Here is a 72,089-nt window from a genome sequence, read left to right on the forward strand (position 1 = left end):
TAATTAAAAAAGCTTTTATGATGAGGAAGCAAAACCCATCTGAATATAAATTACCTATCTATTGTCCTTTTTGCACTCTGACTGGGCAATTTTGTATAGTAATTTATTACCCAAAATACAGTATCAACATTATGTCAACATAATGGACATGGAATCATGCGTATTTTCAAGTTCAGAAACTAAAGAATAACTTTATGTTCTATTTTTAAAGCATATGTCTTGGGAACATGTTTATGCAAAAATTTGATATCAGTAGTTTTGAAACTCCACAGGAGTAAAAAGATCAGTCCATAGTATAAAAATATTTTATTTCTAGGACTATGTCTATTTTGATAATTTGAACTAAGTATCATCTCGCAGTAAGACTTTTTAGTCAAGATCAAAGGCTTATTAAACAGTAGGTTTTAAATATCCATGTGAAATATGTTCTAAAGATTCCCATAATTAGGACTATATATGGACTTTTCTGGTGGCTCAGATGGTAAAGAATCTGCATGCAATGCAGAAGATATAAAAGACCTGGGTTTGATCGCTGGGTTGGAAAGATCCCCTGGAGAATGGAATGGCTATGCACTCCAGTATTCTTGTCTGGAGAATTCCATGGACAGAGGAGCCTGGCAGGCTCTAGTCACAGAGAGTCAAACACGACTGAATAGCTTTCACTTCACTTCACTTCACTTCATAGATTTCCTCCTCAGGGTATATTTTTTTCTACCTTCCAATCCCTAGGACTAGGAGATACCACAGACATACAAAAAATCATAAGAAAATATGGTGAACAGTTACATACTAACAAACTGGATAACCTGGCAGAAACACAAATTCCTAGAAACACAGAGCATACCAAGAGTTAAGAAGAGGCAAATCATTTGAACACACTGATCACCAGAAATGAAATTAAACCAGCAATTCAAAAAATTTCCAGGGGAATTCTACCAAACATATAGAAAATAACTTATTTATCCTTCTCAAACTATTCCAACTAACTGAAGATGAGGGAACATGCCCTAATTTATCCCAATACTAGACCACCATTACCTTGCTACCAAACTAGAGAAAAACACTACCAAAAAAAAAAAAAAAAAACCCTCCATAAAATGTTAGCAAACCAAATTAAAAAATACAAAGAAGCGTCATTCACTGTGATCAAGTTGGATTTAATCCCAGGTCACAGAGACAATTTAACATATGCAAATCAATCACTGTGATACACCTATGTTAACAAAAAGAAAGACAAAAAATACATGGTCACTTCAATAAATGCATAAAAATAGTTTTAAAAAAATCGGCATCCATTCAAGTTAAAAACTCTCATCAAAGTGGTTTAGGGGGAAATAGCTGAATATATTAAGACTGTTTATGAGAAATTCACAGCCAATATAATACTCATTGGTGAAAAGGTGAAATCTTTCCTGCTAAATTCAAGAATAAGACAAGGATGCTCATTCTCACCACTTCTATTTAAAGTAGATTTGGACATTCTAGCTGCAGCAACAAGAAGAAATAAAACATATTGGAAAGAAGAGTTAACACTGTCACTACTTGCAGATGATGTAGTACAGAGAACTCGAAAGTCTCCACCAAAACCCTCTTAGAGCTAATAAGTTCATTCAGTAGATTGTATGTTACAGGATGAGTATAGAGAAATCTGTTATGTTTCTATACACTAATTATGAAATATTAAGAAGTGAAAGTAAAAAGAAATCCTATTTAATTGGTTCTACAAATGATGCCTGGGAATCAACTTAAGGAAGCGAAAGAAGTATATTCTGAAAACCATAAAACTTTGACAAAGAAAATTGAAAATTATATGCAAAAAAGGAAAGATATCCCATTCTCTTGGGATATTGGAAAAGTTACTATTATTAAAATGGCCATAATACCCAAAGAAATCTACAGATTTAATTCAATTTCTATCCAGTACACATGATGGTTTTTACAGAACTAGACCAAAAAATCCTAAAATTCATAGAACTAGAATAATCCTTAAATAGTTATAAAATTTACAGAAAAATAATCTTAAAACTAGAACAACAAAAGACTACTTATTGGCAAAGCACTCTTCAGAAAAAAAACGATAATGCTGGAGATATAACTCTCCCAAATGGACTATATTGTAAATCTACAGTAATCAAAATAGCATGGTATTGGCATAAAAAGGCACATAGAACACACAGATGGCTAACAGGACAAGAAAAGATGCTCAATATTACCAGTTATCAGAAAAATGCAAATTAAAACAATAATGCAATATCAACTCACATCTGTCAGAATATGTATCACCAAAGCAATCAGTAAATATCAGAAGTTTTAAAGGATATGGGAAAAGGAACCACTTGAACACTCTTGGGCAATGAAAATTATTGGTTCAACCACTATGGAAATCAGTATGGAAGTTCCATAAAAACCTAAAAATAGGACAGCCATATGATCCAGCAATTCTACTCCTGGGTACATATCCAGAAAAAGTGAAAACACTAACTTGAAAAGATACATACACTCCAGTGTTCCTAGCAATACTGTTTATAATATCTCACATATGGAAGCATTCAAACATCTCTCAGCTCATTTAAGAAGATATGGTGTACATAAACACATCATGGAATATTACTCAGACATAAAAATGAGATACTACCATTTGCAGCAAAATGGATGGATCTAGAGATTATGCTTAGTGAAAGATGTTCAGGCAGAGGAATAAGGCAGATAGAGGAAGACAAATACCATATTACTTCAGTTATATGAAGACTCTAAAAATTATAAAATGAATGCATATGTAAGACAGAAAGAGACCCAAAGATATAGAAAACAATCTTTTGCTTATGAAAGGAGATAGCAACGGGGAGGGACCAATTAGTGCCACTGGATTAGCAGATGCAAACTACTGTTTATAAAATAGATAAGCAATAAAGATGTACTATATAGCATGGTGAATTATTTATTATGTTATAATAATTTTTAATGGAGTATAATCTTCAAAAATACTAAATCATTATGCTCTACACCCTAAACTAACACAATATTGTAAATCAAATATAGTTGAATAAAAAAAAAAAAAACTTAAAAATTTGGAACCTGCCTGATTCTGAAAATGGTGATATGAAAGTACAATCTATACAAGTAAGATATGCAAAAAAAAAAATCCACAAACAAAAACATTTTGACCACATTTTTGATGATAGAAAGGTCCGGTGTTCCTTTAGATGAGAGGACAGGATATGTTTGGATTTAGGCATCTACAGATAGAGAATCATTTATAAATATGTAGCTATAAACTAAGATTTCTTTTCTTACTACTATTGACAATTTGGAGAAGATTTTTTTCTTGTTGGGGGCTTCTTGTGCCTTGTAGTTTCATCAGCATCTTTGGCTTCTATAAATGAATTTGCAATGATGCAAGAAAGGAGGTAGGAATATTCATTTCTTATGGCCAGTGGCAAATGATTTAAGAAAGAAGAGAGAAAAAGGGGGCAAAATTTTTCTACATTACTCCTCGCATTTCTAATATAAGATATATATTAAATGATAGGAAATTTTGGAAATGGGTATCTGTTTAGAGGCACATGATTCTACTGAAAAAATTCTCTGGCAGAGCAAATTAAAATGATGCTCTTTAAATATCTCCAAAATAACTAGCTACTTTAGGCAAATTATCGATTGTCAAAAGTGACCGGCACGTGGTGATCGCTTCCATATTTGTTGTCTATGTCAGGGAATGAGTGGTATGCTCTGCCACTTACTGACAGTATACAAAGGTCCATGGGAAGGAGAAGACACACACACTTCAGAAACATCGCCTTGCAATCCACCTGAATCTGCTTCCCTCGACAACATGTGTTGTAACTACTGCGGCAACTCCTGTGGCTATGGCTGTGGAAACAGCTATAGCTGTGGATTGAGCCCCTATTATGACTATGGTTATGGAACCAGATATGGCTGTGGATATGGGACTGGCTGTGGATATGGTTCAGGATATGGCCGTGGATTGAGCTCCTATTATGGCTGTGGATACAGCTCCCGTTATGGCTGTGGTTATGGAACCAGATATGGCTGTGGATACGGCTCCTGCTGTGGCTGTGGATATGGCTCTGGCTACCACAGTTACAGGCCAGTCTGCTACAGGAGATGTTATCCTTCTTGCTGCTAGAACGTCACCACCTAAAACACCATTTATGTCTGAAACCACACATCTAAGACAATGCTGACTCAAGGATTGAAGTCATGATTTCTATACGCAGGAAATTCCATTCAAGACAGAGCTTTGACCTTCGACTACCGGTTTTTAAGATTGGCACCTTTGAGGCCTGAAGCTCCATGGTGGTATCATCTGTCTTTTTTTAAATGTTAACCTTTACTCCCTTAATCTCTGACTCTCTGTAGTAATGATCCGAATACCCTACTGTTGGGGAAGTCCCTTGTTATCAATAAAAATGGTTCATTGTTTCTAACAAATCTCTGTGTATTTGTTTGTGCATAATTTTTGTTTTGAGGTGTTATGGCCTCTGTTGAAAACTGAGCAAATATGAAGCTGAACTTTGAAGTTCTTCTTGATATAAGTGTTTCTATTTATACCTGCATCAGAAATAATGTCTTTCCCACCTGTTTCTTGTTTTTCACATACTTAAGCACTCACTTATATAAGCACAAATCTCAGTATTTCAGGACTGTGCTTTGCAAATGTCTCTGTGTCTGGGATGGAGCTGGAGGTGAAAGAGGAAGAGGAATGATACTTTATTCAGGAAGTTAATGCAAATTCCAAAGTAAACAAGAGGTGGCCTGAGTACTTAAAGGAATAATGGAAAGCAAGGGGAATTTTCCAGCATATATGAGAAATAAGAAGCAGAGATAGGTATCCAACACATGAGACTAAAGAATGCATATGAAAGTCAAAACATTCTATCATATCATCTGCTTTTGATGGAAATGCAAATGTATTTGTTTGTATACACTGATGTTGAAATTGTTTCCAGTCACTTAGTTGGTAAATAGTTTTGAGTAGTTTTGAAATGGTCTCATCTTAGACACTGAAGACAAAGTAGAAAAATTAAAGAAAAATTTCCTGCTCTCATGATGTTTACATTCTAGTAGGTGAAGAATAAGAAAATAAAAAATAATTAAGATAATTTCAAACTGACAGTTGGGATGTGAGAATAAAACTATTTAGTGGGAAAGAGAGTAAGGATTGAAGCATTAAAGAGATATTTCAGGGAGGTATTTTCACCTTGCGATATCTCATGCCAATTGCAAAGAAAGATTCAAAAGGACAGTAGCAAATGTAAAGGGGGAAAAGAAGTCCATGAAGTTTTAGAAGAATATGATTTAGTAAGCATGTATGAGATAGCTTACATAACCAGTAAAGAGTCTTCACAAACTAACTGTTAACATACATTCAAAATCTGAAACGTTGTGACTCCCTTAGTTAAAGAGGGCTTCCTTGGTAGCTCAGACAGTAAAGAATCTGCGTGCAGCACAGACCTGGGGTCAGTCCTTGGGTTGGGAAGATCCCCTACAGAAGGCAATGACTATCCAACCCAATATTCCTGCCTGAAGTATTCCATGGATAGAAGAGCCTGGCGGGCTACAGTCCATGGGGTTGCAAAGACATCTGGACAACTAACACTTTCATACTTTCACTAGTTAAAGAACACTTGAGACATTCAGCTCAGTGAGGGAAATGACAAAATGGTGACAATCAACCCAAATATCTATAAGTTTGTAAATGACACACAAATATTTCAACAGAAATTTGACTTAATCTATCAATTTTTTGTTAGAGAAATATTTATTGAGCCCAACTTATGTGCAAGGTATTATAACCAGAGCTGGTTATTCCGTGATGCACAGAATAGAGGTGGTTCTGCAGGCATCATTAAGTATGGAGAGGCTTGCGTGAAAAGGTTTAGAAATAATGCAATAAAGATGGAAGACTTTTCAGTAATCCAGGGGAATTGTGGCCAGAAATTCTGCTTTGGCAGTGACATTGAAAAGCAAAGTGTCTACTGTAGAGAATTTTTGAAGCAAACTTATAATTTCAAATTGCAAGGAGGACAGGAAAGGTAAGAAAACTGAAGTATAATGATAATTGGAATGAGAATATATTTTCTTTATGCCTATCATTCATGATTCAACATAGCCGAGTTATAAGATTATACCCATGATCAATAGAAGAAAAAAATAAGGTTGAATGATTTCTCAGCTGAAGGATTAATGCCTAATACTGAAAATTCTCAGAAAATGAAATCAGAAGCTTGATGAAAGTTCCTTCTGAAGGCATTCAATAAAGTACTGGATCACCACTCATCTCACTGTTGAAATTTGAGTGTACAATAGAAGACTTAATGGTTCTTATTGTAAAAAATAACAAGTATTGGAATCTGCTTGATTATGAAAGATAGTGGTACACTTAAGCAAGTGAGATAAGCAAAAACAACACTCCCCCAACTTTAATATAGAAAAAGCAAGAGAGTTCCAGGAAAACATCTACTTCTGCCTTATTGACTATGCCAAAGCCTTTGACTGTATGGATCACAACAAACTGTTGAAAATTCTGAAACAGATGGGAATACCAGACCTCCTTATCCATATCCTGAGAAATCTGTATCCAGGTCAAGAAACAACAGTTAGAAAAGGGCATGGAACAATGAACTGGTTCTAAATTGGGAAAGGAGTAAGTCAAGGCTGTATACTGTTATCCTGCTTATTTAACTTCTAAGCAGAGTACATCATGCAAAATGCCAGGCTGGATGAAGCACAAGCTGGAATCAAGATTGCTGGGAGAAATATCAAAATACCAAAAACCTCAGATATGCAGATGACACCACCCTTATGGCAGAAAGTGAAGAGGAACTGAAGAGCCTCTTGATGAAAATGAAAGTGGAGAATGAAAACTCCACCTAAAAGTCAACATTCAAAAAACTAAGATCATGGCATCTGGTCCCATCATTTCATGGCAAATAGTAGGGGAAACAATGGAAAAAGTGACAGACTTTATTTTCTTGGGCTCCAAAATCACTGCAGATGGTGACTGTAGCCATGAAATTAAAAGACTCTTGTTCCTTTGAAGAAAAGCTATGATAAACCTAGACAGCATATTAAAAAGCAAAGACATTACTTTGCGAACAAAGGTCCATCTACTCAAAGCTATGGTTTTTCCAGTAGTCATGTATGGATGTGAGAGTTGGACTATAAAGAAAACTGAATGCCAAAAATTGATGCTTTTGAACTTTGTTGTTGGAGAAGACTATTGAGAGTCCCTTGGACTGCAAGAAGATCAGACCAGTCCATCCTAAAGGAAATCAGTCCTGAATATTCATTGGAAGGACTGATCCTAAAGTTAAAGCTCCAATACTTTGGCTACCTGATGCGAAGAACTGACTCATTGGAAAAGACCCTGATGCTGGGAAAGATGGAAGGCAGGAGGAGAACGGGACAACAGAGGATGAGATGGTTGGATGGCCTCGCCAACTCAATGGACATGAGTTTGAGTAAGCTCTGGGAGTTGGTGATGGACAGGTACCCTGGCTTGCTGCAGTCCCTGAGTTGGCAAAGAGTAGGACATGACTGAGCGACTGAACTGAACTGAACTGAACTGAAACTTAAAAAGCTACACATTTTTTGGCTACATTTTGGCATTAGAAAGTCCAGATGTTTAGTTTAGAGTGAGAAGGAAGAGTATGTTCGGATTTAGACATCCACAGAGAGAGAAACTTGCAAACACACAGCTATAGTGTAATATTTCTATTCTCAGTAGTACTGACATTCTAGATTATTTTTCTTTTGGTTACATGTTATTACATGTTGTTCTGTGCCCTGGAGAATTAGGAGCATCCTTGAGTTCTACAACAAGATGCCAATTGGTATTGGGCAGTAGGTATCTGGGTGAAGAACTCTGGCAAGAAGCTACAATGATTCAAGAAAATGAACAGACATATTTGTTTTCAAGTGATCAGAGGTAGATGTGAAAATAAAAAAGACAAAGTTAAGGGGAATTTTTTTAACATTTCCTCCCAAGCCTTTTAAAATAAGATATATACTAAATGATAAGAGGTTTTGAAAATGGGTGTCTGTGTTAGGGCACATGATTCTAGTAAGAAATTCTTTGGCAGAGGAAAATTAAAATGATGCTCTTTAAATGAAATGAGTCTCCAAAATAAGAAGCTATTTTAAGCAAAGCATTATTGGTCAACAGTGACTGGCTCATAATGTTGCTTCCATATTTGCTGCCTGTGTCAGGGAATGAATGGTATGTCCTGCCAATTAGTGACAGTATATAAAGATCCAAGGGAAGGAGAAGACACACACACACTTCAGAAACATCGCCTTGCAGTCCACCTGAACCCTCTTGCCTTGACAACATGTGTTGTAACTACTACGGCAACTCCTGTGGCTATGGCTGTGGAAAGAGCTACAGCTGTGGGTTCAGCCCCTATTATGGCTGTGGTTATGGAAGTAGATACGGCTGTGGATACGGCTCAGGATACGGCTGTGGATATGGGACAGGATATGGCTGTGGATTTGGCCCCTATTATGGCTGTGGCTATGGAACCAGATATGGCTGTGGGTATGGCTCTGGCTATGGCAGCTACTGGCCAGTTTGCTACAGGAGATGTTATTCTTCTTGCTTCTAGAACAGCACTAACTAAGCCCTTTTTGTTTCTGAGATGAAGCATCTAAAGATAATGCCGATTCAAGGATTTATAACCCACGATTTCCACTTGCAAGAAATCACATGCGTGACAGAAGCTTTGATCTGTAAATACCCACTTTAGATTGGTGTCTTTGAGCCCTGAATCTTCTTGGTAGTATCTCTGACTCTTTTGCAAATGTTACTCTTTATTCTCTGATTCTCTGTTACGACTGTATTGATGGTCCTAACAAAATCACTTGTTCTCAATAAAAATGGTTCATTGTTTCTATCAAATCTCTGTGTACTTGCTTGGGAATTAGTCTTTTTCCAGGCATTGTAGACTCAGTTGAAAATTGGCCAAACATGATGCATGAAGTTTGAGCTCTTCTTTGATATAATGCAAACACTTCTTTCATATCTGTGTCGGAAATAATGTCTTCTCCACCTGTTTCTTGTATCTTATGTTCTCAGGCACTCACATACCCAAGCACAAATCTCCCAGTATTTCAGAACTGTGCTTTGTAAATCCCACTGTGTCTAGGATGGAACTAAAGGGCAAAGAGGAGGAAGAATGCCATTTTACTCAGGAAGTTGATGCAAAGTCCAAGGTAGACAAAAGACGACCTGAGAGCTTAAAAGAATGGAAGAGACACTCTCCAGGTTCATGAGAATTAGCATTAGATACAGGAATTAAGAACACGAGAATAAGGAACTAAGCAACAGAAAAATAATAATAGAAATATCGTCATATGTCTGTTTTTATGTAATTGCCTATGTATTTGCATATACTGAGGTTGAGGTAATTGATTTCAATCACTTAACTGAGACTTTTGAATATTTTTGAAAGGGTGTCAAATTAGACAGTGAAGGCAATGTAGGTAAATTAAAGACAAGCCTCTTGCTTTCAGTGTTATATTCTAGCATGTGCGTATAGAAAAACCAACAGCACAAGTAATTCAGATAATTTGAAACTGACAATTGGAGTGGAGGGAACAAAATAGCTAAATGAGTAAAAGTTGTATTAAAGAGCTACTTCAGGGAGGTATTTTGAACTTGTGACAAATAAGCTGATGTGAATCGCAAAGAAAGGGCAGTAGCAAGTGTAAATGCGAAAAATTTTATAAAGTTTTGTAACAATATGATTTGTTAGGCATGTATGAGATAATTCACACATCTAGAAAAGAGTTTTCACAAAGTAACTCTTAACATACCTTCAAAATCTGAAACGTTGTGACTCCCTTAGTTAAAGAGGGCTTCCTTGGTGGTTAAGACATTAAAGAATCTGCCTGCAGCTCAGATTTGGGGTCAATCCTTGGGTTGGGAAGATCCCCTGCAGAAGGCAATGACTATCCAACCCAATATTCCTGCCTGAAGTATTCCATGGATAGAAGAGCCTGGCGGGCTACAGTCCATGGGGTTGCAAAGAGTTGGACACATCTGGACAACTAACACTTTCATACTTTCACTAGTTAAAGAACACTTGAGACATTCAGCTCAGTGAAATGACAAAATGGTGATAATCAATCCAAATGTCTATTAGTTTGTAAATGACACACAAATATTTGAACAGAAATTTGACTTAATCTATCAATTTTTCATTAGAGAAATATTAATTGAGCCCAACTTATGTGCAAGGTATTATAACCAGAGCTGGTTATTCCATGATGCACAGAATAGAGGCGGTTCTTCAGGCATCATTAGGTATGGAGAGGCTTGAGTGAAAAGGTTTAGAAATAATGCAATAAAGATGGAAGGCTTTTCAGTAAACCAGGGGAATTATGGCCAGAAATTCTGCTTTGGCAGCGGCATTGAAAAGCAAAGTGTTGTACTACCCAAAGCAATCTATTGATTCAATGCAATCCCTATCAAGCTACGAACGGTATTTTTCACAGAGCTAGAACAAATAATTTCACAATTTGTATGGAAATACAAAAAACCTCGAATAGCCAAAGCTATCTTTAGAAAGAAGAACGGAACTGGAGGAATCAACCTACCTGACTTCAGAATCTACTACAAAGCCACAGTCATCAAGACAGTATGGTACTAGCACAAAGACAGAAATATAGATCAATGGAACAAAATAGAAAGCCCAGAGATAAACCTATGCACGTATGGACACCTTATCTTTGTCAAAGGAGGCAAGAATATACAATATAGAAAAGACAATCTCTTTAACAAATGGTGCTGGGAAAACTGGTCAACCACTTGTAAAAGAATGAAACTAGAACACTTTCTAACACCATACACAACAATAAACTCAAGATGGATTAAAGATCTAAACATAAGAGCAGAAACTATAAAACTCCTAGAGGAGAACATAGGCAAAACACTCTCCGACACACATCACAGCAGGATCCTCTATGACCCACCTCCCAGAATATTGGAAGTAAAAGCAAAAATAAACAAATGGGATCTAATTAAAATTAAAAGCTTCTGCACAACAAAGGAAACTATAAGCAAGGTGAAAAGACAGCCTTCAGAATGGGAGAAAATAATAGCAAATGAAGCAACTGACAAACAACTAATCTCAAAAATATACAAGCAACACCTGCAGCTCAATCCCAGAAAAATAAACGACCCAATCAAAAAATGGGCCAAAGAACTAAATAGACATTTCTCCAAAGAAGACATACAGATGGGTAACAAACACATGAAAAGATGCTTAACATCACTCATTATCAGAGAAATACGAATCAAAACCACTATGAGGTACCATTTCACGCCAGTCAGAATGGCTATGATCCAAAAGTCTACAAGCAATAAATGCTGGAGAGGGTGTGGAGAAAAGGGAACCCTCTTACACTGTTGGTGGGAATGCAAACTAATACAGCCACTATGGAGAACAGCGTGGAGATTCCTTAAAAAACTGGAAATAGAACTGCCATATGACCCAGCAATCCCACTGCTGGGCATACACACTGAGGAAACCAGAACTGAAAGAGACACGTGTACCCCAATGTTTATTGCGGCACTGTTTAAAATAGCCAGGATGTGAAAGCAACCTAGATGTCCATCAGCAGATGAATGGATAAGAAAGCAGTGGTACATATACACAATGGAGTATTACTCAGCCATTAAAAAGAATACATTTGAATCAGTTCTAATGAGGTAGATGAAACTGGAGCCTATTATACAGAGTGAAGTAAGCCAGAAAGAAAAACACGAGTACTGTATACTAATGCATATATATGGCATTTAGAAAGATGGTAACAATAACCCTGTATATGAGACAGCAAAAGAGACACAGATGTATAGAACAGTCTTTTGGACTCTGTGGGAGAGGGAGGGGGGGATGATTTGGGAGAATGGCATTGAAACGTATAATATCCTATAAGAAACGAATCACCAGTACAGGTTTGATGCAGGATACAGGAAGCTTGGGGCTGGTGCCCTGGGATGACCCAGAGGGATGGTATGGGGAGGGAGGTGAGAGGGGGGTTCAGGATTGGGAACACGTGTATACCCGTGGAGGATGCATGTTGATGTATGGGAAAACCAATACAATATTGTAAAGTAAAATAATAATAATAGTAATTTTTAAAAATAAATAAATAAATAAAAATTACATATATTAAAAAAAAAAAAAAGAAACGCAAAATGCCTACTGTAGAGAATTTGTGAAGCAAACTTAAAATTTCAAATTGCAATGAGGACCGGAAAGGTAAGAAAACTAAAGCATAATGATGATTGGAATGAGGATATATTTTCTTTATGCCCACCATTCATGATTCAACATAGCAGAATCATAAGATTATACCCGTAATCAATAGAAGAAAAAAAAAGGTTTAATGATTTCTCAGCTGAAGGAAAAATGCCTAATATTGAAAATTCTCAGAAATGAAATCAGAAGCTTGGTGAAAGTTTCTTCTGAAGGCCTTCAATAAAGTACTGGATCACCACTCATCTCACTGTTGTTGAAATTTGAGTGTGCAATAGAAGACTTCATGGTTCTTATTGTAAAAAATAACAAGTTATGGAATCTGCTTGATTATGAAAGATTATGAAAGGTACAACTAAGCAAGTGAGACAAACAAAAATAACCCCCCCCCCCACCAAACTTTAAAATGGAACAATTGACAGTGCTAGTCAGTCAACTGACACTGTAAAATCTAATGAGATTTTGAATTTATAGATCAAAATGGGGAGAACTGATAGATTTGCAATATGCTGATGGGTCTAATCTGTCTAATTGTTACTTAGATCTTCTTCAGTTTTTCTTAATAATTTTCTGCAGTTTTTAGTGTAGAGGTTTATATATAAATTATAAAATATATTCCTAAGAATTTGGTGGTTTTTAATGATATTACAAGTAATAAATACATTAAAACTTTTTACTTTTGTAAGTTCCTATGTTGCAAATAAGTGAAAATTCAACTGAAAAAAATTAAATAAAATAGAACAAGCAAGAGAGTTCCAGAAAAACATCTACTTCTGCTTTATTGACTATGCCAAAGCCTTTAACTGTGTGGATCACAATAAACTGAGGAAAATCTTTCAAGAGATGGGAATACCAGACCACATTTCCTGTCTCCTGAAAAACCTGTATGCAGGTCAAGAAGCAGCAGTTAGAACTGGACATGGAACAATGAACTGGTTCCAAATTGGAAAAGCAGTAAGTCAAGGCTGTATACTGTCATCCTGCTTATTCATTTTCTAAGCGGAGTACATCATGCGAAATACCAAGCTGGATGAAGCACAAGCTGGAATCAAGATTAGTGGGAGAAATATAAATAATCTCAGATATGCAGATGACACCACCTATATGGCAGAAAGTGAAGAGGAACTGAAGAGCCTCTTGATGAAAGTGAAAGAGGAGAATGAAATGGCTGGCTTAAAACTCAACATTCAGAAAACAAAGATCATGCAATCTGGTCCCATCACTTCATGGCAAATAGATGGGGAGACAATGGAAACAGGGAGAGACTTCATTTTCCTGGGCTCCAAAATTACTGCAGATGGTGATTGCAGCCATGAAAGAAAAAGATGCTTGCTCATTGGAAGAAAAGCTGTGACCAACCTAGACAGCATATTACAAAGAAGAGACATGACTTAGCTGAGAAGGGTCCATCTAGTCAAAGCTATGGTTTTTCCAGTAGTCATGTACAGATGTGAGTGTTGGATTATAAAAAGAACTGAATGCCAAAGAATTGATGCTTTTGAACTGTGTTATTCAAAAAAAGAGTCTTGAGAGTCCCTTGGACTGCAAGGAATTCCAACCAATCCATCCAAAAGGAAATCAGTCCTGAATATTCATTGGAAGGACTGTTGCTGAAGCTGAAGCTCCAGTACTTTGACTACCTGGTGTGAAGAACTGACTCATTTGAAAAGACCCTGATGCTGGGAAAGATTGAAGGCAGGAGGAGAACGGGACAACAGAGGATGAGATGGTTGGATGGCCTCACTGACTCGATGGACATGAGTTTGAAGAAGCTCTGGTAGTTGGTGATGGACAGGGAACCCTGGCTTGCTGCAGTCCATGAGGTCACAAAGAATCGGGCATGACTGAGCGACTGAACTGAACTGTACTGAAACTTTTAAAAGCCACACATTTTTTTCACCTACATGTTTGGCAATAGAAAGTTCAGATGTGTAGCTTCGAGTGAGAAACAAGAATAGGTTTGGAAGAAACTTATTTGTAAACACACAAGTACACTGTAATGTTTCTATTCTCAGTACTACTGACATTCTCGATTATTTTTATTTTAGTTATTACATGTTGGTCTGTGCCCTGGAGTATTAGTAGCATCCTTGGGTTCTACATACTGTAGACATGGAACAACAGACTGGTTCCAAATAGGAAAAAGGAGTACGTCAATGCCGGGGACCAGCCTGGCTGATCCAGGGTATTCGAAGCAGGGACGGCGTCGGCGACCTATTTATTTAAATATTTTATCAAAGATATAAAGCGTAATAGTATGAGGATAGCTCAGTAGGAAAATTCAGTGGAGAAAAGAGGCTGAGTAGCTTGGTTTATGCGGGAGACCAATAAAACTTCAAGACAAGAAGTTTGCACCACTTACGTAGGCCGCAGGTGTCCTTCTGTTCTCCCGAAGGAGAGGAGACACTGAGGCCTCCCCGGTTGGATCTTAGAAGCCCAGGCATAATTAGCAAGCATGGCGGGTTCCGCGCTCCAGATGGAGACTCAGCCAGAATTTGAGAGAGAGAGCGACATGGGGAGACCAAGTTTCGGTGAACAAGGCCCGCACTTTATTTTCCAAAGTAGTTTTAATACCTTAAGTTGTGCATAGAGGATAATGGGGGAAGGGGTGGAGTCATGCAAGGACAGCAGTTCCTGGTCCTAATCAAAGCCAGGCTTTCAAACTTATCATATGCAAAAGTTCAGGTGAATTACATCATCTTCTGGCCAGGAGGCCTGTTAACATTTTAAGAAACTTATCTTTCTCTAAAGGTGATTATTCCAAAGTCAGGCACCAGCCCCCAAAAAAGCATTGGACAAAGCTGCATTCCTATAGGGCAAAGGTGAGGTGGGCTCAATCAAGAAAAGAATTAACTCAAGGGTCCAAGGTTACAAACATTGAGGCTACTACTTACATTTCTATACACCCATTATATCAATCAATACACTGCCAAGGACACAGTAGGTAAGAAGTATGGAGACTTAGCAGCAAACATTGGCCCAATAAGTGAAAAACCCTTCACCAATACAATTTCTAATCAATCTTTTAACTACTCAAAGGGATCTGTGTTTAGACAGTTTAGAACATCTCCTGCCTCTCACAGTTGGGAGGCTCTGAACAATCACATGTGGCCGGAAAAACCTATTCAGGCAGGCTAGAGGATTTCTAAAGGAGTTTGTAGGTTAAACACTGTCACACCCAGGAATTATTAACTGGAGCTGTAAGCTAACTCTGTTTTGAGAGAGAGGTAGTGGGGGACAGCCCCCCATAAAGTCAGAGGTGTAGGTGAAAGCACAAAACAGAAAGTAGGCAGACTCTGGTTTTGGGGGTAGATGCTCAAGAATTTCCAGGGGGACTCCTGAGGCTTGATCCCGCCTTTGCGTATGCCGAGCCTCCTTCCTCATGACCTTTGTCATGGGCGGAATTCCTCACACTGGCTCCAGGCAGTGATAGAATTCCAGTTGAGCTATTCCAGATCCTGAAAGATGATGCTGTGGAAAGTGCTGCACTCAATGTGCAATATGCCGGCTCCCGGCAGATCAAGGCACAAGCAAGCTGTCACCCTGCTTATTTAACTTATATGCAGAGTACATCATGAGAAACGCTGGGCTGGAGGAAGCACAAGCTGGAATCAAGATTGCCTGGAGAAATATCAATAACCTCAGATATGCAGATGACACCACCCTTATGGCAGAACGTGAAGAAGAACTAAAGAGCTTTTAGATGAAAGTGAAAGAGGAGAGTGAAAAAGTTGCCTTAAAGCTCAACATTCAGAAAACTAAGATCATGGTATCCGGTCTCATCACTTCATGGCAAATAGATGGGGAAACAGTAGAAACAGTGTCAGACGTTATCTTTTTGGGCTCCAAAATCACTGTAGATGGTGATTGCAGCCATGAAATTAAAAGACGCTTACTCCTTGGAATGAAAGTTATGACCAACCTACACAGCATATTAAAAAGGAGACACAGTACTTTGCTAACAAAGGTCCATCTAGTCAAGGATATGGTTTTTCCAGTGCTCATGTATGGATGTGAGAGTTGGACTGTGAAGAAAGCTGAGTGCCGAAGAATTGATGCTTTTCAACTGTGGTGTTGGAGAAGACTCTTGAGAGTCCCTTGGACTGCAAGGAGATCAAGCCAGTCCATCCTAAAGGAGGTCAGTCCTGGGTGTTCAGTGGAAGGACTGATGTTGAACCTAAAACTCAAATATTTTGGCTACCTGATATGAAGAACTGACTCATTTGAAAAGAACCTGATTCTGTGGAAAATTGAAAGCAGGAGGAGAAGGGGATGACAGAGGATGAGTTGGTTGGATGGCATCACTGACTCAGTGGATATGAATTTGGGCAAACTCAGGGAGTTGGTGATGGAAAGGGAGGCCTGACGTGCTGCAGTCCTTGGGGTTGCAAAGAGTCGGACACAACTGAGTGACTGAACTGAACTGAATTGATACAGGTATTTATGTATGAATCTCTCCTCTATCCATCCAATGAGCCTAGTTCTCAGTGAATTCATAATTTTATGTAGGAGTAACATAGTAGGATTTAAAGAAGAAATGAAGTAATTGTTTTTGTAGCCATGTGTTATGAAAGTTATAAAATAAGGAAGGTTATTAGTGCTGTGAGAGTCAGGAAAGAGTTCTGAGAAGATGGGGCACTAGACATGAGGCTTGAGTAGGAACTGGCCAGTCAGATAAGGGAGTGGGAAACAAGTCTTTCTGTGCATTTATTACCACCAGTGGAGGTGTGTAATCACTAAGCAGATGTAGAGAGGAACTCTCAGACTTTTCTTTTTCTCTTCAGATTATTGAGAGCACAGCGCATACTGCTTCCATAAGCAGGAAAGGGCCTGGCCAGGAGGAGCATATGGCAGTGAGCTCACTAGCAGAAGACTATGAAAACTTGGCTCTGACACTCAGTTGCTGTGTGATTTCAAGATAGTGACTTAATCACTCTGAGCCTCAGCTTCTTTCTCCCAACACTTGTTTGTCAAGACCCACTCTATTTATTTTAAGAGGATGTGAAAATTAATTGAGATAATGTGTAAAAAGACATTTTACAACATGCAATAGAGATGAACTTGTTTGGTTCAGTTCAGTTCAGTCATGCAGTTGTTTCCAACTCTTTACAACCCCATGAACCAGGCCTCTTCAACGCCAGGACTCCCTGTCCATCACCAATTCCTGGAACTTACCCAAACTCATGTCCATTGAGTTGGTGATGCCATCCAATCATCTCATCCTCTGCCATCCTCTTCTCCTCCTTCCCTCAATTTTCGCAGCATCAGGGTCTTTTCAAATGAGTCAGCTCTTCACATCAGGTGGCTAAAGTATTGGCGTTTCAGCTTCAAAATCAGTCCTTCAAGTGAATATCCAGGACTGATCTCCTTTAGGATGGACTGGTTGGATTTCCTTGCAGTCCAAGGGACTCTCAAGAGTCTTCTCCAACACCACAGTTCCAAAGCATCAATTCTTCTGTGCTCAGCTTTCTTCACAGTCCAACTCTCACATCCATACATGATCACTGGAAAAACCATAGCCTTGATGAGACAGACTTTTGTTGGCAAAGTACTGTGTCTCCTTTTTAATATTCTGTCTAGGTTGGTCATAACTTTCTTCCAAGAAATAAGCGTCTTATAATTTCATGGCTGCAGTCACCATCTGCAGTGATTTTGGAGCCCCCCCCCCCCCAAATTCTGCCACTGTTTCTACTGTTTCCCCATCTATTTGTCATGAAGTGACGAGACTGGATGCCTGGTCTTAGTTTTCTGAATGTTGAGCTTTAAGCCAACTTTTTCACTCTCCTCTTTCACTTTCATCTAAAAGCTCTTTAGTTCTTCTTCACGTTCTGCCATAAGGGTGGTGTCATCTGCATATCAGAGGTTATTGATATTCCTCCCGGCAATCTTGATTCCAGCTTGTGCTTCTTCCAGCCCAGTGTTTCTCATGATGTACTCTACATATAAGTCAAATAAGCAGGGTGACAATATACAGCCTTGACGTACTCATCTTCCTATTTGGAACCAGTCTGTTATTTCATATATAGTTCTAACTGTTGCTTCCTGACCTGCATATAAGTTTCTCAAGAGGCAGGTCAGGTGGTCTGGTATTCCCTTCTCTTTCAGAATTGTTCACAGTTTATTGTGACCCACACAGTCAAAGGATTTGGCATAGTCAATAAAGCAGAAGTAGATTTTTTTCTGGAACTCTCTTGCTTTTTCGAGGATCCAGTGGATGTTGGCAATTGGATCTCTGGTTCCTCTGCCTTTTCTAAATCCAGCTTGAACATCTGAAAGTTCACGGTTTGCATATTGCTGAAAACTGGCTTGGAGAATTTTGAGTATTACTTTATTAAACGTGAGATGAATGCAGTTGTGCGGTAGTTTGAACATTCTTTGGCATTGCCTTTTGGATTGCAATGAAAACTGACATTTTGCAGTTCTGTGGCCACTACTGAGTTTTCCAAATTTGCTGGAATATTGAGTGAAACACTTTCACAGCATCATCTTTCAGGATTTGAACTAGCTCAACTGGAATTCCATTACCTCCACTGGCTTTGTGCATAGCGATGCTTCCTAAAGCCCACTTGACTTCACATTCCAGGATGTCTGGCTCTAGGTGAGTGATCACACCATCCTGATTATCTGGGTCATGTAGATCTTTTTTGTCAGTTCTTCTGTGTATTCTTGCCACCTCTTCTTAATATCATCTGCTTTTGTTAGGTCCATACCATTTCTGTCCTTTATTGAGCCCAAATTGCACGAAATATTCTAATTTTCTTGAATAGATGTCTAGTCTTTCCCATTCTATTGTTTTCCTCTATTTTTTGAGTTGATCACTGAAGAAGGCTTTCTTATCTCTCCTTGCTATTCTTTGGAACTCTGCATTCAAGTGTGTATATCTTTCCTTTTCTCCTTTGCCTTTTGCTTCTCTTGTTTTCACAGCTATTTGTAAGGCCTCCTCAGACAGCCATTTTACTTTTTTGCATTTCTATTTCTTGGGGATGGTCTGGATTCCTTTCTCATGTACAATGTCACTAAGTCCATTCATAGTTCATCAGGCACTCTGTCCATCAGATCTAGTCCTTTAAATCTATTTCTCACTTTCACTGTATATTTGTAAGGGATTTGATTTAGGTCATACCTGAATGGTTTAGTGGTTTTCCACACTTTCTTCAATTGAAGTTTGAATTTGGCAATAAGGAGTTCATGATCTGAGCCACAGTCAGGTCCTGGTCTTGTTTTTGCTGACTGTATAGAGCTTCTCCATCTTTGACTGCAAAGAATATACATTCCTTAGTTCTTTATTTTCAAGTGCCTAACACCCAACTCTGCTTCCAATTTCTCATTGCTTCTGGGAAGCATCTCTTCTATTCCATTACTCCTGCAGGAAATCAGATTGTCTCTCCTGCACCTGGAGTTTGTCATGACCACCTGAATGTGTGTCATTCCTCCTCCACTGTCTCCTCCAGCTCCATTCTTGACACAGTGAGATTTGCATGGTTCAGCATGGTTCTGAAATACTGTGAGATTTGTGCTTGTGTATGTGAGTGCCTGAGCATGTGAGATACAAGAAATACTTGGAGAAGGTATTATTTTTGGTGCAAATACAAGAAGAAATGCTTGTATTATATCAAAGAACTCAAGGTTCAAGCAACCTCTTAGCCCAGTCTTTGAAAAAGACCATAGCACCTCACGAAAGACTAATTCATAAGCAGTACACAGAGATTTGTTAGAAGCAATGAGCCATTTTTATTGAGGATAAGGGGTTATCCAAGCTTTAGAATGTTAGGATCATTAACACAGTCATAACAGAGACTCAGAGATTAAGGAGTAAAGGCTAAATTTGGAAGAGTCAGATGATATCACCATTGATCTTCAGACCTCAAGGACGTCAATCTAAAAATGGGTAGTTGGAGGTCAAAACTTCTGTCATGTATACAATTTCTTGCAAGCACAAATCATGGGTTACAGATTCTCGAAGCAGTATTATCTTTAGATTCCTCTTTTCAAAGCATACAAGGCTAAGATGGTGATGTTCTAGCAGCAAGAATAACATCTCCTGTAGCAAACTGGCCAGTAGCTGCCATAGCCAGAGCCATATCCACAGCCATATCTGGTTCCATAACCACAGCCATAATAGGGGCTAAATCCACAGCCATATCCTGTCCCATATCCACAGCCATATCCACAGCCGTATCCACAGCCATATCTACTTCCATATCCACAGCCATAATAGGGGCTGAACCCACAGCTATAGCTCTTTCCACAGCCATAGCCACAGGAGTTGCCGTAGTAGTTACAACACATGTTGTCAAGGCAAGAGGATTCAGGTGGACTGCAAGAGGCTGTTCCTGAAGTGTGTGTGTCTCCTCCCCATGGACCTTTATATACTGTCAGTAATTGGCAGAGCATACCATTCATTCCCTGACATAGACAACAAATATGGAAGCAACATTATGAGCCAGTCACGTCACCGCTGACAATCACTAAAGTTTGCTTAAAATAGCTCATTATTTGAGAGACTCCTGTTTCGTTTTAAGAGCTTCACTTTAATTTGTTCTGCGGACAAACTGTCTTAGTAGAATCGTGTGACCCAAAGCTGATCATTTTCAAAATCTCCTCTCATTTAACAGATACCTTATAAAACAAGCTTGTTGGGGAATGTCAGACAATTATGCCTCCTTTTCTCTCTCAGTTTTCCAAAATACCTGCTTCTGACCACAGGAAAAGGAATATTCCTGTCTCCTTTCCTGAATCACTACCCTTTCTGCATTCCTTACCCCTGCCTTGTCCGACTCTCCTCAAATCCTAAGAATCTGATCAGTATCTGATAATTCAAAATGAACTCCATTCCCGAAAAGAGTGAAGACTTACAGGCGTGGAGACAGTATGCTGCATGTGTTCCTTCTTGTATTTTCTTCTTCCATGCACCAGGCAATGGAAGGTCCTGTTCACGTGGGGCAGCCCTCTTTTTCTCTCTTTTTTGTAGCTACCTGAGTCTCCCATTGAGGAGCCTTTAACAGTTTAACCAACTTTATTTGGCTGAAGAATCAGAAGACCTCAGTTAGACCAGAAACTCATTTTTTCACATAAAGTCTTATTAGAGTTTCGTGTTATGAGATGTTAGTCCATTCCCCTCACTCAATCATTCTTGCCCTTTTCTATCACTACTGTTCCTTTTTTTTTTTTTTTTTTTTAAATACAGATTTCTGGGAATTTATTTGGTCTTTACTTGATGCAAACATATCATTCAGATAAATTTAAATCTAAAGACATCCCCAAGTTAACTTTGCCCTTGTTGAGGTCTCCCTCCTTGATCCCTCCTTCTATCCCTCTTTCTCCCTCGGGACACTAGCCAGGCTTAGCTGAATAAGTGATGCTGAAAGGCTTCTCAGAGGAGTGCTATTTGGCACTGAAGAAAGAGTGGCATTGAGCATGGAGAACCAACTACTGAGAAGAGCTTCAGGGAAACCAGGGGTGGTGTTTCCCCAGGATTTTTAGGTCCCACCATAAGTCAGGGTGATGAGAAATACCAGGTCCATTTTCACAGAGAAGAAAACTGAGATACCGAGGGTTTAACCGACTTGCCAAAGGTCACAGGCTGTAAATCTTGAGCCCACAAGCCCTCTGCTTTGATAAATATGGTGAAGCTAGCAAGCTGGTCACTGAATGCATACCCCATCCCTATTTTTTTTTTTTTTTTACATTTTTTTCTGTTTTATTGGGAGATGCGTTGCAACTGTTACATCATAGTAATGCATCACTGATTCAGATTAAATGGGAACACAGGACCTATCAAAATTAGTTAGAAGGCAGAATTATTCTATTTTATTTAAACAAATTCCATTGCCCTTTGGTATGTGAAGTAAGGAATCAGGTTTGCCAAGGTTGCCTAATAAATCTTGTTTTAATGAGCAGATTTTTAAAGGATTGCAATTAGCATATGTCAGCACCAGTCTCTGGTACGTTGGCTGCTGCTTACATTGCAATTTCTAGGCTTCACTTTATCTATTTATTTATTTGCTTTTGTTATTTATTTATTTTTAAAAATTATATTTTATTTTTAAACTTTACAATATTGTATTGGTTTTGCCAAATATCAAAATGAATCTGCCACATGTATACATGTGTTCCCCATCCTGAACCCTCCTCCCTCCTCCCTCCCCATACCATCCCTCTGGGTCGTCCCAGTGCACCAGCCCCAAGCATCCAGTATCATGCATCGAACCTGGACTGGCGACTCGTTCCATATATGATATTATACGTATTTCAATGCCATTCTCCCAAATCATCCACCCTCTCCCTCTCCCACAGAGTCCAAAAGACTGTTCTATACATCAGTGTCTCTTTTGCTGTCTTGTACACAGGGTTATTGTTACCATCTTTCTAAATTCCATATATATGCATTAGTATACTGTACTGCTGTTTTTCTTTCTGGCATACTTCACTCTGTATAATAGGTTCCAGTTTCATCCACCTCATTAGAACTGATTCAAATGTATTCTTTTTAATGGCTGAGTAATACTCCATTATGTATATGTACCACAACTTTCTTATCCATTCATCTGTTGATGGACATCTAGGTTGCTTCCATGTCCTGGCTATTATAAACAGTGCTGCGATGAACAGTGGGGTACACGTGTCTCTTTCAATTCTGGTTTCCTCAGTATGTATGCCCAGCAGTGGGATTGCTGGATCATAAGGCAGTTCTATTTCCAGTTTTTTAAGGAATCTCCACACTGTTCTCTATAGTGGCTGTACTAGTTTGCATTCCCACCAACAGTGTAAGAGGGTTCCCTTTTCTCCACATTCTCTCCAGCATTTATTGCTTGTAGACTTTTGGATCACAGCCATTCTGACTGGCGTGAAATGGTACCTCATAGTGGTTTTGATTTGTATTTCTCTGATAATGAGTGATGTTGAGCATCTTTTCATGTGTTTGTTACCCATCTGTATGTCTTCTTTGGAGAAATGTCTATTTAGTTCTTTGGCCCATTTTTTGATTGGGTCATTTATTTTTCTGGAATTGAGCTGTAGGAGTTGCTTGTATATTTTTGAGATTAGTTGTTTGTCAGTTGCTTCATTTGCTATTATTTTCTCCCATTCTGAAGGCTGTCTTTTCACCTTGCTTATAGTTTCCTTTGTTGTGCAGAAGCTTTTAATTTTAATTAGATCCCATTTGTTTATTTTTGCTTTTATTTCCAATATTCTGGGAGGTGAGTCATAGAGGATCCTGCTGTGATGTATGTCGGAGAGTGTTTTGCCTATGTTCTCTAGCAGTTTTATAGTTTCTGCTCTTATGTATAGATCTTTAATCCATCTTGAGTTTATTGTTGTGTATGGTGTTAGAAAGTGTTCTAGTTTCATTCCTTTACAAGTGGTTGACTAGTTTTCCCAGCACTACTTGTTAAAGAGATTGTCTTAATCCATTGTATATTCTTGCCTCCTTTGTCAAAGATAAGGTGTCCATATGTGCGTGGATTTATCTCTGGGCTTTCTATTTTGTTCCATTGATCTATATTTCTGTCTTTGTGCTAGTACCATACTGTCTTGATGACTGTGGCTTTGTAGTAGAGCCTGAAGTCAGGTAGGTTGATTCCTCCAGTTCCATTCTTCTTTCTCAAGATAGCTTTGGCTATTCGAGGTTTTTTGTATTTCCATACAAATTGTGAAATTATTTGTTCTAGCTCTGTGAAGAATACTGTTGGTAGCTTGATAGGGATTGCATTGAACCTATAAATTGCTTTGGATAGTATACTCATTTTCACTATATTGATTCTTCCAATCCATGAACATGGTATATTTCTCCATCTATTAGTGTCCTCTTTGAATTCTTTCACCAGTGTTTTATAGTTTTCTATATATAGGTCTTTAGTTTATTTAGGTAGATATATTCCTAAGTATTTTATTCTTTCCGCAATGGTGAATGGAATTGTTTCCTTAATTTCTCTTTCTGTTTTCTCATTATTAGTGTATAGGAATGTAAGGGATTTCTGTGTGTTGAGTTTATATCCTGCAACTTAGTAAAGTTGATTAGTTCTAGTAATTTTCTGGTGGAGTCTTTAGGGTTTTCTATGTAGAGGATCATGTCATCTGTAAACAGTGAGAGTTTTACTTCTTCTTTTCCAATTTGGATTCCTTTTATTTCTTTTTCTGCTCTGATTGCTGTGACCAAAACTTCCAAAACTATGTTGAATAGTAATGGTGAAAGTGGGCCCCCTTGTCTTGTTCCTGACTTTAGAGGAAATGCTTTCAATTTTTGACTGTTGAGGATAATGTCTGCTGTGGGTTTGTCATATATAGCTTTTATTATGTTGAGGTATGTTCCTTCTATTCCTGCTTTCTGGAGAGCTCTTATCATAAATGGATGTTGAATTTTGTCAAAGGTTTTCTCTGCATCTATTGAGATAATGATATGGTTTTATTTTTCAATTTGTTAATGTGGCGTATTACATTGATTGATTTGCGGATATTGAAGAATCCTTGCATCCCTGAGATAAAGCCCACTTGGTCATGGTGTATGATCTTTATAATGTGTTGTTGGATTCTGATTTATAGAATTTTGTTAAGGATTTTTGCATCTATGTTCATCAGTGATATTGGCCTGTAGTTTTCTTTTTTTGTGGCATCTTTGTCAGGTTTTGGTATTAGGGTGATGGTGGCCTCATAGAATGAGTTTGGAAGTTTACCTTCCTCTGCAATTTTCTGGAAGAGTTTGAGTAGGATAGGTGTTAGCTCTTCTCTAAATTTTTGGTAGAATTCAGCTGTGAAGCTGTCTGGACCTGGGCTTTTGTTTGCTGGAAGATTTTTTATTACAGTTTCAATTTCCGTGCTTGTGATGGGTCTGTTAAAGTTTTCTATTTCTTCCTGGTCCAGTTTTGGAAAGTTGTACTTTTCTAAGACTTTGTCCATTTCTTCCACGTTGTCCATTTTATTGGCATATAATTGCTGATAGTAGTCTCTTATGATCCTTTGTATTTCTGTGTTGTCTGTTGTGATCTCTCCATTTTCATTTCTAATTTTATGAATTTGATTTTTCTCCCTTTGTTTCTTGATGAGTCTGGCTAATGGTTTGTCAATTTTATTTATCCTTTCAAAGAACCAGCTTTTGGCTTTGTTGATTTTTGCTATGGTCTCTCTTGTTTCTTTTGCATTTATTTCTGCCCTAATTTTTAAGATTTCTTTCCTTCTACTAACCCTGGGGTTCTTCACTTCTTCCTTTTCTAGTTGCTTTAGGTGTAGAGTTAGGTTATTTATTTGACTTTTTTCTTGTTTCTTGAGGTATGCCTGTATTGCTATGAACTTTCCCCTTAGGACTGCTTTTACAGTGTCCCACAGGTTTTGGGTTGTTGTGTTTTCATTTTCATTCATGTCTATGCAAATTTTGATTTCTTTTTTGATTTCTTCTGTGATTTGTTGGTTATTCAGCAGCGTGTTGTTCAGCCTCCATATGTTGGAATTTTTAATCGTTTTTCTCCTGTAATTGAGATCTAATCTTACTGCATTGTGGTCAGAAAAGATGCTTGTAATGATTTCAATTTTTTTATATTTATCAAGGCTAGATTTATGGCCCAGGATGTGATCTATCCTGGAGAAGGTTCCATGTGTGCTTGAGAAAAAGGTGAAATTCATTGTTTTGGGATGAAATGTCCTATAGATATCAATTAGATCTAACTGGTCTATTGTATCATTTAAAGTTTGTGTTTCCTTGTTACTTTTCTGTTTAGTTGATCTATCCATAGGTGTGAGTGGGGTATTAAAGTCTCCCACTATTATTGTGTTATTGTTAATTTCTCCTTTCATACTTATTAGCATTTGTCTTACATATTGCGGTTGTCCCGTGTTGGGTGCATATAAATTTATAATTGTTATATCTTCTTCTTGGATTGATCCTTTGTTCATTATGTAGTGACCTTCTTTGTCTCTTTTCACAGCCTTTGTTTTAGTATATTTTATCTGATATGAGTATTGCTACTCCTCCTTTCTTTTGGTCCCTATTTGCATGGAAAATCTTTTTCCAGCCCTTCACTTTCAGTCTGTATGTGTCCCCTGTTTTGAGGTGGGTCTCTTGTAGACAGCATATGTAGGGGTCTTATTTTTGTATCCATTCAGCCAGTCTTTGTCTTTTGGTTGGGGCATTCCACCTATTTACGTTTAAGGTATATATTGATAAGTATTCCACCCATTTATGTTTAAGGTAATTATTGATAAGTATGATCCCATTGCCACTTACTTTATTGTTTTGGGTTCTAATTTATACACCATTTTTGTGTTTCCTGTCTAGAGAATATCCTTTAATATTTGTTGGAGAGCTGGTTTGGTGGTGCTGAATTCTCTCAGCTTTTGCTTGTCTGTAAAGCTTTTGATTTCTCCTTCATATTTGAATGAGATCCTTGCTGGGTACAGTAATCTGGGCTGTAGGTTATTTTCTTTCATTACTTTAAGTATGTCTTGCCATTCCCTCCTGGCTTGAAGAGTTTCTATTGAAAGATCAGCTGTTATCCTTATGGGAATTCCCTTGTGTGTTATTTGTTGTTTTTCCCTTACTGCTTTTAATATTTGTTCTTTGTGTTTGATCTTTGTTAATTTGATTAATATGTGTCTTGGGGTGTTTCACCTTGGGTTTATCCTGTTGGGGACTCTCTGGGTTTCTTGGACTTGGGTGATTATTTCCTTCCCCATTTTAGGGAAGTTTTCAACTATTATCTCCTCAAGTATTTTCTCATGGTCTTTCTTTTTGTCTTCTTCTTCTGGGGCCCCTATGATTCGAATGTTGTAGCATTTAATATTGTCCTGGAGGTCTCTGAGATTGTCCTCATTTTTTTAAATTCGTTTTTCTTTTTTCCTCTCTGATTTGTTTCTACCATTCTATCTTCTAGTTCACTAATCCTATCTTCTGCCTCTGTTATTCTACTATTTGTTGCCTCCAGAATGTTTTTGATCTCATTTATTGCATTATTGATTATATATTGACTCTTTTTTATTTCTTCTAGGTCCTTGTTAAACCTTTCTTGCATCTTCTCAATCCTTGTCTCCAGGCTATTTATCTGTGATTCCATTTTGATTTCAAGATTTTGGGTCAATTTCACTATCATTTTTCAGAATTCTTTATCAGGTAGATTCCTTATCTCTTTCTCTTTTGTTTGGTTTGGTGGGCATTTATCCTGTTCCTTTATCTGCTGGGTATTCCTCTGTCTCTTCATCTTGTTTATATTGCTGAGTTTGGGGTGTCCTTTCTGTATTCTGGCAGTTTGTGGAGTTCTTTTTATTGTGGCATTTCCTCGCTGTGTGTGGGTTTGTACAGGTGGCTTGTCAAGTTTTCTTGGTTAGGGAAGCTTGCGTCGGTGTTCTGGTGGGTGGAGCTGGATTTCTTCTCTCTGGAGTGCAATTAAGTGTCAAGTAATGAGTTATGAGATGTCTATGGTTTTGTAGTAACTTTGGGCAGCCTGTATATTGGAGCTCAAGGCTGTGTTCTGTGTTGCTGGCGAATTTGCTTGGTATGTCTTGCCCTGGAACTTGCTGGCCCTTGTGTGGTGCTTGGTTTTAGTGTAGGTATGGAGGCCTTTGATGAGCTCTTTTCAATTAATGTTCCCTGGAGTCAGGAGTTCCCTGGAGTCAGGGTTTGGATTTAAGGCTCTTGCTTCTAGTTATCGGTCTTAATTTTACAGTAGTCTCAAAACTTCTTCTTCTATACAGCACCATTGATAAAATATCTAGGTTAAAGATGAAGTTTCTCCACCGTGAGGGTCACCCAGAGAGGTTCACAGCGTTACATGGAGAAGAGAAGAGGGAGGAGGGAGTTAGAGGTGACCCAAATGAGATGAGGTGGAATCAATAGAGGAGAGAGTGGGCTAGCCAGTAATCACTTCCTTATGTGCATTCCACAACTGGACTGCTTAGATATGTTCACGTAGTTATATAGAGAAGAGAAGACGGATGAAGGAGACAGAGATGGCCAGGAGGTTAAAAGGGGGGAATGAAAAGGAGGGAGACAGATCCAGCCAGTAATCAGTTCCCTAAGTGTTCTCCACCGTCTGGAACACAGAAATTCACAGAGTTGGGTAGAGTAGAGAGGAGTTAGGGAGGAGACACAGGCTTCCCAGTGGAGAAAAAGGAGAGTCCAAAGGGAGAGAGAGCAGTCAAGCCAGTAATCTCGCTCCCTAGTGAAAAATGGGTACTGAAGATTGGGTTCTTAAAGGTACAAAATTGGTAACAAATACATAAAAGCAAAAATTAAAAATCTAGATTAGAGTTTGGAATTTCAAAAATACAGTGTTAAAGAAAAGAAGAAAAAAAAAAGGTCACAGAAGTTATAAAATATATATATATGAAGTTTGCTTTAAAAAAATAGGGTCTTTTTTTTTTGCAAAGTAATAGTAGGTTATAAAAGTGAAAATTAAAAGAATAATAGAGGACTTAAAATTTTTTTTAATTAAAAAAAAAAGAAAGAATGATCGTAAAAATAGTAAAAATATATCTAGGACTTTCTCTGGTTTTGTTGTGAGTATTGTGGGGTCAGTTCATTTTTGGCTAGTTCCTTCATCCAACTTACATTTCTCAAGATCTATAGTCCCCTTCCTATGTAGTCAGTACTAACCATAGGGTTTAATCTATTGCCTGTAGCTTCCAAGGTGGTTCCCTCTGTTATAGCTTCTTCTGTTTGCTGGTTTCTTCAGTATCTGGTTTCCGCCCTGACCCAAAGGGGACAGTGGTGGACACTTTTTTTTTTTTTTTTTTTTTAGGCTCACTTGTTCAGTTGCGCTGTGGGGAGGGGGGGATGCTGCAAACAAAATAACACTGGCATGTGCTCGCAGTGCCTCAGCCACACTGGGTCTGCCCCCGTTCACGGCGCGTGTAGCCTCCCTGCCCACACTGCTCAGGCTCTAGGTTGCTCCGCCAGGAACCATCCGTGGCCGGCCCTGGGCTGCTTGCACCTGCCGGGTCCAAGCCGCTCAGGTTCAGGCACTCAGGTAGTCCTCAGAGGCCCAGACTTGGTTGGGCCTGAGTTTTGTGCCCTTCCCAGGTCGGAGCAGCTCAGGTGATGAGGTGTTTGGCGAGCGCAATTGCTGTGACTTATCGCCTCCCCGCCGCTTGGTTATCTAGGTGTACAACCCGTGCACCTTCTCAGGTGGATGTTGACCGTCCAGACCCCCAAGAAGTTTTAGTTAGCAAAAAAGCCTGCTTACAGTTTATAGATAATGTCTCTCTGGGGCTGCGATTGCCCCCTTCCGGCTCTGGCTGCCTGTCATCAGAAGGGGATGGTCTGCCACCGGCTATCTCTGTTCAGTCCTTTGTTCTGTGCGGGGGCGTGGCGGTGTCTTAGGTTAGGGCTGGCTTTTCACGTGGTAGATATCCCACAGTCTGGTTTGCTAGCCCAAATTATTTTTCTCAGATAGAGCTCGGGGTATTCAGGCCAGATCCTTACTCTAAGCGATGCAGCCAGCCCCGCGCCTCCCTGCCCAGCCCCTGCTTGCTAGTGGCGTGTGCAGGCGTCTGCGCTGCTTCTCCGCTGGGGGAGTTACTATAGGGCTTGCAATCTGCAGGTTTTAATTGTTTATTTATTTTTCCTCCCTGTTGTGTTGCCCTCTGTGCTTCCAAGGCTCAGCACAGATTCGACAGTGAGAAGGTTTCCTGGTGTTTGGAAACTTCTCTCTTTTTAAGACTCCCTTCCCGGGATGGAACTCTGTCCCTCCCTCTTTTGTCTCTTTTTTTGTCTTTTATATTTTTTCCTACTTCCTTTTGAAGACTTGGGTTGCTTTTCTGGGTGCCTGATGTCCTCTTCCAGAATTCAGAAGTTGTTTTCTGGAATTTACTCGGCGTTTAAATGTTCTTTTGATGAATTTGTGGGGGAGAAAGTGTTCTCCCATCCTACTCTTCTGCCATCTTAGCTCCTCCCTTTCTCACTACTGTTTCTTACACATTTAGTTCAAAGGCTAAAGGTAAGTAGGGTCACTCTGATACTTACAGCAAAAGCCCATCTCAGCTCCTAATACATTCATGACATCAAGTACCACAAAACTCAATTTAATCCTTATTCATATGTACATTAATCAGAAGTTCTCAACCTTCTACAAAAATGTTCATTGTGACTTTGAAATATAATATGTCTCCTTTCTTCTAAATAATCCTCTCTAACACACTTACCTTTTTGACATGTAAAAGAGGGGAATGAGTATCATTTCTTCTGCTGTTAATATTTTCCTTGCCACCAAATTTCTTGGCTTAAAAAAAATCTATTTGTACATCAAAATTCAGATCTGTAATCAGCTCCTGTGAGATGCCTTTCCTCCGTGTTATTGTCTGAACTGGATCATCCTCCTCTTGGTCCTGGGGCTTCCCTAGTAGCTCAGGAAAGAATCTGCTTGCAATGCAAGAGATGTGGGTTCGATCCCTGGGTCTGGAAGATGCCCTGGAGGAGGAAATGGCAACCCCCTCCAGTGTTCTTGCTTGGGAAATCCAAAGGACAGAGGGGCCTGGTGGGCTATATGTCCATGGGGTTACAAAGAGTTTGACATGACCTAGCAACTAAGCCACCACCGCCAGCACCTCCTGGTTCTTATGTGCAGACACATGTCAAAGCACTTGTCAAAGTTTATTAAAACTATGTCTTGCCTCACTAATTGAAATGTAACTTTATACCAAACATTCAACCTTTCATGACCAAACATTCAGTCATGTTGCTTTGTTTGTTGGGGTAGGGGGGTATTTTTTCTTTTTCTTTTTGCTTATCTTAGTTTCTATGTTTTACTTAAATCAACTTTTTTAGAAACTGGCAGACTCCAAAATTTAGATTATTTTTCACTGTAACAACCATGAAATCTGAATTGGAAGGGAGGATAGTCAAGATCATTCTTTCCCCTGGATATACTTGAATTTCGACAACAAAGCAATAAGTGGTGATCGAGTACTTTATGGAATGCCTTTAACAGGGATTTTCACAAGGCTGCCAACTTCAATTTTTGAGAAGTTTCATTATCAGACATTTTTCCTTCTGTTGAGAAATCATTCTACCGATTTTTCTGATATTGGTCACTGGTCTAATCTGAACACTCTGCTGTTTCATCCCTAACCATAAACATAAAGAACATATGATCCCATTCCATTCTTCTTATCCTTCAGTTTCTTACCTTTTCTGTCCGCCTTGAAATTCAAAACTATAAATTCTACTTGACAAATTCTCTGGTACAGACACTTTACTTTTCAGTACCAAAGCCAACAACTCTCTGGTCACAGTATCCCTGGATTATTGAAAAACTCTTTTATCTTTATTGCATTATTTCTAATACCTTTCCATTCAGATCTCTTTATACCATTTTAAAACAGTAAAGACAACTCCTATTCTGTGCATCCTTGAAAAACCAGCTCTGAGTACAGTCCCTGATAATTTGGACTCAATATTCTTCCATAAAAATGGATGAATCAAATCAAACATATAGTCAAACATTGGAGAGCCACATATACTGTAAAGACATTTGATTATACGATTAAATTGTCTAAATGCAAATTTCTTCTTTCTAAAATGAGGCCTACCCATTTTTACATAATGTTTTCCTTATGTTTCATATCTATTTAGTGTTCTGGTTAGGAATTTTACTCAATAAATGCTATTCACTTTATCTCCCTTTCCTTTTCATTTTTCCCCTCTTGGCTATATACATTTATTTTTGTGATTATCATTTAATACATGTTATTTAAGTATGCACTTTTTAGAATCCAAACATAAATTTTAATTTTAAATATATATATATATATATATATATATATATATATATATATATTTTGCAGTGACAAGGTGGACCTAGAAATTCTTATACAGAGTGAAGTAAGGCAGACAGTGAATGACAAATATATGATACTGCTTTCTTTAGATTTCTAAGAAATCTAAAAATAATAGTACAAATGAACCTATTTATAAAACAGAAATAGAGTCACAGAAGTAGAAAACAAGCATGGTTACCAAGGGATGGGGAGGGGAAGGGGGGATAAACTGGGAGGTTGAGAATGACATATTTACACTACTATATATAAAATAGATAACTAATAAAAATCTACTGTATAGCACAGGGAACTCTGCCCAATATTCTGTAATGACCTATATAAGAATAGAATCTAAAAAAGGAATGGATATAGGTATATATATATAACTGATTCACTTTGCTGTATTGCAGAAACTAGCACAACATTGTCAATCAACTATACTCCAATAAAAATCAAATTTTTGAAATCTTATTTTTCTTATTCCATAGTTTTAAATTCTTGTCTAGTAATAGCTTTAAAATACCCATATTTATTTGTACTGTAATCCTGATTTAGTCTGAATTTAATGTAATAGCTTTGTAACATAAAAGAAGTCATTCTATGGTATCCACATATGTATACCCTAATTAAAAAAGCTTTTATGATGAGGAAGCAAAACCCCTCTGAATATAAATTACCTTCCTATTGACCTTTTTGCACTCTGACTAAGTGATTTTGTATAGTAATTTATTACCCAAAATACAGTGTCAACATTATGTCAACTTAATGGACATGGAATCACGCACATTTTCAAGTTCAGAAACTAAAGAATAACTTTATGTTCTATTTTTAAAGCATATGTCTTGGGAACATGTTTATGCAAAAATTTGATATTAGTATTTTTGAAACTCCACAGAAGTAAAAAGATTATTCCATAGTAGAAATATATTTTATTTCTAGGACTATGTCTATTTTGATAATTTGAATTAAGTATCATCTTGCAGTAAGGCATTTGAGTCAAGATCAAAGGCTTATTATACAGTGTGAAATATGTTCTAAAGATTCCCATAATTAGGACTATATATGGACTTTTCTGGTGGCTCAGATGGTAAAGAATCTGCATGCAATGCAGAAGATATAAAAGACCTGGGTTTGATTGCTGGGTTGGAAAGATCCCCTGGAGAATGGAATGGCTATGCACTCCAGAATTCTTGCCTGGAGAATTCCATGGACAGAGGAGCCTGGCAGGCTCTAGTCACAGAGAGTCAAACACGACTGAATAGCTTTCACTTCACTTCACTTCATAGATTTCCTCCTCAGGGTATATATTTTTCTACCTTCCAATCCCTATGACTAGGAGATACCACAGACATACAAAAAATCATAAGAAAATACTGTGAACAGTTATATACTAACAAATTGGATAACCTGGAGGAAACACAAGTTTCTAGAAAGAGCATACCAAGACTGAGTTAAGAAGAAGCAAATAATTTGAACATACTGATCACCAGAAATGAAATTAAAGCAGTAATTAAAAAAATTTCCAGGGGAATTCTACCAAACATATAGAAAATAACTTATATTTATCCTTCTCAAACTATTCCAGCTAACTGAAGATGAGGGAACATGCCCTAATTTATCCCAATACTAGACCACCATTACCTTGCTGCCAAACTAGAGAAAAACACTACAAAAAAAAAAAAAAAAAAAAAAAAGCCCTCCACAAAATGTTAGCAAACCAAATTAAAAAATACAAAGAAGCATCATTCACTGTGATCAAGTTGAATTTAATTCTCGGTCACAAAGTCAATTAACATATGCAATCAATCACTGTGATACACCTATGTTAACAAAAAGAAAGACAAAAAATACATGGTCACTTCAATAAATGCATAAAAATAGTTTCAAAAAAATCAGCATCCATTCAAGTTAAAAACTCTCATCAAAGTGGTTTAGCGGGAAATAGCTGAATATAATAAAGACTGTTTATGACAAATTCACAGCCAACATAATATTCATTGGTGAAAAGGTGAAATCTTTCCTGCTAAATTCAGGAATAAGACAAGGATGCTCATTCTCACCACTTCTATTTAAAGTAGAATTGGACATTCTAGCTGCAGCAACAAGAAGAAATAAAACATATTGGAAAGAAGAGGTAACACTGTCACTACTTGCAGATGATGTACTTTGTACAGAGAACTCGAAAGTCTCCACCAAAAACCTCTTAGAGCTAATAAGTTCATTCAGTAGATTGTATGTTACAGGATGAGTATAGAGAAATCTGTTATGTTTCTATACACTAATTATGAAATATTAGGAAGTGAAAGTAAAAAGAAATCCTATTGGTTCTACAAATGATACCTAGGAATCAACTTGAGGAAGCGAAAGAAGTATGTTCTGAAAACCATAAAACTTTGATAAAGAAAATTGAAAATTATATGCAAAAATGGAAAGATATCCCATTCCCTTGTATTGGAAAAGTTAATATTATTAAAATGGCCATAATACCCAAAGAAATCTACAGATTTAATGCAATTTCTATCCAGTACCCACGATATTTTTTACAGAACTAGACCAAAAAAATCCTAAAATTCATAGAACTAGAATAATCCTTAAATAGTTTTAAAATGTATAGAAAAATAATCTTAAAACTAGAACAACAAAAGACTACTTATTGGCAAAGCACTCTTCAGAAAAAAACGATAATGCTGGAGACATAACTCTCCCAAACTGCCTATCTTGTAAATCTACAGTAATCAAAATAGCATGGTATTGGCATAAAAAGGCACATAGAACACACAGATGGCTAACAGGAGAAGAAAAGATGTTCAATATTACCAATTATCAGAAAAATGCAAATTAAAACAATGATGCAATATCAACTCACATCTGTCAGAATACTTATCACCAAAGCAATCAGTAAATATCAGAAGTTTTAGAGGATATGGGAAAAGGAACCACTTGAACACTCTTGGGCAATGAAAATTATTGGTTCAACCACTATGGAAATCAGTATGGAGGTTCCATAAAAACCTAAAAATAGGACAGCCATATGATCCAGCAATTCTACTCCTGGGTACATATCCAGAAGAAGTGAAAACACTAACTTGAAAAGATACATACACTCCAGTGTTCCTAGCAATAATGTTTATAATATCTCACATATGGAAGCATTCAAACATCTCTCAGCTCATTTAAGAAGATATGTGTACATGTATATGTGTACATAAACACATCATGGATTATTACTCAGACATAAAAATGAGATACTACCATTTGCAGCAAAATGGAAAGATCTAGAGAATACTCTTAGTGACAGATGTTCAGGCAGAGGAATAAGGCAGATAAAGGAAGACAAATACTGTATTACTTCAGTTATATGAAGACTCTAAAAATTATAAAATGAATGCATATGTAAGACAGAAAGAGACCCAAAGATATAGAAAACAATCTTTTAGTTACGAAAGGAGATAGCAACGGGGAGGGACCAATTAGTGCCACTGGATTAGCAGATGCAAACTACTGTTTATAAAATAGATGAGCAATAAAGATATACTATATAGCATGGTGAATTATTTATTATGTTGTAATAATTTATAATGGAGTATAATATTCAAAAATACTGAATCATTATGCTGTACTCCCTAAACTAACACAATATTGTAAATCAAATATAGTTGAATAAAAAAAAAAACTTAAAAATTTGGAACCTGCCTGATTCTGAAAATGGTGATATGAAAGTAAAGTCTATACAAGAAGATATGCAAAGAAAAGTCCACAAACAAAAAAATTTGACCACATCTTTGATGATGGAAAGGTCCGGTGTTCCTTTAGATGAGAGAACAGGGTACGTTTGGATTTAGGCATCTACAGATAGAGAATCATTTATAAATATGTAGCTATAAAACAGGATTTCTATTCTTAACACTATTGACAGTTTGGACAAGATTTTTTCTTGTTGGGGGCTTCTTTGTGAATGCAGAATCATCAGCATCTTTGGCTTCTATAAATGAATCTGCAATGATTCAAGAAAAGGGGTAGGAATATTCTTTTCTCATGGCCAGAGGCAAATGATTTAAGAAAGAAGAGAGAGAAAGGGGCAAATTTTTTCTACATTGCTTCTCACATTTTTAATATAAGATATATATTAAATGATAGGAAATTTTGGAAATGGGTATCTGTTTAGAGGCACATGATTCTACTGAAAAAATTCTCTGGCAGAGCAAATTAAAATGATGCTCTTTAAATATCTCCAAAATAACTAGCTACTTTAGGCAAATTATCGATTGTCAAAAGTGACCGGCACATGATGGTCGCTTCCATATTTGTTGTCTGTGTCAGGGAATGAATGGTTTGCTAGGCCAACTACTGACAGTATATAAAGGTCCATGGGAAGGAGAAAACACACACACTTCAGAAACATCGCCTTGCAGTCCACCTGAATCCTCTTCCCTCGACAACATGTGTTGTAACTACTGTGGCAACTCCTGTGGCTATGGCTGTGGAAACAGCTACAGCTGTGGATTGAGCCCCTATTATGGCTGTGGTTATGGAACCAGATATGGCTGTGGATATGGGACTGGCTGTGGATATGGTTCAGGATATGGCTGTGGATTGAGCCCCTATTATGGCTGTGGATACAGCTCCCGTTATGGCTGTGGTTGTGGAACCAGATATGGCTGTGGATACGGCTCCTGCTGTGGCTGTGAATATGGCTCTGGCTACCACAGTTACGGGCCAGTCTGCTACAGGAGATGTTATTCTTCTTGCTGCTAGAACGTCAACACCTAAAACACCATTTACATCTGAAACCACACATAAGATAATGCTGATTCAAGGATTGAAAAGTCATGATTTCTTTATGCAGGAAATTACATGCAAGACAGAGCTTTGACCTTTGACTACCGTTTTTAAGATTGGCATCTTTGAGGCCTGAAGCTCCATGGTGGTATCATCTGTCTTTTTTCCAAATGTTAACCTTTTGTCCCTTAATCTCTGACTCTCTGTAGTAATGACCCAAATACCATACTGTTGGGGAAGTCCCTTGTTATCAATAAAAATGGTTCATTGTTTCTAACAAATCTCTGTGTATTTGTTTGTGCATAATTTTTGTTTTGAGGTGTTATGGCCTCCGTTGAAACCTGAGCAAATGTGAAGCTGAACTTTGAAGTTCTTGATATAAGCGTTTCTTTTTATACCTGCATCAGAAATAATGTCTTTCCCACCGATTTCTTGTTTCTCACATTTTTAGGCACTCATATATAAGCACAAATAGTAGAAGGCAATGGCACCCCACTCCAGTACTCTTGCCTGGAAAATCCCATTGACGGAGGAGCCTGGTAGGCTGCAGACCATGGGGTCACTGAGGGTCGGACCCGACTGAGCGACTTCACTTTCACTTTTCACTTTCATGCATTGGAGAAGGAAATGGCAACCCACTCCAGGGTTCTTGCCTGGAGAATCCCAGGGATGGGGGAGCCTGGTGGGCTGCCATCTATGGGGTCACACAGAGTTGGACAAAACTGAAGAAACTTAGCAGCAGTATTTCAGGACTGCGCTTTGCAAATCTCTCTGTGCCTGGGATGGAGCTGGAGGTGAAACAGGAGGAATGATACTTTATTTAGGAAGTTAATGCACATTCCAAAACAAACTAGAGGTGGCCTGGGTACTTAAAGGAATAATGGAAAGCAAGGGGAATTTCCAGCATATATGAGAAATAAGAAGCAGAGATAGGTGTCAAGCATATAAGACAAAAGAATGCATGTAAAAGTCAAAGATTCTATCATATCATCTGCTTTTGATGGAAATGCAAATGTATTTGTTTGTATACACTGATGTTGAAATTGTTTCCCATTACTTAATTGATAAACAGTTTTGAGTAGTTTTGAAATGGTATCATCTTAGACACTGAAGACAAAGCAGAAAAATTAAAGAAAAATTTCCTACTCTCACAGTGTTTACATTCTAGTAGGTGAAGAATAAGAAAATAAAAAATAACTAAGATAATTTCAACTGACAGTTGGGATGTGGGAATAAAACAGTTTAGTGGGAAAGAGAGTAAGGATTGAAGCATTAAAGAGATATTTCAGGGAGGTATTTTCACCTTGTGATATTTCATGCCAATTGCAAAGAAAGATTCAAAAGGACAGTAGCAAATGTAAAGGGGGAAAAGAAGTCCATGAAGTTTTGGAAGAATATGATTTAGTAAGCATGTATGAGATAGCTTATATATCCAGTAAAGAGTCTTCACAAAGTAACTCTTAACATACCTTCAAAATCTGAAACGTTGTGACTCCCTTAGTTAAAGAGGGCTTCCTTGGTGGCTCAGACAGTAAAGAATCTGCCTGCAGTGCAGACCTGGGCTCAGTCCTAGGGTTGGGAAGATCCCCTACAAAAGGCAATGACTATCCAACCCAGTATTCCTGCCTGAAGTATTCCATGGATAGAAGAGCCTGGTGGGCTACAGTCCATGGGGTTGCAAACAGTTGGACACATCTGGACAACTAACACTTTCATACTTTCACTAGTTAAAGAACACTTGAGACATTCAGCTCAGTGAAATGACAAAATGGTAATAATCAATCCAAATATCTATTAGTTTGTAAATGACAAACAAATATTTCAACAGAAATTTGACTTAATCTATCAATTTTTTATTAGAGAAATATTAATTGAGCCCAACTTATGTGCAAGGTATTATAACCAGAGCTGGTTATTCCATGATGCACAGAATAGAGGTGGTTCTGCAGGCATCATTAGGTATGCAGAGGCTTGAGTGAAAAGGTTTAGAAATAATGAAATAAAGATGGAAGACTTTTCAGTAACCCAGGGAAATTGTGGCCAGAAATTCTGCTTTGGCAGCGGCATTGAAAAGCAAAGTGTCTACTATAGAGAATTTGTGAAACAAACTTATAATTTCAAATTGCAAGGAGGACAGGAAATTTAAGAAAACTGAAGCATAATGATGATTGGAATGAAGATATTTTTTCTTTATGCCTATCATTCCTTATTAAACATAGAGTCATAAGATTATACCAGTGATCAACAGAAGAAAAAAAAGGTTGAATGATTTCTCAGCTGAAGGATTAATGCCTAACACTGAAAATTTTCACAAAGAGATCAGAAGCTTGATGAATGTTCCCTCTGAAAGCATTCAATAAAGTACTGGATCACCACTCATTTCACTGTTGAAATTTGAGTGTACAATAGAAGACTTCATGATACTTATTGTAAAAAATATAAAGTATTGAAATCTGCTTGATTATGAAAGATAGTGGTACACTTAAGCAAGTGAGATAAGCAAAAACAATACACCCCCAACTTTAATACAGAAAAAGCAAGAGAGTTCCAGAAAAACATCTACTTCTGCCTTATTGACTATGCCAAAGCCTTTGACTGTGTGGATTACAACAAACTGTGGAAAATTCTGAAACAGATGGGAATACCAGACCTCCTTAGCCATCTCATGAGAAATCTGTATCCAGGTCAAGAAGCAACAGTTAGAACTGGACATGGAACAATGAACTGGCTCTAAATTGGGAAAGGAGTAAGTCAAGGCTGTATACTGTTACCCTGCTTATTTAACTTCTAAGCAGAGTACACCATGCAAAATGCCAGGTAGATGAAGCACAAGCTGGAATCCAGATTGCTGGGAGAATCATCAATAACCTCATATATGAGATGACACCACCCTTATGGCAGAAAGTGAAGAGGAACTGAAGAGCCTCTTGATGAAAGTGAAAGTGGAGAATGAAAACTCCACCTAAAACTCAACATTTAAAAAACTAAGATCATGGAACCTGGTCCCATCACTTCATGGCAAATAGTAGGGGAAACAATGGAAACAGTGAGAGACTTTATTTTCTTGGGCTCCAAAATCACTGCAGATGGTGACTGCAGCCATGAAATTAAAAGACGCTTGCTCCTTGGAAGAAAATCTATGACCAACCTAGACAGTATATTAAAAAGCAAAGACACTACTTTGCCAACAAAGGTCTATCTAGTTAAAGCTATGGTTTTTCCAGTCGTCATGTGTGGATGTGAGAGTTGGACTATAAAGAAAACTGAATGCCAAAAATTGATGCTTTTCAACTGTGTAGAAGACTATTGAGAGTCCCTTGGACTGCAAGAAGATCAGATCACTCCATCCTAAAGGAAATCAGTCCTGAATATTCATTGAAAGGACTGATCCTAAAGTTAAAGCTCCAATACTTTGGCTACCTGATGTGAAGAACTGACTCAATGGAAAAGACCCTGAGGCTGAGAAAGATTGAAGGCAGCAGGAGAACAGGACAACAGAGGATGAGATGGTTGGATGGCCTCACCAACTCAATGGACATGAGTTTGAGCAAGCTCTGGGTGTTGGTGATGGACAGGTACCCTGGCTTGCTGCAGTCCATGAGGTGGCAAAAAGTAAGACATGACTGAGCAACTGAATTGAACTGAACTGAACTGAAACTTAAAAAGCTACACATTTTTTGGCTACATTTTGCATTAGAAAGTTTAGATGTTTAGTTTGGAGTGAGAAGGAAGAGTGTGTTTGGATTTAAACATCCATAGAGAGAGAAACGTATTTGCAAACACACAGCTATACTGTAATATTTCTATTCTCAGTAGTACTGACATTCTGGATTATTTTTCTTTTGGTTATCACATGTTGTTCTGTGCCCTGGAGAATTAGGAGCATCCTTGAGTTCTACAACAAGATGCCAATTGGTATCTGGGTGAAGAACTCTGGCAAGAAGCTACAATGATTCAAGAAAATGAACAGACATATTTGTTTTCAAGTGATCAGAGGTAGATGTGAAAATAAAAAAGACAAAGTTAAGGGAATTTCTTTTAACATTTCCTCCCAAGCCTTTTAAAATAAGATATATACTAAATGATAAGAGGTTTTGAAAATGGGTGTCTGTGTTTGGGCACATGATTCTAGTGAGAAATTCTTTGGCAGAGGAAAATTAAAATGATGCTCTTTCAATGAAATGAGTCTCCAAAATAAGAAGCTATTTTAAGCAAAGCATTATTGGTCAACAGTGACTGGCTCATAATGTTGCTTCCATATTTGCTGCCTGTGTCAGGGAATGAATGGTATGTCCTGCCAATTAGTGACAGTATATAAAGATCCAAGGGAAGGAGAAGACACACACACACTTCAGAAACATCGCCTTGCAGTCCACCTGAACCCTCTTGCCTTGACAACATGTGTTGTAACTACTACGGCAACTCCTGTGGCTATGGCTGTGGAAAGAGCTACAGCTGTGGGTTCAGCCCCTATTATGGCTGTGGTTATGGAAGTAGATACGGCTGTGGATATGGCTCAGGATACGGCTGTGGATATGGGACAGGATATGGCTGTGGATTTGGCCCCTATTATGGCTGTGGCTACGGAACCAGATATGGCTGTGGATATGGCTCTGGCTATGGCAGCTACTGGCCAGTTTGCTACAGGAGATGTTATTCTTCTTGCTTCTAGAACAGCACTAACTAAGCCCTTTTTGTTTCTGAGATGAAGCATCTAAAGATAATGCCGATTCAAGGATTTATAACCCAGGATTTCCACTTGCAAGAAATCACATGCCTGACAGAAGCTTTGACCTGTAAATACCCACTTCAGATTGGTGTCTTTGAGCCCTGAATCTTCTTGGTAGTATCTCTGACTCTTTTGCAAATGTTACTCTTTATTCTCTGATTCTCTGTTACGACTGTATTGATGATCCTAACAAAATCACTTGTTCTCAATAAAAATGGTTCATTGTTTCTATCAAATCTCTGTGTACTTGCTTGGGAATTAGTCTTTTTCCAGGCATTGTAGGCTCAGTTGAAAATTGGGCAAACGTGATGCATGTAGTTTGAGCTCTTCTTCGATATAATGCAAACATTTCTTTCATATCTGTGTCAGAAGTAATGTCTTCTCCACCTGTTTCTTGTATCTTATGTTCTCAAGTACTCACATACCCAAGCACAAATCTCCCAGTATTTCTGAACTGTGCTTTGTAAATCCCACTGTGTCTAGGATGGAACTAAAGGGCAAAGAGGAGGAAGAATGCCACTTTCTTCAGGAAGTTGATGCAAAGTCCAAGGTAGACAAAAGACGGCCTGAGAGCTTAAAAGAATGGAAGAGACACTCTCCAGGTTCATGAGAATTAGCATTAGATACAGGAATTAAGAACACGAGAATAAGGAACTAAGCAACAGAAAAGTAATAATAGAAATATACTCATATGTCTGTTTTGATGTAATTGCCTATGTATTTGCATATACTGAGGTTGAGGAAATTGATTTCAATCACTTAAGTGACAGTTTTGAATATTTTTGAAAGGGTGTCAAATTAGACAGTGAAGGCAATGTAGGTAAATTAAAGACAAGCCTCTTGCTTTTAGTGTTTATAATCCAGCATGTACATATAGAAAAACAAACAGCATAAATAATTTAGATAATTTGAAACTGACAATTGGAGTGGAGGGAATAAAATAGCTAAATGCAAAAGAGAGTAAAAGTTGTATTAAAGAGCTACTTCAGGGAGGTATTTTGAACTTGTGACAAATGAGCTGATGTGAATCGCAAAGAAAGGGCAGTAGCAAGTGTAAATGGGAGAAAATTTATGAAGTTTTGTAACAATATCATTTGTTAGGCAGGCATGAGATAATTCACACATCTAGAAAAGAGTTTTCATAAAGTAACTCCTAACATACCTTCAAAATCTGAAACGTTGTGACTCCCTTAGTTAAAGAGGGCTTCCTTGGTAGCTCAGACAGTAAAGAATCTGCCTGCAGCGCAGACCTGGGGTCAATACTTGGGTTGGGAAGACCCCCTGCAGAAGGCAATGACTATCCAACCCAATACTCCTGCCTGAAGTATCCCATGGTTAGAGGAGCCTGGCGGGCTACAGTCCATGGGGTTGCAAAGAGTTGGACACATCTGGACAACTAACACTTTCATACTTTTACTAGTTAAAGAACACTTGAGACATTCAGCTCAGTGAAATGACAAAATGGTAATAACCAATCCAAATATCTATTAGTTTGTAAATGACACACAAATATTTGAACAGAAATTTGATTTAATCTATCAATTTTTTATTAGAGTAATATTAATTGAACCCACCTTATGTGCTAGGTATTATAACCAGAGCTGGTTATTCCATGATGCACAGAACAGAGGCGGTTCTTCAGGCATCATTAGGTATGGAGAGGCTTGAGTGAAAAGGTTTAGAAATAATGCAATAAAGATGGAAGACTTTTCAGTAAACCAGGGGAATTGTGGCCAGAAATTCTGCTTTGGCAGCAGCATTGAAAAGCAAAGTGTCATACTACCTAAAGCAATCTATAGATTCAATGCAATCCCTATCAAGCTACCAATGGTGTTTTTCACAGAGCTAGAACAAATAGTTTCACAATTTGTATGGCAATACCAAAAACCTTGAATAGCCAAAGCTATCTTGAGAAAGAAGAATGGAACTGGAGGAATCAACCTGCCTGACTTCAGGCTCTACTACAAAGCCACAGTCATCAAGACAGTATGGTACTGGCACAAAGACAGAAATATAGATCAATGGAACAAAATAGAAAGCCCAGAGATAAATCCATGCACCCATGGGCACCTTATCTTTGACAAAGGAGGCAAGGATATACAACGGATAAAATACCATCTCTTTAACAAGTGGTGTTGGGAAAACTGGTCAACCACTTGTAAAAGAATGAAACTAGAACACTTTCTAACACCATACACAATAAACTCAAAATGGATTAAAGATCTAAACATAAGAGCAGAAACTATAAAACTCTTAGAGGAGAACATAGACAAAACACTTTCCGACATATATCACAGCAAGATCCTCTATGACCCACCTCCCAGAATATTGGAAATAAAAGTAAAAATAAACAAATGGAATCTAATTAAAATTAAAAGCTTCTGCACAACGAAGGAAACTATAAAGTAAGGTGAAAAGACAGCCTTCAGAATGGGAGAAAATAATAGCAAATGAAGCAACTGACAAACAACTAATCTCAAATATATACAAGCAACTCCTGCAGCTCAATCCCAGAAAAATAAACGACCCAATCAAAAAATGGTCCTAAGAATTAAATAGACATTTCTCCAAAGAAGACATACAGGTGGCTAACAAACACATGAAAAGATGCTCAACATCACTCATTAACAGAGAAATGCAAATCAAAACCACAATGAGGTATCATTTCACGCCAGTCAGAATGGCTGTGATCCAAAATCTACAATCAATAAATGCTGGAGAGGGTGTGGAGAAAAGGGAACCCTCTTACACTGTTGGTGGGAATGCAAACTAGTACAGCCACTATGGAGAACAGTGTGGAGGTTCCTTAAAAAACTGGAAATAGAACTGCCATATGACCCAGCAATCCCACTGCTGGGCATACACACCAAGGAAACCAGAATTGAAAGAGACATGTGTACCCCGCTGTTCATCACAGCACTGTTTATGATAGTCAGGACATGGAAGCAACCTAGACATCCATCAGCAGATGAATGGATAAGAAAGCAGTGGTACATATACACAATGGAGTATTACTCAGCCATTAAAAAGAATACATTTGAATCAGTTCTAATGAGGTGAATGAAACTGGAGCCTACTATACAGAGTGAAGTAAGCCAGAAAGAAACACACCAATACAGTATACTAATGCATATATATGGAATTTAGAAAAATGGTAACGACAACCCTGTATGCGAGACAGCAAAAGAGACACAGATGTATAGAACAGTCTTTTGGACTCTTTGGGAGAGGGAGAGTGGGATGATTTGGAAGAATGGCATTGAAGCATGTATGATATCTTATAAGGAACAAATTGCCAGTCCAGGTTCAATGCAGGATACAGGAAGCTTGGTGTTGGTGCACTGGGATGACCCAGAGGGATGGTACGGGGAGGGAGGTGGTAAAAGGGTTCAGGATGGGGAACACCCATCCGGTACACCCATGGCTGATGCATGTTGATGTATGACAAAACCAATACAATATTGTAAAGTAAAAAAAAATAATAATTTAAAAATAAATAAATAAACATTACATGTATCTGAACACACACACACACACACACAAAGAAAAGAAACGTGTCTACTGTAGAGAATTTGTGAAGCAAACTTAAAATTTCAAATAGCAAGGAGGACTGAAAAGGTAAGAAAACTGAAGCATAATGGTGATTGGAATGAGGATATATTTTCTTTATGCCTATCATTCGTGATTCAACATAGCAGAGTCATAAGATTATACCAGTGATCAATAGAAGAAAAAAAAAAACTTGAAATGATTTCTCAGCTGAAGGAAAAATGCCTAATATTGAAAACTCTCAGAAATGAAATCATAAGCTTGGTGAAAGTTCCTTCTGAAGGCATTCAGTAAAGTACTGGATCACCACTCATCTCATTGTTGTTGAAATTTGAGTGTGCAATAGAAGATTTCATGGTTCTTATTGTAAAAAGTAATAAGTATTGGAATCTGCTTGATTATGAAAGATTATGAAAGGTACACCTAAGCAAGTGAGATAAACAAAAATAACTTTAAAATGGAACAATTGACAGTGCTAGTCAGTCAATTGGCACTGTAAAATCTAATGAGATTTTGAATTTATAGATCAAAATGGGGAGAACTGATACATTTGCAATATGCTAATGGGTCTAATCTGTCTAATGGCTACTTAGATCTTCTTCAGTTTTTCTTAATAATTTTCTGTAGTTTTTAGTGTAGAGGTTTGTATATATATTATAAAATATATTCATAGGAATTTGGTGGGTTTTAATGATATTATGAGTAATAAATACATTAAATTGTTTACTTTTGTAAGTTCCTATGTTGCAAATAAGTGAAAATTCAACTGAAAAAACTAAAATGAAATAGAACAAGCAAGAGAGTTCCAGAAAAACATCTACTTCTGCTATATTGTCTTTGCCAAAGCCTTTGCACAGATCACAATAAACTGAGGAAAATGTTTCAAGAGATGGGAATACCAGACCACCTTGCCTGCCTCCGGAAAAACCTGTATGCAGGTCAAGAAGCAGCAGGTAGAACTGGACATGGAACAATGAACTGGTTCCAAATTGGGAAAGCAGTAAGTCAAGGCTGTATACTGTCATCCTGCTTATTTATCTTCTAAGCAGAGTAGATCATGCAAAACGCGAGGCTGGATGAAACACAAGCTGGAATCAAGATGGTAACAATAACCCTGTGTACAAGACAGCAAAAGAGACACTGATGTATAGAACAGTCTTATGGACTCTGTTGGAGAGGGAGAGGGTGGGAAGATTTGGGAGAATGGCATTGAAACATGTATAATATCATGTATGAAACGAGTTGCCAGTCCAGGTTCGATGCACAATACTCGATGCTTGGGGCTGGTGCACTGGGACGACCCAGAGGGAGGGTAGGGGAGGGAGGAGGGAGGAGGGTTCAGGATGGGGAACACATGTATACCTGTGGCAGATCCATTTCGATATTTGGCAAAACTAATACAATATTGTAGAGTTTAAAAATAAAATTAAAAAAAAGGTGAGTGGGAGACATATAAATAATCTCAGATATGCAGATGACACCACCTTTATGGCAGAAAGTGAAGAGGAACTGAAGAGCCTCTTGATGAAAGTGAAAGAGGAGAATGAAATGGCTGGCTTAAACTCAACATTCAGAAAGCAAAGATCATGCAATCTGGTCCCATCATTTCATGGCAAATAGATGTGGAGACAATGGAAACAGTGAGAGACTTCATTTTCCTGGGCTCCAAAATTACTGCAGATGGTGATTGTAGCCATGAAAGCAAAAGATGCTTGCTCACTGAAAGAAAAGCTGTGACCAACCTAGACAGCATATGAAAAAGCATAGACACGACTTTGCTGAGAAAAGTCCATCTAGTCAAAGCTATGGTTTTTCCAGTAGTCATGTATGGATGTGAGTGTTGGATTATAAAAAGAACTGAATGCCAAAGAACTGATGCTTTTCAACTGTGTTGTTCAAGAAGACTCTTGAGAGTCCCTTGGACTGCAAGGAGATCCAACCAGTCCATCCTAAAGGAAATCAGTCCTGAATATTCATTGGAAGGACTGATGCTGAAGCTGAAGCTCCAGTACTTTAATTACCTGGTGTGAAGAACTGACTCATTTGAAAAGACCCTGATGCTGGGAAAGATTGAAGGCAGGAGGAGAAGGGGACAACAGAGGATGAGATGGTTGGATGGCCTCACCGACTCAATGGACATGAGTTTGAAGAAGGTCTGTTAGTTGGTGATGGACAGGGAACCCAGGCTTGCTGCAGTCCATGAGGTCACAAAGAATCAGGCATGACTGAGCAACTGAACTGAACTGAACTGTACTGAAACTTTTAAAAGCTACACTTTTTTTCCCCCTACATGATTGGCAATAGAAAGTTCAGATGTGTAGCTTTGAGTGAGAAGGAAGAGTAGGTTTGGATTTAGACATCCATAGAGAGAAGAAACTTATTTGTAAACACACAGGTATACTGTAATGTTTCTATTCTCAGTACTACTGACATTCTTGATTATTTTTCTTTTAGTTATTACATGTTGGTCTGTGCCCTGGAGTATTAGTAGCATCCTTGGTTTCAATATGCTGTGGACATGGAACAACAGACTGGTTCCAAATAGGAAAAAGGGGTATGCCAAGGCTGTATATTGTCACCCTGTTTATTTAACTTATATGTGGAGTACATCATGAGAAACACTGGGCTGGAAGAAGCACAAGCTGGAATCAAGTTTGCCTGGAGAAATATCAATAACCTCAGATATGCAGATGACACCACCCTTATGGCAGAGTGAAGAAGAACTAAAGAGCTTCTTGATGAAATTGAAAGTGGAGAGTGAAAAAGTTGCCTTAAAGCTCAACATTCAGAAATCTGTATCATGGCATCCGGTCTCATCACTTCATGGCAAATAGATGGTGAAACAGTAGAAACGGTGTCAGACTTTATCTTTTAGGGCTCCAAAATCACTGTAGATGGTGATTGCAGCCATGAAATTAAAAGACATTTACTCCTTGGAATGAAAGTTATGACCAACCTACACAGCATATTAAAAAGGAGACACAGTACTTTGCCAACAAAGGTCCATCTAGTCAAGGCTATGGTTTTTCCAGTAGTCATGTATGAATGTGAGAGTTGGACTGTGAAGAAAGCTGAGTGCCGAAGAATTGATGCTTTTGAGCTGTGGTGTTAGAGAAGACTATTGAGAGTCCCTTGGTCTACAAGGAGATCCAACCAGTCCATCCTAAAGGAGATCAGTCCTGGGTGTTCAGTGGAAGGACTGATGTTGAAGCTGAAACTCCAATACTTTGGCCACCTGATCAAAGAGCTGACTCATTTGAAAAGAACCTGATTCTGTGGAAAATTGAAAGCAGGAGGAGAAGGGGATGACAGAGGATGAGATGGTTGGATGGCATCACTGACTCAGTGGACATGAATTTGGGCAAACTCAGGGAGTTGGTGATGGACAGGGAGGCCTCATGTGATGCAGTCCTTGGGGTTGCAAAGAGTCGGACACAACTGAGTGACTGAACTGAACTGAACCGATATCTATATGTATGAATCTCTCCTCTATCCATCCAATGAGCCTAGTTCTCAGTGAATTCATAATTTTATGTAGGAGTAACATAGTAGGATTTAAAGAAAAATGAAGTAATTGTTTTTGTAGTCAAGTGTTATGAAAGTTATAAAATAAGGAAGGTTATTAGTGTTATGAGAGTCAGGAAAGAGTTCTGAGAAGATGGGGCACTAGACATGAGGCTTGAGTAGGAACTGGCCAGTCAGATAAGGGAGTGGGAAACAAGTCTTTCTGTGCATTTATTACCACCAGTGGAGGTGTGTAATCACTAAGCAGATGTAGAGAGGAACTCTCAGACTTTTCTTTTTCTCTTCAGATTATTGAGAGCACAGCGCATATTGCTTCCATAGGCAGGAGAGGGCCTGGCCAGGAGGAGCATATGGCAGTGAGCTCACTAGCAGAAGACTATGAAAACTTGGTTCTGACACTCAGTTGCTGTGTGATTTCAAGATAGTGACTTAATCACTCTGAGCCTCAGCATCTTTCTCCCAATAGTTGTTTGTCAAGACCCACTCTATTTATTTTAAGAGGATGTGAAAATGAATTGAGATAATGTGTAAAAAGACATTTTACAACATGCAATAGAGATGAACTGGTTTGGTTCAGTTCAGTTCAGTTCAGTCATTCAGTTGTTTCCAACTCTTTACAACCCCATGAACCAGGCCTCTTCAACGCCAGGACTCCCTGTCCATCACCAATTCCTGGAGCTTACCCAAACTCATGTCCATTGAGTTGGTGATGCCATCCAACCATCTCATCCTCTGCCATCCTCTCTTCTCCTCCTGCCCTCAATTTCCCCAGCATCAGGGTCTTTTCAAATGAGTTAGCACTTCACATCAGTTGGCCAAAGTATTGGAGTTTCAGCTTCAAAATCAGTCCTTCCAATGAATACCCAGGTCTGATCTCCTTTAGAATGAACTGGTTGGATCTCCTTACCATCCATGGGACTCACAAGAGTCTTCTCCAACACCACAGTTCAAAAGCATCAATTATTCTGCACTCAGCTTTCTTTACAGTCCAACTTTCACATCCATACATGACCACTGGAAAAACCATAGCCTTGACGAGACAGACTTTTGTTGGCAAAGTACTGTGTCTCCTTTTTAATATGTTTTGTAGGTTGGTCATAACTTTCTTCCAAGATGTAAGCGTCTTATAATTTCATGGCTGCAATCACCATCTGCAGTGATTTTGGAGCCCAGAAAAATAAAGTCTGACACTGTTTCCACTGTTTCCCCATCTATTTGCCATGAAGTGACAAGACCAGATGCCATGGTCTTAGTTTTCTGAATGTTGAGCTTTAAGCCAACTTTTTCACTTTCCTCTTTCACTTTCATCTAGACGCTCTTTAGTTCTTTTTCACTTTCTGCCGTAAGGGTGGTGTCATCTGCATATCTGAGGTTACTGATATTTCTCCCAGCAATCTTGATTCCAGCTTGTGCTTCTTCTAGCCCAGTGTTTCTCATGATGTACTCTACATATAAGTTAAATAAGCAGGGTGACAATATACATCCCTGACGTACTCCTTTTCCTATTTGGAACCACTCTGTTGTTACATATCCAGTTCTAACTGTTGCTTCCTGACCTGCATATAGGTTTCTCAAGAGGCAGGTCAGGTGGTCTGGTATTCCCATCTCTTTCGGAATTTTCCACAGTTTATTGTGACCCACACAGTCAAAGGCTTTGGCATAGTCAATAAAGAGTACATGTTTTTCTGGAACTCCCTTGCATTTTCGATGATCCAGTGGATGTTGGTAATTTGATCTCTGGTTCCTCTGCCTTTTCTAAATCCAGCTTGAACATCTTGAAGTTCACGGTTTGCATATTGCTGAAGCCTGGCTTGGAGAATTTTGAGCATTACTTTACGAGCATGTGAGATGAGTGCAGTTGTGCGGTAGTTTGAACATTCTTTGGCATTGCCTCTCTTTAGGATTGCAATGAAAACTAACCTTTTCCAGTCCTGTGGCCACTGCTGAGTTTTCCAAATTTCCTGGCATATTGAGGGAAACACTTTAACAGCATCATCTTTTAGGATTTGAAAGAGTTCAAATGGAATTCCATTACCTCCACTAGCTTTGTTCGTAGCGATGCTTCCTAAGGCCCACTTGACTTCACATTCCAGGATGTCTGGCCCTAGGTGAGTGATCACACCATCCTGATTATCTGGGTCATGAACATCTTTTTTGTCAGTTCTTCTGTGTATTCTTGCCACCTCTTCTTAATATCTTCTGCTTCTGTTAGGTCCATACCATTTCTGTCTTCTTTTGAGCCCAAGTTGCATGAAATATTTCCTTGGTACATGTAATTTTCTTGAAGAGATCTCTAGTCTTTCCTGTTCTATTTTCTCCTTCTATTTTTTGCGTTGATCACTGAGGAAGGCTTTCTTATCTCTCCTTGCTATTCTTTGGAACTCTGCATTCAGATGGGTATATCTTTGCTTTTCTCCTTTGCTTTTCGCTTCTGTTTCACAGCTATTCATAAGGCCTCTTCAGACAGCCATTTTGCTTTTTTCCATTTCTGTTTCTTGGGGATGGTCTTGATTCCTTTCTCATGTACAATGTCACTAAGTCCGTTCATAGGTCATCAGGCACTCTGTCCATCAGATCTAGTCCTTTAAATCTATTTCTCACTTTCACTGTATATTTAAGGGATTTGATTTAGGTCATACCTGAATGGTTTAGTGGTTTTCCACACTTTCTTCAATTGAAGTTTGAATTTGGCAATAAGGAGTTCATGATCTGAGCCACAGTCAGGTCCTGGTCTTGTTTTTGCTGAATGTATAGAGCTTCTCCAACTTTGTCTACAAATAATATACCTTTCTTAGTGCTTTATTTTCAAGTGTCTAACACAAGAGTGTCTGGGAAGCATCTCTTCTATTCCATTACTCCTGCAGAAAATCAGATTGTCTGTCCTGCACCTGGACTTTGTCATGACCGCCTGAATGCATGTCATTCCTCCTCCACTGTCTCCTCCAGCTCCATTCTTGACACAGTGAGATTTGCATGGTTCAGCATGGTTCTGAAATACTGTGAGATTTGTGCTTCTGTATGTGAGAGCCTGAGCAAGTGAGATACAAGAAATACATGGAGAAGGTATTATTTTTGGTGAAAATACAAGAAGAAATGCTTGTATTATATCAAAGAACTCAAGGTTCAAGCACCCTGTTAGCCCAGTCTTCGAAAGAGGCCATAGCACCTGAAGAAAGACTAATTCACAGAGATTTGTTAGAAACAATGAGCCATTTTTATTTAGAAAAAGGGGTTATCCAAGCTTTAGAATGTTAGGATCATTAACACAATCATAACAGAGACTCAGAGATTAAGGGAGTAAAGGCTAAAATTTGGAAGTGTCAGATGATATCACCATTGAACTTCAGACTTCAAGGATGTCAATCTAAAAATGGGTAGTTGGAGGTCAAAGCCTCTGTCATGCATACAATTTCTTGCAAGTACAAATCATGGGTTACAGATCCTCGAAGCAGTATTATCTTTAGATTCCTCATTTCAGAAGCAGACTAGGCTAAATGGTGATCTTCTACCAGCAAGAATAACATCTTCTGTAGCAAACTGGCCAGTAGCTGCTATAGCCAGAGCCGTATCCACAGCCGTATCTGGTTCCATAACCACAGCCGTAATAGGGGCTAAATCCACAGCCATATCCTGTCCCATATCCACAGCCATATCCTGAGCTGTATCCACAGCCGTATCTACTTCCATATCCACAGCCGTATCTACTTCCATATCCACAGCCATAATAGGGGCTGAACCCACAGCTGTAGCTCTTTCCACAGCCATAGCCACAGGAGTTGCCGTAGTAGTTACAACACATGTTGTCAAGGCAAGAGGATTCAGGTGGCCTGCAAGAGGATGTTTCTGAAGTGTGTGTGTCTCCTCCCCATGGACCTTTATATACTGTCAGTAATTGGCAGAGCATACCATTCATTCCCTGACATAGATAACAAATATGGAGGCAACATTATGAGCCAGTCACATCACCACTGACAATCACTAAAGTTTGCTTAAAATAGCTCATTATTTGGGAGACTCCTGTTTCATTTTAAGAGCTTCACTTTAATTTGTTCTGCTGACAAACTGTCTTAGTAGAATCGTGTGACCCAAAGCTGATCATTTTCAAAATCTCTCATTTAACAGATACCTTATAAAGCAAGCTTGTTGGGGAATGTCAGACAATTTTGCCTCCTTTTCTCTCTCAGTTTTCCAAAATACCTGCTTCTGACCACAGGAAAAGGAATATTCCTGTCTCCTTTCCTAAATCATTGCAACTTCCTGTCCGTTTTCTCCTACCCTTTCTGCATTCCTTACCCCTGCCTTGTCCGACTCTCCTCAAATCCTAAGAATCTGATCAGTATCTGATAATTCAAAATGAACTCCATTCCCGGAAAGAGTGAAGACTTACAGGCGTGGAGACAGTATGCTGCATGTGTTCCTTCTTGTATTTTCTTCTTCCATGCACCAGGCAATGGAAGGTCCTGTTCACGTGGGGCAGCCCTCTTTTTCTCTCTTTTTTGTAGCTACCTGAGTCTCACCATTGAGGAGACTTTGATAGTTTAACCAACTTTATTTGGCTGAAGAATCAGAAGTCCTCAGTTAGACCAGAAACTCATTTTTTTTTTCACTTTAAGCCTTATCAGAGTTTTGTGTTATGAGACGTTAGTCCATTCCCCTCCCTCAATCATTCTTGCCTTTTTCTATCACTACTGTTCCTTACACATTTAGTTCAAAGGCTAAAGGTAAGTGGGGTCACTCTGATACTTACAGCAAAAGCCCATCTTCAGTTCCTAGTATATTCATGACATCAAGTACCACAAAACTCACTTTTATCCTTATTCATATGTACATTAATCAGAAGTTCTCAACCTTCTACAAAAATGTTCATTGTGACTTTGAAATATAATATGTCTCCTTTCTTCTAAATAATCCTCTCTAACACACTTACCTTTTTGACATGTAAAAGAGGGAAATTAGTATCATTTCTTCTGCTGTTAATATTTTTCTTGCCACCAAATTTATCAGCTTAAAAAAAATCTGTTTGTACATCAAAATTCAGATCTGTAATCAGCTCCTGTGAGATGCCTTTCCTCTGTGTTATTGTCTGAACTGGATCATCCTCCTCTTGGTCCTGGGGCTTCCCTAGTGGCTCAGGAAAGAATCTGCCTACAATGCAAGAGATGTAGGTTTGATCCCTGGGTCTGGAAGATCCCCTGGAGGAGGAAATGGCACCCCCTCCAGTGTTCTTGCTTGGGAAATCCCAAGAACAGAAGGGGCCTGGCGGGCTATACAGTCCAAAGTGTTGCAAAGAGTCTGACATGACCTAGCAACTAAGCCACCACCCCCAGCACCTCCTGGCTCTTATGCTCAGACACATGTCAAAGCACTTGTCAAAGTTTATTAAAACTATGTCTTGCCTCACTAATTGAAATGTAACTTTATACCAAACATTCAACCTTTCATGACCAAACATTCAGTCATGTTGCTTTGTTTGTTGGGGTAGGGGGGCATTTTTTCTTTTTCTTTTTTTTTTTGCTTATCTTGGTTTCTATGTTTTATTTAAATCAACTTTTTCATAATCTGGCAGACTCCAAAATTTAGATTATTTTTCACTGCAACAACCATGAAATCTGAATTGGAAGGGAGTATAAAGTCAAGATCATTCTTTCCACCGGATATACTTGAATTTGACAACAAAGGAATAAGTGGTGATCGAGTACTTTACTGAATGCCTTTAATAGGGATTCTCACAAGGCTGCCAACTTCAATTTTTGAGAAGTTTCATTATCAGACATGTTTCCTCCAGTTGAGAAATCATTCTACCGATTTTTCTGATATTGGTCACTGGTCTAATCTGAACACTCTGCTGTTTCATCCCTAACCATAAACATAAAAAACATATAATCCCATTCCATTTTTCTTATCCTTCAGTTTCTTACCTTTTCTGTCCGCGTTGAAATTCAAAACTATAAATTCTACTTGACAAATTCTCTGGTACAGACAACGTTACTTTACAGTGTCAAAGCCAACACATTCTCTGGTCACAGTATCCCTGGATTATTGAAAAACTCTTTTATCTTTATTGCATTATTTCTAATACCTTTCCACTCAGGTCTCTTTATACCATTTTAAAACAGTAAAGACAACTCCTATTCTGTGCATCCTTGAATAACCAACTCTGAGTATAGTCCCTGATAATTTGGACTCAATATTCTTCCATAAAAATGGATGAATCAAATCAAACATATATTCAAACATTGGAGAGCCACATATACTGTAAAGACATTTGATTATATGATTAAATTGTCTAAACACAAATTTCTTCTTTCTAAAATGAGGTCTACCTATTTTTACATAATTGTTTTCCTTATGTTTCATACCTATTTAGTGTTCTGGTCAGGAATTTTACTCAATAAATGCTATTCCCTTCATCTCACTTCCTTTTTTATTTTTCCCCTCTTGGCTATATATATTTATTTTTGTGATTATCATTTAATACATGTTATTTAAGTATGCACTTTTTAGGTCCAAACATAAATTTTAATTTTAAATAATTTTTTTTTTTTTTTGCAGTGGCAAGGTGGACCTAAAAATTCTTATACAGAGTGAAGTAAGTCAGCCAGTGAAAGACAAACATATAATACTGCTTTCTTTATATTTATAAGAAATCTAAAAATAATAGTACAAATGAATCTATTTATAAAACAGAAATAGAGTCACGGAAGTAGAAAACAAGCATGGTTACCAAGGGGTGGGAGGGGAAGGGGGGATAAACTGGGAGGTTGAGAATGACATATTTACACTACTATATATAAAATAGATAACTAATAAAAATGTACTGTATAGCACAGGGAACTCTACCCAATATTCTGTAATGACCTATATAAGAATAGAATCTATAAAAGGAGTGGATATAGGTATATATATAACTGATTCACTTTGCTGTATAGCAGAAACTAGCACAACATTGTAAATCGACTATTGGAGCCCCCAAAAAATAAAGTCTGACACTGTTTTCACTGTTTCCCCATCTATTTCCCATGAAGTGATGGGACCAGATGCCATGATAGAACCATTCAATTTCAGCTTCTTCCGCATTAGTGGTTGGGATACAGACTTGGATTACAGTGATACTGAATGGTTGACCTTGGAAATGAACAGAGATCATTCTGTCATTTTTGAGAGTTTACCCAAGTACTGCATTTCAGACTCTTCTGTTGACTTAAGAGGGCTACTCCATTTCTTCTAAGGGATTCTTGGCCCTAGTAGTAGGTATAATGGTCATCTGAACTAAATTAGCCCATTCCAGTCCATTTTTGTTCACTGATTCCTAAAATGTTGATGTTCACTCTTGCCATCTCCTGTTTCAGTCAGTTCAGTCACTCAGTTGTGTCTGACTCTTTGCGACCCCATGGACTGCAGCATGCCACGCTTTCCTGTCCATCACCAACTCCTGGAGCTTGCTCAAACTCATGTCCATTGAGTCGGTGATGCTGTCCAACCATCTCATTGTCTGTACCCCCCTTCTCCTCCTGCCTTCAATCTTTCCCAGCTAATCAGGGTCTTTTCCAATGAGTCAGCTCTTTGCATCAGGAGGCCAAAGTGTTGGAGTCTAGCTTCAGCATCAGTCCTTCCAATGAACACTCAGGACTGATTTCAGTCACTTGCAATTTACCTTGAGTCATGAACCTAACATTCCAGGTTCCTATACAATATTGTTCCTTACAGGATCCATCTTTACTTTCATCACCAATCACATCCACAGCTGGGCGTTCTTTTCTTTTTGGCTCTGTCTCTTCGTTCTTCCTGGAGTTATTTCTCCACTCTTCTCCAGTAGCATGTTGGGCCCCTACTGACCTGGGGAGATCTTCTTTCAATGTCATGTCTTTTTGCCTTTCTGTACTATTCATGGGGTTCTCAAGACAAGAATACTGAAGTGGTTTGCCATTCTCTTCTCCAGTGGACCATGTTTTTTCTGAACTCTCTGCTATGACCAATCTATCCTGGATGGTCCTACATGGCATGGCTCATAGTTTCAATGAGTCTGTTCCTAACTGTTGCTTCTCAACCTACATACAGATTTCTCAGAGGGCAGTAAGGTGGTATGGTATTCCCATTTCTTTAAGAATTTTCTACAGATTTTTGTGATCCACACAGTAAAAGGCTTTGGCATAGTCAATAAATCTGCAGATTCAGTAGCAATCAAGTTTCAACTGGCAGAGATGAAGATGTTGCTATCTCATCTGCATGTCATGCATCATTACACAAAATCTGGTGTTGAGGTCCTTGAACCTAGGAGACCCCACAAAATGGCCCACAACAGGGAAACTGACCTGTTGTCAAATTCAGCTCCAGAGTTAGGTTATACTCAGGATATAATTTGTCCAAGTGATGAAAAAAGATAGGACTATGCTCTGGGTTACACCAAGGTTAGTCTTACAAGCAGAGGAAGAGGATTTCAACACTTAAAGCTCTTTGAAAAATCTAACTTGTTTCCTTATATTCCTTATCATCAAAGATATGTCTGAAATAAAGAAGAATGTAATTTAGTAAGTGCATATAAAATAATTTATATATCCAGAAAAGGGTCTATCTTTTATTAGGCATGTATGAAATAATGTGTATATCCAGAGAAAGGTTTTCACAAACTAACACTTAATATAGCTTTGGCATCTGAAATATTAGGACTGTCACTCTTAGAGAATTTGATGCTATTAGCTTGAGTGAAATGAGAAAATAACAATAATGTTAGAAGAGACAGGGATAATAAAATTAGAGAAAATTTGTGTATGTGTGGGTAGTATGAGTTTAAGGAATGTTGGGAAAATGAAGATTTGGCTTCACATACATTATCATATCGGGTTTCCCAGGTGGTACTAGTAGTAAAGAATCCACCTGCCAATGCAAAAGACACAAGAGATGTAGGTTCAATTCCTGGCTTGGGAAGAAACCCCTGGAGTAGGAAATGGCAACCATCTCAAGTATTCTTGCCTGGAAAAATTCCATGGACTGGTGGGCTACAGTCTTTGGGGTTGCAAAGAGCCAGACACAACTGAGCACAAACTCACATACATATATATCTAATCATGTTATAGCAGAAAGGAAAGACCATTGCCATGAGTGAGTTCCTTCTGTAGTCAGGAAATGATTTAAACTTTAATACCCCTTTAAAAGGAAACACAAAATCCTTTTCTTTGGTGAGCTACTGCATACTGTAGAGGTTCTAAATTGTAAAACCCATTATTTGTTCTTTCAGTCAGTTAGAAAACCTTAAGGTTCATGTTGCAGATATGTACTATCATTTGGTATTGGGTACAGAGATGCAAAACACATTGTTCCTTCTAAGAATTCAAAATGTTCATTGGATATAAAATAGTAAATCATAGGTTCACATTAAAGCAGGTATATTTGCAGGTGTTATGGGGCAACTGAAGAAGAACTCAAGGGGGAAGCCTAAATCAGCCAGAATGTCAGAAGAGAAAGTTAGCTAAGAGTCATAAATTGCTTCCAAAGGAGAGGGTATATGAGCAGAGCTATAAAAGATGAGTTGAAATTGGTCAGTTATGTAAGAAGGAAAATAGAATTCAAGGCAGAGAAATTTAGAAAAAGAAATGAATAAATTACCAACTTATTTCTAGAGAAGTAATCACTACTGGAAAAGTTATAATCAACAGCTATAGAGGGGTCTTGAAGTTTTCTCACGCTGCTCAGCCCAGTATCATAGCCACTAGAGATATATCAGTATTGAGCACTTGAGAATGTTGCTAAGTGCAAAATGAAAGGGGCTATTAAGTGTAAAGTACAAGCCAGGTTTCAAGGATGTAGTGTAAAAATATTATGAAAGTTACAGTAAAATATCGCTTAGGTATTAAATAATATTTGCCTGTATTAGTTTAAATAAAATATGCTATAAAATTAATTTACCTGTTTCTTTTAATCTTTTTTAAATGTGACTCCAGGAGAATTAAACATTCTATACACATTTCATAGAATATATTTTACTCTACCATGTCATTTTAGGAGGTCTCGGCAAGCTGACCCAGAGAGGACTGTAGATCTGAAGAGAAGCCACCAGTAAAGGTGAGACAATCTGGCCATGTTATCAAGGTGTAAGCAGTGGATCATTCTGAACCAGTAAGACCACAGTAGTCAGTGCAAAAGACTTCAGGAGTGTTCCCAGTAAAGAAAAGTTCTCATCTTCTTCAGGAGATAACTTCTTCAGGAAAGATAAATGCCCGCTTCACACCATACACAATAGAAACTCCATATTTATTAAAATTCTAAACATGAAATTTAAATGTTAAAGTACTAGAAGATGGTATAGACTTTCAGCAATTTTATAACCTACAAAATTGTTCTGTGTTGGCTACAACATTGTTCTGTGTTCAGAAATCTTAAGCTTATTTTGAATTGATATCTATGTTCTTTGGCACAGGAAACATTGTCTTTAACTGTACTCCCTTGCAATAATACATCATTTCTTCAAGGACATACAAGTGATCATACTTAAAATAAGAAGGTTGTATAGACAGCAATTCAGTCCATGTTCCAGAGTTACACTATTTATGCTCAAGAATAAGCTCTATCAGTTACTGACTATGTAATTGATCACAGGCACATTCCCTAGCTTCTCTGAGCCTCAGTATATTCAAAGGTAGAATGGCAAATAGTTCTATATCAGGATTGTTGAGAGTACTAGATTAAATAAAATATGCAAAGCTATACCACTGTAAGAACTCAGTGCATTTTTGTTATTATATTTATTATTAGGTTGCTTAATATGAAATTGTTAATATTTAATCACCTTTGTTGTTCATTTGCCCAGTCGTGCTCAACTCTTTGTGACCCCGTGGAAAGCAGCATGCCAGGCCTCTCGGTCCCTCACCATCTCCCAAAGTTTGCTCAAGTTCACGTCCCTTGCATTGGTGATGCCATCCAGCCATTCCATCCTCTGATGCCTTCTTCTCCTTCTGCTGTCTATCTTTTCCAGCATCAGGATCTTTTCCAATGAGTCAGCTCCCCAAAATACTGGAGCTTCAGCTGACAAAATACTAGAATTTCAGCTTCAGCATCAGTCCTTCCAACGAGTATTCAGGGTTGATTTCCCTTAAGGTTGACTGGTTTGAATTCCTTGCTATCCAAAGAGTCTTGCTGTCTCAGGAGTCTTTTACCACACCACAGTTCAAAAGCATCAATTCTTTGATGCTCCACCTTCTTTATGGTCAGCTTTCATAATCATACATGACTGCTGGAAAGACCATACCCTTGACTATAAAGATCTTTGTTGGCAGAGTAATGTCTCTGCTTTTCAACACACTGTCTGGGTCTATCATAGCTTTCCTGCCAAGAAGCAAATGTTTTCTGATTTCATGGTTGCAGTCACCATCCACAGTGAACCATGAAGAGGAAAACTGTCATGACTGCCACTTTTCCACCCTCTATTTTCCATGAGGTAACGGGGCTGGCTGCCATGACCTTAGTTTCTTTAATATAAGCTGGCTCTTTCACTGTAACCTACAAAAATGGCAATTTTATATGACTCAATCTTAGATATTATCCTTATTGTCAATATCTTGAAAATCGCAGAACTTCAATCAATAATTTCAATTTTCTGTCAAATAATTAGGCACACTTCTGTTAGATGTTTTGAATATATGTCATATATACATATTCCATAGTCATATACTCTAACATACACCATAATACCAAGTAAAGTGAAATAATGTTTGTCATTGTGTTAGTAATAAATTAGTGGATTTGGACTATGAACCCTAATTGTGGAAATGAAAATGCTGACACCAGGTAAATAAGGAATGGGCAACTTTTGTGGTTATATGTCTGAGAGGAGAGACCAGTTAAAGTATGTTTATATTTTGGCTTTAGAAATTCAATGTTCATGTAGGATATAAGACGACTACAAGAACTGAAGTCAAGATTCAACCACCCATGGTTAAATAACTTCAGTACTTCTAAAATCCCTTGAAACTTGAATGAGATTGCAGGCTTGAGAAGAGTAAGACCAGAAGATGGATGGATAGATTGTCATTCTTAAAGAAATAGAACTACTTCTTAAGAGTTAGATGAATGAGTATTCTCATTCAAACATTTACTGAGCTCCTCATAAAGGACATTTCACTATATGCTAAGAACAGAGAGCTAAAATATTTCACCCCTGCTTTCTAAACTATAGAAAAGACCAAAAAAACCCTACAAGTTACAAAGATCAGAATACTGTTATATTTATACACTACAGTGGGAAATCAGAGGAAGAAATCAGAGGTGAGGTCAGGACCAAGAGGAAGTAGAGAGAAAATTCAGGAATCTTTCTGAAAAGGAAACAGACCTCTTTTAAAAATGGACAGAAGTTCTAAAAAGAAAACAGACTTCTTTTAAAAATGAATAGAAGTTGGTTGATTACAGTTGAAAAGAAATATCATTCTTAACAAGGGAAAGATAAAAGATTTATTTCGGAATATGTCCATAAGTCAGAGCCTTATTGCAATAGCTATCAACTATCCTGGAGGATATGTTTTCACTTGTGGGCTTAAGTAGTAAGGTGGGTGCTGAGAATTCTAAGATGACCCCCAATGACACCCTCTTGTATGATCCCCTCCTCTTCCATGAAGGAAGAAAGATCTGTAACTTGCCTCTAACCTTGGCAAAGATGATGGGGGTATCACTCTTGCAATTATGTTTAGGGTTGGTAGATAAAACACATCATGGATAAATTTGAATTTTAGATTTAAAAAATTGTTAAAACTGTTTGCAATTCTGTTTGTTTATTCATTTTTTAAGTTATTTAGATATCTGATTTAAAAAAAAATTTTGTCTGTCCCCCCTACTAGAGCCCACCACAGAAATCAAAAAAGATCTAGGGACTCTGTTGGAGAGGGAGAGGGTGGGAAGATTTGGGAGAAGGGCATTGAAACATGTATAATATCGTGTATGAAACGAGTTGCCAGTCCAGGTTCGATGCACGATACTGGATGCTTGGGGCTAGTGCACTGGGATGACCCAGAGGGATGGTATGGGGAGGGAGGAGGGAGGAGGGTTCAGGATGGGGAACACATGTATACCTGTGATGGATTCATTTTGATATTTGGCAAAACTAATACAATTTTGTAAAGTTTAAAAATAAAATAAAATTAAAAAAAAAAAGATCTAGTTATATGCAAAGGTATGGATGAGTATTTTTCTAAGATACTATCTCTGGAGTAATTTACAACAGGCTTCCCTATTGTTCTTTAAACTATCTGGTAAATGGTGTGGTTGACTTGATTACCTGGATGTCATATCTGCATATCAGATAGTAGACAATACCAAGAATAGATCCCTTTGGAGTAGAAGTGAAAGGGAGAGAGGTATTATCAACCATACTTGATAGGAAGGACATGTAAACAAAACACTGAAATACATTTTAATTAGGACTTGAAGTGACATTGGGAATAATGAAAGATTCTGAAGCATGTGGATATTTTATAAGAGTAATTTCACAATGAAATGAGATAGATCAGCATAAAAAAGCAATAAGCTCCTTGTTGCAGCAAATACTCAAGCCTCCAGTGATTAGAAATGATGACTATATCATAACAAAGAAGAACAAATACTCAAACTTGGTAATGAATTACCTGTGGACTTTGAGTAAATTTCCAAACCTCTTTGTACCTGGTTTTCTTATTAAAAGTTCCCTATCACTTTCACACTTTTATTATGATCAAATAGATTAAAATGTCTGAAAGAAATTTGTGATTTATCACAAAACATCCAACAGTGTTATTGTAAAGGGTAGTTTTTGCATTTGCATTTGTTGTTCTGGTTTGAATTAAACGACCACATATAGAGTTGATAAAAATTTACTGAGAAATGGCTCTTGGGATAAAAATGAATTATCAGAGTACTATAGTCACAAGTATGTGGGCTCACAGGAACTTTATAAGCTAGAAGCTAGAAGCTTGGGGAGTTTCTCTAAAGAGCAGCATTGTGTGCCAAAGAAATTTCTTACAAGTAATTAGTAAGCTAGTCAATGTAATTAGTCAAGCTCATCTTAATAGCTAGTCTTATTGCATAAAACACATCTTCAGAATCACGTGTTCAGATAATATAGATTTGTAATTGACTCAAGTCAATGCCTGGATGACAAAAAAGGAAACATGGTTCCCCAATAAAACTGGAGACTCTATAATAATGGATTTATTTAAGATAGGTGCCATAGCTTTGTAAAGACAGTCTTCTTATTATCAATGGACAGGAATGACTTGCAAACACTAGGTATTAAATAAATATTTGTTGCTTGAATCATAAAATTGATGGTGTGCTCTGGTCCTTCCTGTAAGTCAGTAGATAAAGGATCTAGGATAGGAGGTGACATTTAAATGTTAGCAACATTCTTCTGCACCTCAACTAAAACCTCACCCTCTGCCATCATGTGTTACAACTATTATGGGAACTTGTATGGGGATTATGGCTGTAGATATTTCTGTGGCTTTGACTGTGGTTCTGGCTGTGGTTATAGCTATGTTATAGTTATAGTTATGACTGTGGTTCTGTCTGTGGTTGCTATATCTACCAACCATTTTTTCTACAGAAGATGCTATTCCTCTTGCAGACAGAATAACATCCTGGAATATTCTATGCCTCTGACATATTTAAAGATAAATGCTCCCCCCAACCCACCGCAGCTAAAGGATGCTCTTTATTTTATTATCTCTATATTCAAGTAAGTGTTGAACACCCCTTGTGTTTACTTTTAAAAATTTATTGAGGAATTTTATGAATGCCTCCATTATGTTACCTGAAGACAGAAGATTTGATTCTGATTATGTCCACAATGTAAATTCTTGGTTATCTATTCTATAGTTTTGTGTTGTCCGTGAGCATAAATACTCCATAGTTGGAAGAAACAAATTTCACTTATTCCTGCAAGTAATTGTGACTTTTGGGCCAGAATCATTAATGATATTAATATGTGTGGCCTTGCTAAAACATTAGGAGACCGCTGTGTTAGCTTAGCCTTGTCTGACTTGTTGCCTTCAGTCCAACTGTACATGCTCAGTTGTTAAGTCTTGTCTGACTCTTTGTGATCCCATGGACTGTAGCCCTCCAGATTCATGGCATTTCATAGGCAAGAATACTGGCATGAGTTGCTATTTCCTTTTCCAGAGGATCTTCCTGACCCAGGAAATTGAACCCGCATCTCCTGAGTTGGCAGGTGGGACCTTTACCACTGAGGCATCAGAGAAGCCCAAGCTTAGCCTTAGGATTATTCATTTCTTCATCCAATATTTATTTAGTGTTTATTCTTTCACTATATCGCATGGGTTTGTTTACTGCACAGTTGTAGTAAATCTCAATATTAGGTAATGTAGACTTCCAACTTCTTTCTTTTTCAAAATTATTTTTGGCTATTCTAATTCATTTTCCACCTACATGTTAAAATCAGCTGTCAGTATCTACAAATATATCCTGCTGAGGTTTTAGTTGCTGTTAAATTGAATCTAAAGATCAATTTTGGGAGAATAGACATCATAATAATATTGACTTTTTCAATCCATAAAACATAGCATGTGCTGTGCTGTGCTAATTCACTCAGTCATGTCCAACTCTTTGCAACCCTAAGGACTGTAGCCTGCCAGGGTCCTCTGTTCATAGGATTTTCCAGGCAAGAATACTAGAGTGGGTTGCCATGCCCTCCTCCAGGAGATCTTTCTGGCCCAGAGAACTAACCTGCTGTCTCTGATGTCTCCTGCATTGGCAGGTGGGTTCTTGACCACTAGTGTCATCTGGGAACCCCAAATATAGCATATATCTGCATATAACTGATCTTTTTTGATTTCTGTGGTGGGCTCTAATAGGGGAGACAGACAAAATTTTTTTTAAAAATTAGATATCTAAATAACTAAATAAAAATGAATAAATAGACAGAACTACAAACAGTTTTAACAATTGTTAATAAGCTTGACTTGTGTAAAAAGCCATATGATCTACCAAAACCCATGCAAGAAGAAATAGGTGATATTCATAGAACTATATTTATTTTTTTAAATTTTATTTTATTTTTAAACTTTACAATATTGTATTAGTTTTGCCAAATATCGAAATGAATCCGCCACAGGTATACCTGTGTTCCCCATCCTGAACCCTCCTCCCTCCTCCCTCCATATACCCTCCCTCTGGGTCGTCCCAGTGCACCAGCCCCAAGCATCCAATATCGTGCATCGAACCTGGACTGGCGACTCATTTCATACATGATATTATACATGTTTCAATGCCATTCTGAATCAATAATTAATAACTTTCCAAATCAAAAAGCACCAGACCCAGATGAGTTCACTGGTAAATTCCATAAAACATTTATACTAATTTTCTACAACCACTTCCTGAAGATAAAAGCAGAAGAAAGACTGTCTAATTCATTCTGTGAGGCCGTTACCCTAATGCCAAAATCAAAGATATTACAAAGAAGGAAAGCTACAGACCAGTATCTTAAACAAACATGAGTGCAAAACTTTTCATCAGAATATTAAAAAATTGAATTCTATAATGTATAAAAGTAACTATACACCATGACCAAAAGTGATTTGTCCAGTAATGCATGTCTTGGTTCAATATTAAAAAATCAATTAATGCAATCCATCACATCAACAGCCTAAATCACATGAACTTTTTCAATAGATGAAGAAAAATCACCTGACAAAATCCATCACCCATTCATGATAAAAATTTCATTAACCCAGAATAAAGAATATCAACTTGATTGAAAAAAAATCCACAAAGAACTAGAGCTAACATCTTTCTTAATGGGAGAGCATAGAAGCATTCTCACTAAGATTAGGAGCAAGGGAAGAATGGCCTCTCTCACTACTTTTTTTAACATCATACTGGAACTATGATGATACAATAAGGCAGTAAAATAAAATACATATTGGTAGGGAAGGAAGATATGAAAGTGCCTTTTCCATGGGCAACATGATTGCCTATATAAGAAACTTGGAAAAGACCAACAACCTCCTGTTAAAAAGAAATTAAAGCAAGGTTGTAGCATATAAAGCTAATACAAAGAAGCCAATTAATTTTTTACATATCAAAAATGAACACATACAATTTGAAATTAAAAACATAATACCACTTACAATAGCAGCCACCAAAATAGAATACTTGAATACAAATGTAAAAGAAATTGTATAAGATCTATATGAGGAACCCACCAAACTCTGATGAAAGAAATCAAGGAAGAACTAAAGTCAAGAGATATTATTCCACGTTCACAGATAAGAAGACTCATTACTGTCAAGGCGTCAGTCCTTCCAATGAATTATCCTTTAGGATTGACTGGTTTGATCTCCTTGCTGTCCTAGGGACTCTGAAGAGTTCGATCCCTGGGTTGGAAAGATTCCCTGGAGGAGGGCAGGGCAACCCACTCCAGTATTCTTGCCTGAAGAATCCTGGATAGAGGAACCTGGCAGGCTACAGTCCATGGGGTCACAAAGAGTTGGACATGATTGAGGAACTAAGCACAGCACTCCCTTCTTTATGGTTCAACTCTCACATCTATACGTACTACGGGGAAAACCATAGCTTTGACTACATGGATCTTTGTTGGCAAAGTAATGTCTCTGCTTTTTAATATACTGTCTAGCTTTGTCTTAGCTTTCTTCCAAGGAGCAAACATCTTTCAATTTCATGTTTGCAGTCGCTGTCTACAGCGATTTTGGAGCCCAAGCAAATAAAATCTATCACTGCTTCTACTTTTCCCCTTCTATTTGCCATGAAGTGATGGGATAGGATGCCATTGGATTTTAGTTTTTTAATGTTGAGTTTCATGTCAGCCTTTTCACTCTCCTCTTTCACTCTCATCAAGAGGCTTTTTATTTCCTCTTCACTTTCTTCCACGGGAATGGCATAATCTGCATAATCTGAGGTTGTTGATATTTCTCCCAGCAATCTTGATTTCAGCTTGAGATTCATCCAGTTAGGTATTTTGCATGATGTAATCTACATAGAGTTTAAATAAGCAGGGTGACATTATACAGCCTTTGTCTATTCCTTTCCCAATTTTGAACCAGTCAGTTATTCCATGTCTGGTTCTCAACGTTGCTACTTGACCCATATACAATTTCTCAGGAGACAGGTAAGGTGATCTGGTATTTCCACATCTTTAAGAATTTTCCTCAGTTTGTTGTGATCTACACAGTTAAAGGCTTTAGCATAGTCAATGAATGCAAGATACAGGATGCTTGGGGCTGGTGCACTGGAATGACCCAGAGGGATGGGATGGGGAGGGAGGTGAGAGAGGGGCTCAGGATGGAGAACACATTTACACCCATGGCAGATTCAAGTCAATGGATGGCAAAACCAATACAATATTGTAAAGTAATTAGCCTCCAATTAAAATAAATAAATTTATATTAAAAAAAAACATAGAAGTAAATGTTTTCTGAAACTTCCTTGCTTTCTTTATGATCCATGATGAAGATCACTCAGAAAAGATAGTCATTTCAATAAATGATGCAGAAACATCTGGACATTCACTGTAAAAAGAAAAAAAAAGAATCTAGAAACAAGCATTGCATTCTTCATAAAAGTTAAATCAAAATGGACACAGACCTTAATGTAAAATGTAAAAGTATAAAATTTTAGAAGATAATATAGGTGAAAATCTACATAATGTTGGAATCAGTGTTGGCTTTTTAAGTACAAAACTAAAGACACTGTCTAGGAAAGAAGAAATTGATGAGTTGGACTTCATAAATATTAAAAACTTCTGCTGTATGAGAGGCAATGCCAAGTAAATGAGACAACAAACCAAAAACTGAGAGGAAATATTTGCAAAAGTTGTTTATGATAAAGGACAGTTATTCAAAATATATGTAGAACTTTTAACACTCACAAATAAGAAAACAAGCAACCTGAGTAAAAAGTGTGCCAAAGACCTTTACAGACACCACATTAAAGAAGATATAAAGGTGGCAGATAAGAATATGAAAACAGTACAAAGGTACCCCCCTAGTGGAGGATGTTGCCAGTGGAAGAAATTATGCGTGTGTTGGGGCAGAATCTATAAAAAAATCTCTGCACTTTCTGCTCACTTTTGCTGCAAATGTAAAACCACTCTAAAAAGTAAAGTCTATGTATGGCAAAAGTCACCACAATATTGTAAAGTAATTAGCCTCCAATTAAAATAAATAAATTAATTAAAATAAATTTTAAAAAAGTAAAGTCTAATTAAAAAAAATCACATAATGTCCTTTCAGATAGGAAGATCAGGTTAAGTGTCTGAGGAAGTGACAACTAAGTCTGTATTGGGTAAATTGGTAGGTCTCAGAATTGAGGGGAAAAATCCAGACAGAGAAGAGGACGAGTATAAAGGCTTTAAGATGATAGCTATTTAACATGCTTTGCTGTTGTTGTGTAGTTGCTAGTCTTGTCTGATTCTTTCGTGACCTAATGGACTGTAGCCCACCAGGGTCCTCTGTCCATGGAATTCTCCAGGCAAGAGTACTGGTAGGTGTTGCCTTTTTCTTAAGGATCCCCCCAGGGACCTTCCTGACCCAGAGATTTAACCCACATCTCCTGCTTTGGCAGGTGGGTCAGGAACTGTAAACAGGTCCATGTGACAGGAAACTAGAACAAATTGAGGCTAGAGAGGTAGCTAGAAGCCAGATTATACAGGCTCTTATTATAAGGACTTGAGATTTGTTTGGATTTTACTTCAAGAAACTTATTGGTCTAGCCAGCCATTTTCGTTTTGCATTTGCGATTTCATTCCTTTTCTGCTTCTTTGTCACATTTCATATCAACACTAAAACACAGATTCAAATCATTTCTCTGTGTGTATATTGGACACTGGAGGAAAGGAAGAAAGCTACCTTGTTTGGAGGATATTGGAATAGGTGAGGGGCGTGTTCTATTATCTGCCCTTGGAAATTTGCAAAGATAGCTCAGAGAGTGAGGGGAATGATGGAGGAAGCTAGGCTAAGAGAGTGAATACTTAGTACTGTATATCTCACAGCTTCCTTAATGGCTCAGGTGGTAAAGAATCTGCCTGCAATGCAGGAGACCCAGGTTTGATCCCTGAATTGGGAAGATCGCCTGGAGAAGGGAGTGGCTACCCGCTCCAGTATTCTTGCCTGGACAGAGGAGACTGGCAGGCTAGGGTCCATGGGGTGGCAAAGAGTCAGACACGACTGAGCTGCTAACACGATCAAACCCCATAGCATTTTGTGTTGACAGTATCATTGTCTACATTTAAAAATAATTCTTATGAAAAAGATAGATTAATATTGGTCTTCTGGTTCCAAGAGCCACAATTTAATGAATATATTTGGAATTAAAGGAGACTGATTTCTTAATGGCATCACCAACTCAAAGGATATGAGTCTGAGCAAACTCCAGAAGATAGTGAAGGACAGGGAAGCCTGGCATGCTGCAGTCCATGGGGTTGCAAACAGTCAGACACAACTTAGCAACTGAGCAAGAAGAATTTCTTAATATGTGATAGTTTTCTAAACCTAATAGACAAAAATGGTTTTGGTGTCAGAAAGGTTTATCCAAGTCTGAGAGTGTCTGATTACTATACTACATTTTACTTAATCTGAATATTATGAATAAATTAAAACACACAGAAGCCAGATTGATCTATCTGACCCTTAGCACTTCTTCCTACTTTAATTAAAAAAATGTTGATCCTTTAGTTTAAACACTGTCTGCCAGGTATAGAATCAGAATAACTGAAAAAATGGTAATGTTCTCAAAAATAATAAGAGAGAGGTGAGAGAAGCAACTTTTTATAGGTTTGGAAGATGGCCATGGATGATTGGAAATGCTGTTTTGAATATCTTATCCTACAGAAGAGAAAAGGCATTGTGGTTGCCGAGAGGTAACAGCAAACATATTAGCAGAGCTAGAGTGTAGTGCTGGCAGAAGCCTGTACCTTAAGAAGGCAAGATAGAAATATTTCTTATTAACCAAAGACTGCATTAGATATTTCATGGGGGATAAACTAGAGAGGACAGGAAAAGAACTATTATGTGTACAAAGATCTTAAGTTACCCTAGCAACTCCTATCGGGGGCTTCCCAGAGATTTGGGTTGTATAGAAGCACTAACAAAAAGAGATTTCATGATAAAATGGGATTGTTTAAAACAAGAAGTTGAGAGTTTCCATCACTGAAAATATTCAAGGAGAAGTCATTTGCATAGCTCTGGAGAATACTATAGTGTTCTCACTGTATGTGAGACCAAGAAAACTTGGAAATGTGATTTTGATTTGGAATCAAACCCTTCTGAGCCCCAGCCTTTGTTAAATGACTTTATAATTTATAATCTACTAGTTTCACCAAATGGTTTTAAGGATCAAGTACAGACATCTGAAATGGAAATTTTTTCAGTTTTCTTTACTAGTACAGAAAATTGACTAGATGGTTGGGGAGTTGGGTCAAATCACATTTGTGCTCAGGTTGAATTGACATCTAGTGGAAAGAGGGGAAAAGTATATCTGCTATCAGGGTGGTTCTCATAGAACTTTTGGAGTATGATATCTTGAATCAGGAGGAACCACTTTATAACCACACCTGACTCATCTCTATATTTGTGTCAATTTCAATATGGTCAGATCAGATCAGATCAGATCAGTCACTCAGTCGTGTCCGACCCCTTGTGACCCCATGAATCGCAGCATGCCAGGCCTCCCTGTCCATCACCAACTCCTGGAGTTCACTCAGACTCACGTCCATCGAGTCAGTGATGCCATCCAGCCATCTCATCCTCTGTCGTCCCCTTCTCCTCTTGCCCCCAATCCCTCCCAGCATCAGAGTCTTTTCCAATGAGTCAAGTCTTCACATGAGGTGGCCAAAATACTGGAGTTTCAGCTTCAGCATCATTCCTTCCAAAGAAATCCCAGGGCTGATCTTCTTCCGAATGGACAGGTTGGATCTCCTTGCAGTCCAAGGGACTCTCAAGAGTCTTCTCCAACACCACAGTTCAAAAGTATCGATTCTTCAGCACTCAGCCTTCTTCACAGTCCAACTCTCATATCCATACATGACTACAGGAAAAACCATAGCCTTGACTAGACGAACCTTTGTTGGCCAAGTAATGTCTCTGCTTTTGACTATGCTATCTAGGTTGGTCATAACTTTCCTTCCAAGGAGTAAGCGTCTTTTAATTTCATGGCTGCAGTCAATATGGTCACTTCCAAATAAAAACTGACTTTACTTTTACATAGAAATCCTATTCCCTGATAGCTCAGCTGATAAAGAATCCACCTTCAATGCAGGAGACCCTGGTTCAATTCCTGGATCTGGAAGGTCCTCTGGAGAAGGGATAGGATACCCAGTCCCTGGTGGGCTTCCCTGGTGGCTCAGATGGTAAAGAATCCACCTGCAATGCAGGAGACTTGTGTTCTACCCCTGGGTTAGGAAGATCCCTTGAAGCAGGGCATGGTAACCCACTGCAGTATTCTTCCCTGCAGAATCCCCATGGGCAGAGAACCCTGGGCTACAGTCCATAGGGTCACAATGAGTCAGACACAACTAAGCAACTAAACACACACACCTGTGATAATCTTGAAATGAGATATTTGGCTATTTTTATTAAATAAATAAGCTTGTTCTCAAGATAGGCACTTATAGTTTTAATAGATGTTCATAATAACTGAGCTTCAAAATATGCTATGAAGTCTAGCCCTGTGATGTATTGCTTCATACTGTATTTTTACAGAAATATGATTTAAGATGCTTCAGGCAAGGTACAGTGTGTTCAATTGTATGGTAATTAATTTTTTGAGGGAGTTGGGTCACTTTTGAAAGATTATTATGAAAAAAAATAACAGAAACATTAACGTGATTATTAAAATTTTGCTATAATATCAGTACATTTTCAAATACAGATATTTGAAAGTATGTATTGCTCTTGTTAGGGCTTCCCTGGTGGCCCAGATGGTAAAGCATCTGCCTGCAATGCAGGAGACCTGGGTTCAATCCCTGGGTTGGGATGATACCCTGGAGAAGGAAATGGCAACCCACTCCAGTACTCTTGCCTGGAAAATTCTATGCATAGAGGAGCCTGGTAGGCCATAGTCCGTGGGGTCACAAAGAGTTGAACACGACTGAGCAACTTCACTTGGTCTTCACTGATTGCTGTAGTTATTTGGGAATGCTTATACTTGAATTAAAGACAGGGGGGAAAGAAATAGAATTCTTTGTGTCTCCACTATATATCAGGATCTCTGCTACAACCTTTGTATTTGCCATATAATTCCCATAGACGTCTTGACCAATTTTTAAGCACATGTAGCTATTTTTATTCCCATTTCAGATCAGATCAGATCAGTCGCTCAGTCGTGTCTGACTCTTTGCGACCCTATGAATCGCAGCACGCCAGGCCTCCCTGTCCATCACCAACTCCTGGAGTTCACTGAGACTCATGTCCATCGAGTCAGTGATGCCATCCAGCCATCTCATCCTCCGTCGTCCCCTTCTCCTCTTGCCCCCAATCCCTCCCAGCATC

The 72,089-nt window shown here is 38.1% G+C and overlaps 6 protein-coding genes across 6 annotated transcripts; 4 read left to right on the plus strand and 2 right to left on the minus strand.

The window, feature by feature from the left end:
- Nucleotides 1-3,832: 3,832 nt before the first annotated feature.
- Nucleotides 3,833-4,147, plus strand: LOC113897424 (keratin-associated protein 21-1-like). The gene has a single exon (XM_027550188.1). The coding sequence runs from the start codon at nt 3,833-3,835 to the stop codon at nt 4,145-4,147; it is 315 nt and encodes a 104-aa protein (XP_027405989.1).
- A 4,207-nt stretch (nt 4,148-8,354) lies between these two features.
- On the plus strand, nt 8,355-8,627 carry LOC113898423 (keratin-associated protein 21-1-like). Its single transcript, XM_027551561.1, has one exon. The coding sequence runs from the start codon at nt 8,355-8,357 to the stop codon at nt 8,625-8,627; it is 273 nt and encodes a 90-aa protein (XP_027407362.1).
- Nucleotides 8,628-20,303: 11,676 nt separating this feature from the next.
- On the minus strand, nt 20,304-20,573 carry LOC113898431 (keratin-associated protein 6-2-like). Its single transcript, XM_027551570.1, has one exon. The coding sequence runs from the start codon at nt 20,571-20,573 to the stop codon at nt 20,304-20,306; it is 270 nt and encodes an 89-aa protein (XP_027407371.1).
- Nucleotides 20,574-36,464: 15,891 nt separating this feature from the next.
- Nucleotides 36,465-36,779, plus strand: LOC113897426 (keratin-associated protein 21-1-like). The gene has a single exon (XM_027550200.1). The coding sequence runs from the start codon at nt 36,465-36,467 to the stop codon at nt 36,777-36,779; it is 315 nt and encodes a 104-aa protein (XP_027406001.1).
- Nucleotides 36,780-41,202: 4,423 nt separating this feature from the next.
- On the plus strand, nt 41,203-41,475 carry LOC113898437 (keratin-associated protein 21-1-like). The gene has a single exon (XM_027551584.1). The coding sequence runs from the start codon at nt 41,203-41,205 to the stop codon at nt 41,473-41,475; it is 273 nt and encodes a 90-aa protein (XP_027407385.1).
- A 10,636-nt stretch (nt 41,476-52,111) lies between these two features.
- Nucleotides 52,112-52,405, minus strand: LOC113897437 (keratin-associated protein 6-2-like). Its single transcript, XM_027550204.1, has one exon. The coding sequence runs from the start codon at nt 52,403-52,405 to the stop codon at nt 52,112-52,114; it is 294 nt and encodes a 97-aa protein (XP_027406005.1).
- Nucleotides 52,406-72,089: the final 19,684 nt, after the last annotated feature.

The sequence above is a fragment of the Bos indicus x Bos taurus genome, chromosome 1 (assembly GCF_003369695.1).
Source record: "Bos indicus x Bos taurus breed Angus x Brahman F1 hybrid chromosome 1, Bos_hybrid_MaternalHap_v2.0, whole genome shotgun sequence".
NCBI lineage: Eukaryota > Metazoa > Chordata > Mammalia > Artiodactyla > Bovidae > Bos > Bos indicus x Bos taurus.

What these genes read in the sequence shown, in the direction of transcription:
- LOC113898423 (XM_027551561.1), top strand. Translation starts at nt 8,355, where the DNA reads ATGTGTTGTAACTACTACGGCAACTCCTGTGGCTATGGCTGTGGAAAG.
- LOC113897424 (XM_027550188.1), top strand. Translation starts at nt 3,833, where the DNA reads ATGTGTTGTAACTACTGCGGCAACTCCTGTGGCTATGGCTGTGGAAAC.
- LOC113898431 (XM_027551570.1), bottom strand. Translation starts at nt 20,573, where the DNA reads ATGTGTTGTAACTACTACGGCAACTCCTGTGGCTATGGCTGTGGAAAG.
- LOC113897437 (XM_027550204.1), bottom strand. Translation starts at nt 52,405, where the DNA reads ATGTGTTGTAACTACTACGGCAACTCCTGTGGCTATGGCTGTGGAAAG.
- LOC113897426 (XM_027550200.1), top strand. Translation starts at nt 36,465, where the DNA reads ATGTGTTGTAACTACTGTGGCAACTCCTGTGGCTATGGCTGTGGAAAC.
- LOC113898437 (XM_027551584.1), top strand. Translation starts at nt 41,203, where the DNA reads ATGTGTTGTAACTACTACGGCAACTCCTGTGGCTATGGCTGTGGAAAG.